Source organism: Balaenoptera ricei, chromosome 8 (genome assembly GCF_028023285.1).
Source record: "Balaenoptera ricei isolate mBalRic1 chromosome 8, mBalRic1.hap2, whole genome shotgun sequence".
Lineage (NCBI taxonomy): Eukaryota > Metazoa > Chordata > Mammalia > Artiodactyla > Balaenopteridae > Balaenoptera > Balaenoptera ricei.
Window position 1 is genome coordinate 9,256,366 of NC_082646.1, and position 72,089 is coordinate 9,328,454.

A 72,089-nucleotide genomic window follows, 5' to 3' on the forward strand; every position below is an offset into this window, starting at 1 on the left:
ATAAGCTATATAAAACAGACAAAACATTCATAACACTTGTATAGTGCTTTTAATTTCCCAAGTGACATAGCTCTAGTTAATTGCACAACAACTTTGTGAGGGAAACAAGGTCCTAAGTGCATATTTCTATAAGACAGAAATCTAATGTAATTCTAGGATATGTAAACATTAGGAACAAATGAGCTCTTTGCATTTTTTGTGCTGAATCATCACTTGTTGTGGTTTTGAATGTCTTGTGCTCTAAGTCAGGCACAGGTGACCAAATTCAGGGTAAATGGTAGGAATCAGCATCCATAAGCCTATAATGGTTGAGGATACCACTGTTTTCTACTGTAGAAAGACACCCAGGAATTGCCTTGCATGAAGTCAGGCAATGAAATGTTCTGATCAGAAGTTTAGCAGTAGCAAGGTAGTCACCTGTCCAAAATCATCTACCTCTGTTATCTACCTGAAAATCTACCATTGCAGAGTAATTATTTTTGACCTTAGATTATTCTGTCTCCTATAATTCTCCTTTAAATTCAAACATCCAAATTAGTAGGGTAACACTTAAAGTTATTCCTGCAGATACATCAACGAGCATGTTATCAGTTAGCTAAGGAAACTAGACAGGTGGAGTTGATGACAGTAGAGGGTGAGCCAGGAGCAGTGAGAGGGATTCAAAAGCGATAGAAACACTGATGCTATATTGCTATTACATAAGTAAGTAAATTGGGCTTCAGCCCTAACTTCCTAGAAAACCAAGGTCCAAGCAGGTAAACTTCTTTCCTTTTATTAGCCTCAAAACCAATGTTTAACCATTATAATATTGTGAACTAAAATCCTGCCTGCCATATCAGTAAACAAAGGATGTTGCAGCCATCAAACCACCACATTACAGCCGCCCCAGATGGTGAGCCCTGAGGAAACTCAGGATAGAAACAGAATGTCCAGGGACTTTCCTGGTGGCACAGTGTTTAGGAGTCCGCCTGCGAATGCAGGGGACACGGGAAAATGTTCCTCCTGCCCTTCTAGGTTCTTTGACTGGTCTAATAATCAAATTGACATAAGAGAGATTAACAGGAAAAAAACAACCAGAAGTTTAATAACATATATACCTTTAGATTTCCTCTAACATGGTTAACTGAAATGTATTTTTAATTTATTTACGTTTTAAAGAAGTCACTTTTAGCTTCGCAACATATTATTTGTAATGCATAAATGTATATGATTCTGTCAAATTTAAGATAAACTGCTACAGTGCCTTTGTGATAGTATATGCTGCATTGCAGAGAATACGCCTGATGGTAGAGAATTTCTGCCTTGAGTAGACATCAATGATACTGTCTGCTTACAGTCTCATGTGACCAATGTTGGGAAGAATTTTTCACAGACTCACTCTTGCTCTTGCTTCTGGCTCTGAACATTTTAAATGTTGCTTCTCCTCCATTATCCATTGTTGGGGAAATATAATTAAAAACAAAATCTCCCAGCCCAGAAAACCTCTCCACAAAGGCAGTAGAGAAAGAAAATACTTTTATTATTAAATAAGCATTAAACCAGAATATGATGCGTATCATAGGCAACCCGCTAAGAGTTTGCAAAAACAGAAAGAAACCTCAACCTTTCATATAACCAAGCAAACACAATCCATTACATACATATTTTCAAGATAAACAGTAACTAGTCTCCAAGTAAGAAGATTTGACAGCACAATTTGTAAGACATAGTTCATCCTAGATTCATCTGGTAATTCGAGTGACCATCTGTGTTCGCTAATTGGATTTATCCAGAGGAAAAACAAACTTCTCATATCTTTATGACAGGAGAGAGTTTTGCAACTTGGAGGAAAACACCCAAGTCAGTTAGGCTTCTACCCTCCCACAGAAACTGTGAGAGAGAGCTCTATCTCCCTTGCAGTTTACATTTCAAAGAGATGGCTCCCAGGTCCTTGAGAAAGACAGTTCTGGGTCAGAAAGGTGGCAAGAGGCTTACTTAGCTTCTAAAAAATTTATATACATTTCAACGAGACAAAGAAAGACCTTACAGTTAGAAGTTTTCTAAAGTATGTGCTCCAAGAAAAGGGAGAAGAAAGAAGTCTCTTCCCTTATTTTCAACAGGGAGAATTAGCCTCTTATATTTGTATTTGTCCTCACATCACATATTCCAGTGCTTGCTAGAAAAACCTCTAGTCCTGTTCTCTCAGATCATGGCACCCAGGTGAGTCAGCCTGGAGAGTATTCTGTAGGGGAGCAGAATTTATCGCCCCAAAATATAGTTAGTCCCTGACATACAAACGAATTCTGTTCCAAGAGCATCTTCATAAGTCCAATTTGTTCGTAAGTCCAACAAAGTTAGCCTAGGTACCCAACTAACACAATCGGCTACATAGTACTGTACTGTAATAGGTTTAAAACACTTTTCACACAAATAATACATAACAAACAAACACAAAAAATAAACATTTTTAATCTTACAGTACAGTACCTTGAAAAGTACAGTAGTACAGTACAACAGCTGGCACACAGGGGCTGGCATCGAGTGAACAGGCAAGAAGAGTTACTGACTGGAGGAGGGAGAGGAGGTGGGAGATGGTAGAGCTGAAGGATCGTCAGCAATAGGAAACGGAGGACAAACTGCAATTTCACTCACACCTGACGTTGATGGCACAGGTTCTGGTTCCTTGCTGGATTCAATTCTATCTACCCTCTTGAAAAAACGATCCAGTGATGTCTGGGTAGTAGCTCTTTCTTTCTCATCATAGATGACACGGTAGCACTGGATTGCATTCTGAACGGCTGCTGCAACCTTCGTGTACCGTTCTATGTTCAAGTCCTGTGCCTCAAAAACTAACAGTGCCTCCTCAAATAAAGAAAATCCCCTTGCCATTTCCTGCATCATGAATCTCTTCGGTTTGAGACAGGAGATAGGTGGGCTCCAGGTCAGGCATTTACAACTGGCCTCCCATTCACATTTCATGGGGCAGGAAAAAGGTGGGCTTCAGGCCGGACACTTAGAACTAGCCTCCTGTTTGCATTTCCTGAGACAGGAGATAGGTGGGCTCCAGGTTAGGCATTTACAATCAGCCTCCTGTTTGCTCTCTGAAATAGAAATAACAGAAACAGGGTAAATAGCCAGGCTTTGTCTCCTGTGGACACCTTAAGATAACAGTCATGGCAGGAACAGAGAGGGGCTAAACCCTGTAGGAGTAAAGGATCAAGAGATCACATATTCCCCCTCCTTGGGGCAAGGGAGACACTGCACATGCGCAGAAGGGCTACTTGGGGGTCAAAAGGCAGGGGACGCCAGGCCACAATAAGTCTTGCTACTTTCCTCCCAGACGCCCTTGCACTAAAATCCATCTTGGCTGAGGGGTGTGTGCACACTTAGGGGAGGGTCCTGAGACAAATTAGCAAGGGAGGCAAAACCAGATGATTGGCCAGAGGGAAGACATAGACCCAGAAAACTGTCCCCTTATAAATGATTTAAGCTTTCCAAAGGCACGACTCTCACAACTCCCTCGCAGAGTTTGCCCATGCGTCTTTCTGCACGTACTCTGCTTTTCCAATAAATACTTTACTTTCCTCTTTACCTTCCACCTCCTTGTCAGAATTTTCTTGTCAAGGCAGGCAAGGACTGTGATGTAGGCTCTAGCCTCTGGCCTTCGTGGTCTAGCGGTTAGGACTCCTGGTTTACACCCAGGTGACCAGGGTTCAATTCCCTGTCAGGGAACTAAGGTCTTGCTTCCAGCTACTGCTCACTGCTGTTGTTTACTGCAAGCTACTGCTCACTGCTGTGTGTGTCCAAAATCAGATTCTTCAGTTACTTCTTCTTCCTCTTGTCTCTCTTCATCCTTTCTCTGGGCCTCCAATTCCACCTTTTCGCCTTGCTCCACTTTCTCAATTATTTTCACTTTTGTTTCCATCGTTATCCCTTGGCACTTCTTAGCAGTACCAGCTACATCACCGCTGCTTTTACGCTTGCTTCCGGACATCCTGGGCTTGAAATAAAGATACTGTACTACTGTACTCTACACAGTACTGTACAGTAAAGTACACAAAAGCACAACCACTTGTGTAGAGGGTGCACGCACGCATGTGACAGTGTACGCCAGACACGTGAACTAACTTACGTGATTGGACATGCGAGTGCATGTTTGCATCTTTTTTCTTTTTTTTTAAATTAATTATTTATTTATTTATTTATTGGCCGTGTTGGGTCTTCGTCTCTGTGCGAGGGCTTTCTCCAGTTGCGGCAAGTGGGGGCCACTCTTCATCGCGGTGCGCGGGCCTCTCACTGTCACGGCCTCTCTTGTTGCGGAGCACAGGCTCCAGACGCGCAGGCTCAGTAATTGTGGCTCACGGGCCTAGCTGCTCCGCGGCATGTGGGACCCTCCCAGACCAGGGCTCGAACCCGTGTGCCCTGCATTGGCAGGCAGATTTTCAACCACTGCGCCACCAGGGAAGCCCCATGTTTGCATCTTTGAAAGTTCGAAACTTGAAGGTTCATATGTAGGGACTTACTGTATGTCTCTTTGGCATAAGGATTATTTTAGGCTGATTATTTTAAAGAAAGTGCAGACATGGGAGAAGCTCTGAAAACTAAGTAGAAGTTACCCTTTTGTAAGAGACATTTACATGTGTAGGGGAAATGTTCATTTGGAAGGGTCTCCATCCCTGTACCAGGAAGAGGGAGGATGACCTTGTCCCTAGAAACTCTTATCAATGCAGAAGGCAAGAACTTAAATTTGTATAACAACTTTACCCTCGTTTAATCTGCTTTTCCTGGTAACCTCCCTTAACTGGCTCCACCCAATCCCAACATCTTTTGTCTTTAGCTGAAGATGGTGTTTTAGGTGGTGGTGAAACAGGAGGGAAAGGGGCAGGGCACAACCTTTAAAGGAATGACATAGCTGTAGGACATGACAAAAACTGGTTAAAACCAACTAGGTCTGGGGCTTCCCTGGTGGCGCAGTGGTTGAGAATCTGCCTGCTAATGCAGAGGACTCGGGTTCGAGCCCTGATTTGGGAAGATCCCACATGCCGCGAAGCAACTAGGCCCGTGAGCCACAACTACTGAGCCTGCGCGTCTGGAGCCTGTGCTCCGCAACAAGAGAGGCCGCGGTAGTGAGAGGCCCGCGCACCGCGATGAAGAGTGGCCCCCGCTTGCCGCAACACAGAAACGAAGACCCAACATAGCAATCAATCAATCAATCAATCTTTAAAAAAAAAAAAACCAACTAGGTCCAATACAGTAGACCTTGAACTCATTATACACACATTGTAATACATCAGCATGCTAAATGACATATCCATAGGTGCCATGACAGTTCTGAAGCCAACCATAAAAGGTGGCCGGTGGCCCAATTCCTGGAAATCCCTGCCCCTTCCCTGAAATAGTTGGAATAATCCTCCCACTCATTAGCCTATGAAATTACCCAGCCCATGAAAACTAACCACTCCATATTTCGGGACCTCTCACCTTCTGAGGTGGCCCACACTCTGTCTCTGGAGTGTGTTTCTCTCTAAATAAATCCACTTGTTACCTATCACTGTGTCTCTCACTGAATTCTTTCTGCAGTGAGACATCAAGAACCTGAGCTTCATTAAGTCCTGAGACCAGGTGTGTGATCTCAATTAAAAGACCTTGGGTTCAAGTCCCAATCTGGGTTCAAGTCCCAGTCTGAGTTGCACAGTTTCAGCAGCTTTGGCCGTTTTGGTGAGTTACTCAGCGTCCTGGGTCTCTCCCATGTATACGGAAGGTATACATGTTATTAAACTTCTGGTTGTTTTTTTCCTGTTAATCTCTCTTACGTCAATTTGATTATTAGACCAAAGAACCTAGAAGGGTAGGAGGAACATTTTCCTTCCCCAACAATTCCTAGTAACAGTTCCTATAGCTATTTGGTTCCCTCATAATAAAGTTCTCCATTTAATCCTGGTCCTCTCATTCCCCAAGCACACAAGCATACCAGAAGAGAACATGAGGGGAGAAAGGGAAAGATGGCTGGGTCAGGACAGTGGACAAGCATCACTTCATCCTGTACTTGGAACATCACTGTATCTGTCCTGCTGATAAGCCAACCCTACCTTACCAGATTTCTTACACGTGGTGATTTTTCTCTCAGAGTTTAAGGAGTGATTTCCTGTAATTCACTTCATTCAAGGACCACCTCAGCTTCCAAATATATTTATAAATATTCCCATAAAATATTTATAAATATTTATAATATTTTAATATTTTAAAATATATAATATTTTATATATTACAGATATAATATACATATTTTAATAAAATATATAATATTTTAATATATATAATATTTATAATAAATATTTATAAAATATTTATAAATATTCCCAAAAATTCCCATTATGAATGGGCTTTGTTTCCCATTGCAGCTCTCAAACCTAAATTACATCATGATATATGATCTAGCAGTCTGATTTAAATATCCAAATACTACAAGATAGATAAGAAGTTTGCTGAATACTATATAAAAGCATGGCCTGATCAAAACATATAGATGAGTTCAGTAGGGTTTTATTATTTTATTCCACACATGGATCAAAAGAATTCTTGTTTAAACAGGATATCTAATTGAATATATTCTGGTCAGTATTGGGACTGACTAGCTTTACACAAAAGAAAGAATAAGTTAAGAAAAACTGAGGTTCTCCCCTTAAGAATAAAAGACGAGGTGAAGGAGGAAGAGACAGAGAAGACAAGTGTGTAATGTCATAAAAGGCAGGAGAGAAGAGAGTTCCAAAAAGGAGGTAGTCAGTGGTATTGACAACTACAGATTGAGTTTTTTTAATGAGCACTAAGAAAATCCCTTTGTATTTGAAAGATAATAAGAAAATTAAAGAATTGTCTTAAGTATATAAATTCAGTAAAATTATGAAGTGGAAAACAAATCTCAGGACACTAAAATACATATTACTTAAGATATTTTGCAATAAAATAAATCCAGGACAGTTAGGTGATCAAAGTTTTGTTTTGTTTTTAAGATAGAGAAGTGTGCCTTCTTAAGGAAGAGGAAAATGAGTCAATTTGGCAGAGGGAAGGGAGGTGCAGTTGCCAAAGAAAGCAGAGTATTTGATCAAGGATGCTCTGTGAAATGACAAGAAAAGAATATCAATAATACTAACAATAAAATTAACACTAATAACTGAATACATAAATAGGATATGTGATTCTTTTTTTAACTTCTGCTACATAACATCCTTCTCTAAGATCACCATCTTCTCCCTCCTCATGCTGCCTTCCTTGCTTTTGATTTTTTTTTTTTTTTTTTTTGCCATACTGTACAGCTTGTGGGATCCTAGCTCCCCAACCAGGGATCGAACCTGTTCCCTCAGCAGGGAAAGCACAGAGTCTTAATCAATGGACTGCCAGGGAATTCCCTCTCCTTGCTTTTGAACTCTCTCAAGTCTCTCTAATTCTGAATAAATCATCTCTTGGGACGACTGCACTTTCAAATTGGCATTCAATAAATTTTGTAAGAATTCAATAAATAGCCATAACAAAATAACCCTACTAGACTAACCATCCCACCATAAACATTTAAGGAGGGCTTCCCTGGTGGTGCAGTGGTTGGGAATCCGCCTGCCTATGCAGGGAACATGGGTTCAAGCCCTGGTCCAGGAAGATCCCACATGCCGCAGAGCAACTAGGCCCGTGCGCTGCAGCTGCTGAGCCTGCGCTCTGGAGCCCGCGAGCCACAACTACTGAAGCCTGCATGCCTAGAGCCTGTGCTCCACAACAAGAGAAGCCACCGCAATGGGAGGCCCGCACACCACAACGAAGAGAAGCCCCTGCTCTCTGCAACTAGAGAAAGCCTGCGTGCAGCAACAAAGACCCAACGCAGCCAAACATTTTTAAAAAAAAAACTCTTAAGGAAAATTAGACAAAATACATGAAACAACTATTTTCAGACATTGGACAATAAGAAATCAAGGGTGTTGATCTATGAGAGAAGGGAGAAAAGTTAGTTGAGCCATAAGATAGCCGGGGCTGTCCACCTGGAGGTGTCTGTTAGATACCAGTGTATAGACGGCAAACCCACACAGGACACAGCAGTCTCACTGAGGTAAAGAGACAAAGTTCAGAGTTAAAGAAGGCTGAAGCAGCTGAGGAACAGAGTACATAAAAGGAGGTATCTATGTAAAGAAAAATCTTCAGAAATCTGCAACAGTGTTTCCTAGTTTATAGCTAAAAATAATGAGCTGTATATGCATGAACAGGTTGAGACTCCACAAATCCAGGCAAAGAACAACTATAAGAGAAATAACAAGTACTGGGGAGTCGAAAGCTAAACAACTACAGAACTTACAGAGTATTAGATGTTTGAGATTCAAGCAACAGGGTGGAAGGACCTCATTGAACACCCAGTGCCTTAGAGACCCCATGCCTTATCAGTAGAGAGAAGTTGGCCCTAAAATAAAGGCTACCCTAATGTGCCCTAAGAAAGCTTTAGAAGAAATTCTTGAAATAATCAAGTAAATCCACAAATAAACTGACAGCCTGTCAATACAAACGAAAATACTTTTTTTTATTGGAGTATAGTTGATTTACAATGTTGTGTTAGTTTTAGGTGTACAGCAGAGTGATTCATATATATATGTATGTGTATATATATATATAGATATTCTTTTTCAAATTCTTTTCCCATATAGGTTATTTCAGAGTATCAGGTAGAGTTCCCTGTGCTATACAGTAGGTCCTTGTTGATTATCTATTTTACATATAGTAGTTTGTATATGTTAATCCCAACCTCTTAATTTAGACTTGCCCTGCACTTTTCCCCTTGGGTAACCATAAGCTTGTTTTCCAAGTCTGTGAGTCTGTGTCTGTTTTGTAAATAAGTTCATTTGTATCATTTTTTTAGATTCCACTTATAAATGGTATCATATGATATTTGTCTTTCTCTGTCTGACTTAGTTCACTTAGTATGATAATCTCTAGGTCCATCGATGTTGCTGCAAATGGCATTATTTCACAAACTACAATACTTTTTAAAGAAAGTAATACTTTCTTTAAAGAAAGAAAAGACACAGACATTCAACAACATTTAAATGTTCAACATCCAGTCAAAACTTCCTAGACAAAAATAATAGCAACACAACCAGAAATAATAGAGTTGATAGAATTATAAGACAAGGAATTTGAAATAGCTTTGGTAAATATGTTCTAAGATTTTTTAAAATATGAACATGAGGAAGGAAATGAAAAATATAAAAAGAGCAAATGTAATTGAAGAACACAGAGAGCTGAAGCAAAATTTTACTGGATTAGTTTAATAGCTGATTCAGCACTTCATAATAAAAGAATTTGAAGACTAAGTGTAAAAACTATCCAAGCCGCATGTCAGAGGAGGTATAAAAGCTAAAAACAAAGTGAATATAGCCTCAGTGGCCTGTGGGACAATATCCAGCAACCTAATGCATGTATAATTGGAGGACAAAAAAGATATAGTGACAAAAAAATTTCAAAATTGGATGAGAAATATAAATTCACTTGTTCACGAAGCTCGACAAATACTGAGCAAGACAAACAAAAGAAAATTCTCCTATACATATCATAATTAAATTGCCAAAAATCAATAATAAAAATATTTAAAGCAATCAGAGGTTAAAACACACATATACATGTTACAACACACATACATAATACTGCTGATGTCTCACTCAAAACCATGCAAGCAAAAAGAAAATGGAAAAATATCTTTAAATTACCTGGGAGGTGGAATAAAGTGTGTATCTAGAATGCTCTACACAGCAAAAATATTTTTCAAAATGAGGGGCATGTAAATACATTTCAAACAAACAAAAACCTGAGAAAAAATTTTGCCATCAGACCTTCACCACAAGTAATGTTAAAAATTAACTCAAAATACATAGACCGTAACATCTAAAAGAAAACAGAGAAGGAAATCTTTGCAATCTTGGGGTAGGCAAAATTTTTTTTGGCAAGATGCCAAAAAAAAAAACGAACCATAAGAAGAAAAAAAGTGATAAATTAGATCTCAAAAATTAAAAACTTCTGTATATCAAAATATAAAGCAAATCAACAGTAAGCTACAGACTGGCAAAAAATATTCTCAAGTTTTCATCTGACAAAGGACCCATATCTAGAATTTAAAACTTTTATGACAATAATAAAGGGAAAATCAATCTAATTTTTACATAGACAAAAGATTTAAACTAATTCTCCATAAGAGTTGTATATGAACAGTCATATGAAATGTGCATATGAAAATGTGCTCAAACATCACCAGTCATCACAGAAACACAAATTAAATTAATAAAGAGAAAACTTTACTCCTATGATATGTCTTTTAAAAAATAATAATAATAAATATTGATGAAATATGGAGCCACTAGGACTCTCATACATTTGTTAATGGAACTGTAAAATGGTGCAACCTCACTGGAGAACAGTTGGCTCTTTCTTAAAAAATTAAATATACTCTTACCTCTTACTTAGGAAATTCTGTCTTAATCATTAATCTCAAGTAAATAAAAGCATCTACTCACAAAAAAATGCCTACATGAGTGTTCACCACAGCTTTATATATAATAATCAAAACTGAAACAACTCAAAAACTCATCAACTAGTAAATGAATTTAAAAGGTGTGATATAGGGAATTCTCTGATGGTCCAGTGGTTAGGACTCTGCGCTTTCACTGCTGAGGGCCTGGGTTCGATCCCTGGTCAGGGAACTAACATCCCACGAGCCATGTGGTGCGGGAAAAAAAGGTGATATATTCATGTAATGGAACACACTACTTAGCAGTTAAAGGAATGAACTTTTTATACTCAACAATATGGATGAATCTCAAAGATAGTTTGCTAAGTGAAAGCATCCAGACACAAAAGAGTATATATATTGTATGGTTTAATATAAAACCATATGGCAGTCAAGAAATCTATAGACATAGAAATCAGATCAGATTGTGGTGGTGGTTGCAGTGGGACAGAGGGCTTGAGTTAGGCCAACTGAAAATGGGCACAAAGGAACTTTCTGGAGTGCTGAGGACATTCTGAACCTTAATAGAAGTGGTGGTTACACAGGTGTATACATCTGTCAGAATTCGTTAAATAATGAACTTAAAATGACTGCATTGTATTCTACGTAAGTTATACCTCATTAAAGTTTATTTTTTTAGGTTATAATTCCAGCTGTATCTTCCTCTTTTACAAAGAGTCTCCTCCAACAGTTAGCAACATACATGCTATATCCATCCACTCTCTGTATGACCCTCAACACTTTAGGGTCTTGTCTTTTCACTTATCACCATAAGATAGTTCATAAGAAAATCAAACACAGTTCTGTTACTATTGCATTCCTTAATACCTGGCCATTTTTCATATTATTAATCAAATTTCCTAGCCTTGATTCAGTTCAGTTCATTAGAGGATCCCGTTTAATTATTGCGACCACTGATTTCTCTTCTTGGAGAAATAGAGAAATTCAAGATCTAAAACTCATAACATCATTGCTTCTCAGACTTTGATTAATTATCTCAGGAGTGCAGGGATGATTGGTACCAATTAGAATTTAGAAAACTGCAAATTCCTCAACTTGACTTATGAATAAACATTTAGTGAGTTCTCCCTTTTCTCCTGGGAGTCTCTGAAGCACATCTATAGAGACCAGTGTCCCAGAGGAATCAATGACAATGCCCCACTAACAAATCGTTATTGTGAGAGAGGAAATCTTGACCTAGACCAGTGTGAACTGATCTACTAATCACTTTCAATACAATTCTCCTAAACGCTACAAAAGTCTTGCCATTTCTTGAAAGCTTTATGAATAGAATTCAGTGATGCAGAACGGCATTTGCCTTAAATTCTAGAAAGATTCATTTCCCTTGTGCAAAAGGAGAAGGAAATTTTTCTGTTTCAGTTAGACTGCCTTTATGACCAGTCTCTCCTTTTCTTTCAGTCCACCCGTGGACAGGACACACCTCAGGACCGAAGTGTTTCCCTGGGAATCGTTAGTGCTGTGAGTATCATGATGCCACAGAGAGAGAAAGAGTACCATTTGGAGAAAAGTTCTGCTTTTCTCTGGAATGAATAGATACAGTAGCCTTGATGCCTTGAAGCCTTGATATAATTTCCAATAAATGAATTTCAGTCTCATGCAGAAAGTCATAACAATGACTTGGACTTGGACCTTCCTAAATAAAAATGGTCTTAATTTACTGCATCTTACCCAAAACCATCAATCCCTGGAATGAGTTTCAAACCGGTTGTCTCTGTTCTCATCCCAGCTTAGTACAGTTCGCCAAGTAGTGATCCTTGATGCACTTCTGAGTGCCCCTGCTTTAAGACTGTAACCATTGAACATCTTCAAATTGACTATATGATCAAAGTCTTTAAAAAACTGATGTTGGTCTTTATCAACAATTAAAAAACAAAATGAATAAGCAAACAAAACAAAAAACAAAGCTTGGGACATTTGCTCTTAGCCCAAATCCAGAAAAGAAATATATTAATACTTTTCTACTTTTATTCTTCTTTTGAGACTATGAAAAGATTAAGAAACAGGAAGGATGCTTGATTGCAACAACATAGCTCAGAAAAAAATGATTCAACTTCATCTCAAGCCATGGAGCATTAAGTGGGTTAAGAAAGATATCTGTACTCAGGGCAGTCTGGAGAGCTGGGAGAATAACCAGAACACGGTAGGAAACGCATATCCCTGATTAGGGAAAAACGGAGCAGAAAGGTTTGCATGTGGCGAAACTTACAAAAGAAAAGCTGGGAGTAGCAGCAGACTCGGAGACAAATGATTTAGCAAACAGTCCCTGTTATAACGTCTCCAGCATTTGAAATATATAGATGGTAGCATTTTGTAAGCATAGGCATATATCGGTTTACATAAACTTATAGGTAACTGGGGACAACAAAATTTCCTCTTATATAATCATTCAGAAAACATCTTTTGAGGGCTTATTTTGTGCCAAGTTCTATGCTTAGGTCCTACAGATACTATTGCTGCCCTCAAGGGCCTTAGAGTTTACGGAGGAAGCCAAGGAAACAGTAAGTACAATTTTCTAAGTGTTCGGATATAGATAAGCCCAGGGCATTATGGAAGCACATAAGAGTAGCACCTTTACTAGACTGGAGATGGGAAGTCAGAGAAGGCTTCCCAGGAGGTGGCTCCTCAGCTGACATCTGAAGTCAGACAGGACTTAGTCAAATAATGCAGAGATTGGGGAAGGGTATTCTAGGCAAAAGAACAATGATTCTACAAATTCTAACAATGATTAGGAGACAAAAGCAAGTCTGGCACTTTCAGGGAACTAGAGCAGGGGTCAGCAAACTGTTTCTGTAAAGGGCCTGATAGTGAATATTTTTGCTTTGGGGGCCATCTGGCCTCGTTGCGACTACTCAGCTCTGCCATCCTAGCACAGAAGCAGCCAAAGGTAATATGTAAACGAATTAGTGTGGTTCCTGTAAAACTTTATTTACAAAAACAGGGCCATAGTTTGCCAAACTCTGAACCTGGGTAATTCAATAAGTATGGAGCATAGAATGGGGAAGGGAAAAGAAAAAATATGGTAGAAGATCAGGCTGGAAGATCAGGTAAGTTAAGACCAGATCATCAGTGTCCTTGAATGTCATGCTAAGGAGTTTGGATGCAACCCTCAAGGTCCTGACCGTGTCACTCCAGAATCTTGAAAGAGCTCATTCAGTCACCACCTGCAGCCCCTTCCTCCATAAAGTGTAAACAAGCACATGTGCTGGAGAAGAGGGCTGACACCATATGTTACACACACACACACACACATTTGTCTCATGTTGGCAAACTCCCTGACTCAAGGTTCTCCCCCCGCCAAAAAAAAACCTCGTGAATCCATTCTGGAAACTGACTTCCAGGAGGCTTGTCCCACCTGTTAGCTTATCCGAAGTGCCTGGACAAGCCTGACTCCAGCTTCAGCTCACGTTGGATTCTCTGCTCCAGTTCAGTTTCACAGAAGTTAATTAGATTCTTGTCTGGAATGCATTTCCCCTCCATACCCCACTCTCTTTTCCTGTTGAACTCCTCTAGGACTCAGCTTCGGCACCTCCCTGTCTAGAAAACCTTCGTTAACCTCCACCCAGGCTGGGTAAGGGGTCTCTTCTGGCTGTTCCCAAGTCAATCTGTGCACAGCTCTACATTTTCACTCACTGGCTTATGTTGTAATCATTGTATGTGGGCTCTCTCCCTCTCTAAACGTCAGGTTCCCTAATGCCCTATCAGGACTCGGAACATAGTAAGCTCTCAACAAATGCCTGTGGAATAAATAGGTCTAATTCCCCAAATTGTGAAATGTTTAGCCCTTAGAAATTTTGTATTGGCCCAGAGAGAATGCCACTGTCCTCTGTATGGGGAATGAAGATACACCTATATCTACTCTGTTTAGAGGGACCAGGTTCATGGCCAGCTATACTGGCCATTAGTACAAATTCAAATACATCTCTGAGTCTTATCATTTCATGGGAAAGAGCTGGAGCTTGTGACATTACAGACAAAAAAATAACTTTTCCTGGTCTAGAAAAGAGATGGGAGGGAAAGGAAGTATTTTTCTACCCTAAGTTCTCAGAGAACTGGTGCTCTCTCATATGGGGATAGAATTAAGCAAACTATCAATCAACTGTGACCTGCCTCTTTATACTAAATTTCCTATATACTTTGAAAATTGGGCAATTCATTTCATAGTAATTTATCTTACCCATTGCAAAAAGAACCATATGAAAGAATATCCTCAATACGACAGGAAATAATTTTACTATTTTCTAGTGAATTTTAGTGAAACAGAAAGTGCTCAGCCTATGAATTTGCGTATACAGACAGGAATGCTTTACGTGGTATAGAAATGTACTTAGTTACAAAGGAAGATTTTGATAAGATATACTTTTCAGGATTTCCAGTTTGTTACCCTTAGCATTTGCTAGCCTTTTCACTTTGTTAGGTTTGTGTCTACAGATCTTTATCCAATATACATTTATTAGGTTTTTCTCTATATTAGGCCCTGATTCAGTTGGTCTTGGAATTTTGAATTAAAGTTTAGTACATTTCCCTACTTGCTAAGCAATTCTATTCATTGAATTTTGAAGATTTTTTAGTTGACTTTTAAAAAATGAGTCTGAATTAGAATTTGGAAGGGGGTTCTTTAGAAAAACATCTGTTCTATTATCTAAGTTGTAGCTCACTGCTAATATATAATAGTAATGATTTTTAGTTATATAAAAATAATATATATATATATGTATCTGTATAAAATCAGCTTTCTTAAATTTATTTGTGATATAAGTTAAGAATTTTCTTTCAGAACATAATATGAGAGTGTGATTTACTTCTTATGGGCCTACAGCTGGGGATATGTAGACATACCATTATATACACTGCTCATTTAAAATAATTGTGTAGATTACAGACAGATAAGTCGTCACATTACAATGATTATTCTCATAGCTGTATAAGGGTGAAAAAGTACTTTTCCACTCATTGAGTGTACTTTTCAAAGTCCATTAACAGCTGGTTTAGCTGGCAAGTAAGGAAGGAGAGCTTAGTGTGTATGTGCATGGGGGTGGTGTCATGAAGGACCTTAAATAGAATCAGAATCCTCCTTTTTTTGGTCTGAACTGTATTTGAGTGTAAGATTCTAAGGAGCTACTTTCCTGCCTGTCTTTCTAGAGTATCAGGGGACATGAGAAATGGCACTGCAATCACAGAGTTCATCCTCCTAGGCTTTCCTGGTATCCAAGGACTACAAATCCCTTTCTTTACAGTGATATTTTTCATCTACATGTTAACCCTTGCAGGCAACGGGCTCATTATCGCCATTGTCTGGGCTGAGCCCAGGCTGCAAATTCCAGTGTACTTCTTCCTTTGCAACCTGTCCTTCCGGGAGATCTGGTACACCACCACAGTCATCCCCAAACTGCTAGAAACCTTTGTGTTGGCAAGAACAGCTATCTGCACCCCCTGCTGCCTGTTGCAGGCCTTCTTCAACTTCTTCCTCGGCACCACTGAGTTCTTCATCCTCACCGTCATGTCTTTTGACCGTTACCTGGCCATCTGCAAGCCCCTTTGCTACCCCACCATCATGACCAGCAAACTCTGCCTGCAACTGGCCCTCAGATCCTGGGTGGCGGGCTTCACCCTTGTCTTTTGTCACGTGGTGCTGCTCATCCAGTTGCCATTCTGTGGCAACAATGTCATCAATCACTTCTGCTGTGATGCTGGTCCCATCCTGAGAGCAACCTATGCAGACACAAACATTTTGGAGCTCCTGGGTCTCTTGGCAACCATCCTGGTGATCCCAGGGTCACTCGTCTTCACTATGATTTCTTACATCTATATCCTGTCCACCATCCTACAGATTCCTTCAGCCGCTGGCTGCCAGAAGGCTTTCTCTACCTGTGCTTCTCACCTGACCGTTGTCTCTCTGCTCTACGGAGCTGTTTTGTTCATGTATCTGAGACCCACAGCACACTCCTTTAAGACGAATAAGGTGGTGTCAGTGCTGAATACTATCCTCACACCCCTTCTGAATCCGTTTATTTATACAATTAGAAACAAGGAGGTGGGGCTTCCCTGGTGGCGCAGTGGCAGAGAATCTGCCTGCCAATGCAGGGGACACGGGTTCGAGCCCTGGTCCGGGAAGATCCCACATGCCGCGGAGCAACTGGGCCCGTGAGCCACAACTACTGAGCCTGCGCGTCTGGAGCCTGTGCTCCGCAACAAGAGAGGCCGCGACAGTGAGAGGCCTGCGCACTGCGATGAAGAGTGGCTCCCGCTCGCCGCAACTAGAGAAAGCCCTCGCACGGAAACGAAGACCCACCACAGCCAAAAATAAATAAATAAAAAAAAAATAAAAAAATAAAAGAATGAAATGGGCTACAAGAAGACTACTAGGTTGCCCTGCCTTAGACCTGAGTTTCCTTTACCAACATGGGAGCCCCCAAAGCCACCAAGGAGAGTGTTGTCTGCCTCCAGTGCCTGCAGGAGCTGGAGCACTGTCTTGAGGAAAAAAAAGGAGCCCTGGCCACAGAGACAACACGCCAGAGCTTGAGACTTCACATTTCACCCTACTGTTTCTTAGGGCTCCAGAGCCTAAATGTCATCTGCAAATGTATATACCGCAGCTTTCTCCAAGAGAGTAAGAAATTACTTAAGGACCCATCCACACAATATCATAAACAACCTCCTACTCAGATCCCTGGATATTAATTATTTTTCTGTCTGTAGCTCTAATGATGAGGTTCAGCTCGTGGAACTATCTGAGCCAAATCCTTGTCAATGAGCTTTTGAGTTGATTTGTTCCTGAAAATGTACACTTAAATATGAACAAGTGTTTCCATGATGTGTTCCACAATATATTAGTTATTCAACGCAGGGCTCAGTATTCAAATTGGGGGAGATGCAGAGTTAGAGGTTAAGCAGGTTCCTTCACTACTCAAAAATCTCAGAATCTTTAATTATCAATACTATGTTGAAAAAATTCTTTTCTAACTCCCAGGCTTATGCATATGAAAGGGCCTGCTATATCATCGTGGCTTTATTAAGAACTGTATCCAGGGCTTCCCAGGTGGTGCAGTGGTTAAGAATCTGCCTGCCAATGCAAGGAACACAGGTGCGAGCCCTGGCCTGGGAAGATCCCACATGCCGCGGAGCAACTAGGCCTGTGTGCCACAACTACTGAGCCTGCGTTCTAGACCCCGCGAGCCACAACTACTGAAGCCCGTGTGCCACAACAAGAGAAGCTACCGCAATGAGAGGCCCACGCACCGCAACGAAGAGTAGCCCCTGCTCACGATAACTAGAGAAAGCCGGTGTGCAGCAACGAAGACCCAACACAGCCAAAAAAATAGATAAAAATAAAATAAAATAAATTTAAAAAGTAAAGAGAATTGTAACATATGGAGAGAAATGCCAGTCTTCTCACTAAATTAAAAAAAAAAAGGAACTGTATCCATAATTACTGATGTAAATCAGAGCTACAAACATTCCAAAAGGAGACTTTGCAATCCTCTTCTTAACCAATTAAATGATGGCTTCATTACCATGCATTATTTGTGCAAAACTTCTTCTCCTTATCCTAGATCTAGCCTGTCCCTTTTTTTTTTTTTTTTTATAAATTTATTTATTTATTTTTAGCTGTGTTGGGTCTTCGTTTCTGTGTGCAAGGGCTTTCTCTAGTTGCAGAGAGCGGGGGCCACTCTTCATCGCGGTGCGCGGGCCTCTCACCATCGCGGCCTCTCCTGTTGCGGAGCACAGGCTCCAGACGCGCAGGCTCAGCAGTTGTGGCTCACGGGCCCAGTTGCTCCGCGGCATGTGGGATCTTCCCAGACCAGGGCTCGAACCCGTGTCCCCTGCATTGGCAGGCAGACTCTCAACCACTGCGCCACCAGGGAAGCCCCTAGCCTGTCCCTTTTTAACTCTGTGTTGGGTTGTACCCCGCAGGCCTACAAGGCCTGCACTTGCCTAGCTTTAAGAACAACCAAAGAGCCCAGAGTCAGCAACAGAGACATCAGTGGTTTAATGGATGGGGGAATCTTACACATGTGAAGCGAGGTCCTAGAGGGACACCCCACAGTGTGCAGAGAGGCGGGCAGGACATGGTGGCAGTCTTCGTTCCCGGAGGAGAAGGGGAGATTACCGGTTACAGAGAAAGTGATGTCAGGTGGACTCATTAGTTACCAGGGAAACCAGCAGAGGGGCACACCCCTCACCGCCACTTTGATAAGAAGAAGAACTAGCGGGGGGGGGGGGGGGGGGGGGGGTTGCCTGGGGCAAGTACATGGGAAGGTCAGTCTTGTGCGTAAGATATAGGTGAAGCAGGCACTGGTCGGGCAGGGAATGCACAGAGAGCAAGAGAACAGCCATCTTGAGTGGCCTGACCGTACACTCAGAAAGACAGAAGTCACATTTGAGTGATACAGCTCTCCCTTACTTGTCAAGTAATAAATTCAACTTGACTTTTTCAGTTCGAATGATCCTCATATGCACTACAAAACCCCAAGAGGAGGACAGAGTATATGCCTTTCCCAAGCTTATCTGGCCACAGACCACTTTTCTCAATGTGCCTTAGACTAAAGATTCCCTGCTCTCTTCCTTAAGGTGTTTCTCTAAATTCATCTGTTTTTATCAGGTATTCACAATACCCAACTAAGTTAGAAATAAAATTTTAAAAATCTAAGACAAGAAAATCTGAAGTACACTACAGAAAAATTTGGAGATGATTATATATTTACCAAAGTATCTAGTGCCTGAAAAATTGGTTCACCATGCTGTGAATTAAAATTTCTCCTTGCAAGTTTAAATGACTCCAATTATATACATAGCTCTTTCAGAGCCATCTACTTTGTGTACTTGGTATTCAGCTAGTATTGGACTGAACAACTAAGTAAGTAGAACTCCTACACACACTTTCAGCTGAACTCATTCCACTAATTACCCCAGCTATTTCTTTGATTTTTTGGAAGATAATCTCTCTCTATCCTAAGTGCAGAAGCAACTGTTTTCCTAAAAATTAGTTTTTTGCTCTCCATCAAATATGGTTAAAGAAATAACCTCCTCGTCTCCACACTGAGGCTTTAGTCCAAGCACTTGACCTTGTTGGGGAGGAAGAGATTTTCTTCTGCCCTTCTAGGTTCTTCTGGCTTGTCTAAGAAACAAATTGACATGAGACAGATTAAAAGGAGAAAATCAAACAAAAGTTTAATAACATGTACACATGGGAGAGACCCAGGAAAACCCAGTAACTTGCCAAAAAGGCCAAAGCCCTTACCTTAAAAATCATCTTCAGCTAAAGACAAAAGAGGTTGGGGGTAGTGGTTTGGGACTTCAAAGGGGAAGAAGGCAATTCACAAGGAGATGGAAAAGCAAATGTTTAGTAAACAAATGTTTGTGGGCCAAGCAGAGACAATGGGACCCAGAGTGGGCTCCGATCTCTAGGCCCTGCCAGCTTTCCCCACCATACCTATACCATAATCTTTGCAGACATTTCTGGTGATAACTCTATTCTGGAAATGATGCCAAAAGCTTGGCTTCTCTGCACTGGTGCTGGATCGAATCTCGGAGACAGAGTTTTGGGTGAAGTAGAAAAGGATAGCTTCATTGCTTTGCCAGGCAAAGGGGGCCACAGCGGGCTCCTGCCCTGAAAAACTATGTGTCCCAACCCAGGAGGATCTGATGAGGGTTTTATAACAACAGTTCAAGGGTGGGGTTGCCGATAAGATCAGGTGTGCACAGGGCCTGCCCTCCCTTAATCTCATCTCAGGTGGTCAGGTCTCCTAACCTTGATGTTTCTCTGGTCCCTTTAATCTGGCCTCGGTGGTTTCTTGGCGGCTCCTCCCTTCATTAGCAGCTGTTCAAATCTGACCTTTGGAACTCAGGGAAGGTCATGGAGGCTGGAGTCTGGCCTACAAGAAACAGGGGACAAAAAAAGTCCTCTGTGCCCGGGAACCCCACAGGCCCTTTATCTAAATTCTTTAGGCAGCTAAGGGGGAGATAAAGAGAAAGACTTCTTGAGTTCTCTGTTTCTTAAAAATCATCAGCCTGAAGTACTCCTCATGCCAGAAAGTCACATTTTGGGGGTGGCAAATTTTGCTCCTCAATACAACCTGCAATAATACAGCTTCCTAAATTACCTCTCCACATCCGCTCTTGGACCCCTTCGTTCTCCTCAGTGGCCAGAAGAATCTTAAGAAAATATGTCAGTTAATTAATTATAACCCTTCTATGACTGCCCATCACCTTTAGCAGTTAATTTTGGTCTGTAAGACCATTGGTCTATCAGATCTGACCCCTGTCCACAATACGAGGCCCACCTCACACATTTCTCTATTACTCTTTGGCCCCAGACACGCTATTCTTCTTTCAGTTTCTCCAATACCCCGAACTTCTTCCTTCCTGCCTCAGGACCCTTGCACACGCGCTATTCCCCATCACTTCAAGTATTCTCTCTTACTCACCCTACCTCCCACCCCACCCCCAATCTCAGCCTGCCTGGTCATTCTTCAGAGCTCTGCTCGAAGGTCACTACTCAAGGAAGCTTCCCCAACCCTCTCTACCAGCACTACCGTCAGGACTAGGACTGTTGCCCGAAAACTGGGTTTGCCTCTTGGTGGGTGTCGCGTCAAAAGACAGAGCGAAACCAAAGATTAGGAGCAGGAAGGATTGATTGCTCGCAGCAAACAAGAAGAACACTGGGGATCTTTCCCAAAGCAGTATCTCCCTGAACAGCAAAATTGGGGGAGTTTTAAGCTAAGGATTCATGCATATTCATGAAGAGGCTTGGAAGGTGAATGCATATTTATGAAGGGGCTTGGACAGTGTATGCATATTCATGAAGGGGCTTGAGCAGAGGAGAATTCAGCATAGAGTTGGGTCAAGGTTGACAAGAGTCCAGGCTCTAGGTGATGGAAGTCAGAAAAGGTCAGCAAAGGTCAGTGCCATTCCTTAGGTTCCAGTTAATCTGGTGGTTGAGTGCTCCAGGGGGTTTGAATTATGCAAAACAGCTCAAGAATGTGCTTCAGGCTAATCTTTACCTTTGAAACAGAACTGGGAGTCTTTACAACTGATACATTGTCTCTGATATGCTTAAGTTATCTCCCTGGCCTGGTAATAGCTGTTTGTTTTTACCTTCTTTTGTTCCCTTAAAATCATTATTACTGAGATCTGTTCTTTTGCAAAGGCAGGCATTGTGGTCAGGTTTAGATCACAAAGTGGCTTAGGCCTAAAATGACTTCTCGGGAATTCCCTGGCGGTCCAGTGGTTAGGATTCCACTCTCACTGCCGAGGACCCAAGTTCAGTCCCTGCTCAGGGAACTAAGATCCGGCAAGCTGCGCGGCACAGCCAAAATAATAATAATAAAATAAAATGACTTCTCTTACGTTATGTCTGGTTCTCTTCCTCCAGGGACCCCCTACCCTATCTGCTTTACAGGACCTCTAGTTATAAGCTCTCATAGCACACTGTACTCCTTTGCAGAAACTCAATCATGATTTATAATGTAAATTATTTAAAATTCTATTTCTTTCCTTCCAAACTCCTTCATATCATACACACACCACATGAAAGTTAGCTCCAGGGGAAAGTTAGTTAACTGGGGTTAGCATTATTAATCATCTTATTCCAGTAGGTCTGGGGGCTATGTGCTCATGGTCATCAAGTAGCTAACTTCTTCCATTTAATGGGGGTTTTAGCATCTGTAAAACAACTCAGTAAATGTAACAATATCAATGCATCAGATATTGTTATCTAGGTACTTCAGAGTGGAGCTAAAGCAGAGGACCTGGGGGAAGGGTTCTGTCCCGGCCAAGGCTCCATAAGGTCCTGCGCCGTTACAATATGAGGGGCCAGATAACTGGACTGACAGAACACATTACATCATGCGTGGATAATATCCTCTGTAGTTCTATTCTGTAAATATCCCATACTCCACGTCTTGAAAGAGGAATTTAATTACCATAGATAATATTAGATTAGAATCCCCAATTTATACCATACACAAAAATACTGTAAAAAAAAAAAAAAAAAAAAAAAAAAAAAAAAAAAAGGAGGACGCCCTGATGACTTTCGTGTAGAAAAGATGTTCTTAAATAAGACACAAAATTCAAAGCCGCTAAGAGAAAGTGTGTATTGAGAAATGGAATACTTCTTGCCATATCAGTAAACAAAGGATGTCACAGTCTTCAGTGATTGAAGCCACCTCCTATGGTGAGCTGGTGAGCCCTGAGGGAACTCAGGAAGGAAACAATGAATACCTGCCATCCAGCAGCGGTCAGACCGCAGCCACTCCCCACAGTGAGCCCTGAGGAAACTCAGGATATGAAAACACGGGATACTGGCCCCAGATAGCTGAGGTACCTATCAAAGGAATGATTTCAGTGAGCCCAGATTCTTGCCTCTTCCCATACAGAGAAAAGCGCTAAATTTCTTAACTTGAGCTATGTGGTTTTCTTTAATTAACAATAATCTTTTGAAGTTCAGACTACCTGCCCTTTGCTGCAAAATTCCTATATACCCTGGCTTCCCACCTCGCCTCCTCGGAGCAGTTCTCTCAGGGTTTCTTGAGATGCTGCCTCCTGGGCCTGAAGTCCTAAATATTTCCGCCAAATAAAACATAACTTTCAACTTTTAGGTTGTGAATATTTTTTTTGGTCGACAGTATCAAATTTAAAATTTTAATACTGGGAATTCCCTGACAGTCCAGTGGTTGTGTTGCAGGAAGGGGGACCCCTGCCAGGGCCCAAGAGTGGGCTCTTGTCCAATACTCGGAAATGAATTGTCCGAGGAGACACAAGTGCTGACAAAGCAAGAGACTTCATGGGGAAGGGGCGCCTGGGTGGAGAGCAGCAGGGTAAGGGAACCCAGGAGAACTGCTCTGCCATGTGGCTCGCAGTCTCAGGTTTTATGGGAATGGGCTACTTTCCGGGTTGTCTCTAGCCAATCATTCAGACTCAGGGTCCTTCTTGGTGGCGAGCGCATTGCTCAGCCAAGATGGATTCCAGTGAGAAGAATTCTGGGAGGCTGGTAGGACATATGGACTGGCATCTCCTCTCTCCTTTTAACCTTTCCCAAATTCTTCCGGTTGGTGGTAGCTTGTCAGTTCTGTTTGTTACCAGGACCTCCTGTGGTAAGATAACTCATGCAAGTTGCTACTATCTTGCCTGGCCAGGTCCGGCGGTTTTGGTCAGTGTTTCCCCTAACAGTTGGGATTCCACGCTTTCACTGCCAACGGCCTGGGGTTCGGTCTGTGGTTGGGGAATTAGGATCCCGTAAGCCACCTGGCGCTGCCAAAAAAAAATTTTTTTTTAATACTATAAACAAAGATAGAAAATAAGCTATAGAGTTGAAGAAAATATTTTCAACATATATACCAAATGATTAGTATCTAGAATACATAAAGAACATCTAACAATAAGAAAAAGAGCAGGACTTCCCTGGCGGTGCAGTGGTTAAGAATCCACCTGCCAATGCAGGGGACACAGGTTTGAGCCCTGGTCCGGGAGGATCCCACATGCTGCAGAGCAACTAAGCCCGTGCGCCACAACTACTGAGCCTGCACTCTAGAGCTCGCAAGCCATAACTACTGAGCCCGTGAGCCACAACTACTGAAGCCCGGGCGCCTAGAGCCCATGCTCCGCAACAAGAGAAGCCACCGCAATGAGAAGCCCACGCACCACGACGAAGAGTAGCCCCACTCGCTACAACTAGAGAAAGCCCGCGCACAGCAGTGAAGACCCAATGCAGCCAAAAATAAATAAGTAAATTTTTTAAAAAAGAAAAAGAGCACAAAACCCAATAGAAAAATGGGCAAACTCATAGGAAAACTACAAGTTACCAATAAACATACAAAGGATGTTCAGTGTCACTATTGTTAAAAAACAAAATTCAACCAAGTAAATTTGAAGATCTAATTTACTTTATTCAATGATTCATGAATCAGGCAGCATCTCATCCAGTAAATAGAAGGGCAGTCCGAGGGGCTGTACAAAACGGAAGGGTTTTTTTTGTTTTTTTAAAAATAAATGTATTTATTTTATTTTTGGCCGCATTGGGTCTTCATTGCTGCACGCTGGCTTTTCTCTGGTTGCGGAGAGTGGGGCCACTCCTCGTTGCGCTGTGCAGGCTTCTCATTGCGGTGGCTTCTCTTGTTGCAGAGCACGGGCTCTAGGCACACGGGCTTCAGTCGTTGTGGCACACAGGCTCAGTAGTTGTGGCTCGCAGGCTCTAGAGCGCAGGCTCAGTAGTTGTGGCACACGGGCTTAGTTGCTCCACGGCATGTGGGATCTTCCCGGAGCTGGGATCGAACCCATGTCTCCTGCATTGCCAGGCAGATTCTTAACCACTGTGCCACCAGGGAAGCCCAAAACGGAAGGTTTTTATAGGCAGAAGGAGGGTGCAGTTGGTCCTCCATATCTGTGGTTTTTGTATCCATGGATTCAACCAACGCAGATCGAAAATATTCAGAAAAAAAATTCCATAAAGTTCCAAAAAGCAAAACGTGAATTTGCTGTGCCCTAGCATCTATTTACATAGCATTTACATTGTATTTACAACTATTTACATAGCATTTACATTCTATTATATGTTATAAATAATCTAGAGATGATTTGAAGTATACAGGAAGATATGCATAGATTTTATGTAAATACTACACCATTTTATATAAGGGAATTGAGCTTCCATGGATTTTGGTATTTACTGAGGTCCTGGAACCAATCCCCTCCCCAGATACACGGACAGCTGTATTAGCAAAAGAAAAAAAAAAGGGTTCTTTCGGGCCAAGCTATCTTCTTTGGGGGTAGGGGAACTGCAGGGGTTTTTTTTTTTTTTTTAAACATCTTTATTGAAGTATAATTGCCTTACAATGGTGTGTTAGCTTCTGCTTTATAACAAAGTGAATCAGTTATACACATACAATATGTTCCCATATCTCTTCCCTCTTGCATCTCCCTCCCTCCCACCCTCCCCATCCCACCCCTCTAGGTGGTCACAAAGCACCGAGCTGATCTCCCTGTGCTATGTGGCTGCTTCCCACTAGCTATCTATTTTACATTTGGTAGTGTATATATGTCCATGACACTCTCTTACCCCTGCAGGGGTCTTTATCATACAGATCACCTCACTAGTGTTGATGAAGTAATTTCAGATTGACTATTATAAAGATCACATTTCCGGGAAGAGTTGAAACTTCGATTAAGTCTTAGTTTGCTGTACTGGGGGCAAATGACTCTACATTGGGCTTATTTCTTTTTAACAATATTAATTATGGAAAAGTAAAGTAAAACAATAAGACATCACTTTTACCCAGCAGCTTGACCAAGATATACAAATTTGGCAACATGAAATAATGGCACGGATATGGGGGGAAATAGTCTCATACACAGCTATTATGTGTATACATTTCTCAGCATTTGTCTCCTAGTGACATTTGCATGTATGCATGCAGAGTATGTTTATTATAGCATTGTCCATAATAACAATTGTAAACAACATATATTATCACTAAGCAAATGGCTATTCAGACTGTGGAATGTTACGCAGAAAAGTAGAAGGAATAAGGGAGAACTGTACGTACTGTGGACAGATCTCCAAGGCCCTTTGCTAGGAGAAAACAGCAAATTGAGGACTCCAACAGGAACACATACATACACGTATGCACACACAAAATACTATATATTTTCTATTAATACATATATGTATTGTATGTAAAAGTACAGAAAAATGTCTGGAAGATAAATACAGGTTCATAAGAAGAAACTTTTGGTGAGAGAGATGAGGAAGCCAGAATTAGTAAAAAGTCATTAGCTTTATCTGTAATGTTTTAAACGTTTAGAAGAACAAATTTATGTATTACTTATGAACTTAATACTTAAAAATATTAAATGAGGTACAAAGAGAAAACATCTAGCGCACAGCAGGCTCTCATGAACTGTAAATTCGTCTCCCTCCACCAAAAGTGATTAATACCTTGTGTTCAAACACAATAACCAGATCCCACCTATGTGTACCATGAAAATAAAATGTGTAAGGCATAGTTCAGGAAGAGAAGGCCCTGACATGGCACGTGGAGAGTGGTGACTTAGGGAGTGGAACAGAAGGAAAATTGCAGGTACAGGCAGAAACGTCACTGCCCACACAAAAATGAACAAATGAGATCAGGGAAGATAGTCTCAAAGTAAAGAAACACAAAGAAATGCCCAAGGAAAATACAGGAGAACCATGATGCCATAACTATTCTCTTACTAAGCTTCTACTAAGCTCCAATCAGTTCACATGCAAAGTACCATTTAGCCTGCAGAGTAACGGTATTACTACGCCCATTTCAGAAGATGGACACTGAGGTTCAGGTGTGAATTTGTTGGAACCCCTACAACTGACGGCGACTACAAGAGCCGGTATTCAAACACACAACTGCTCTTTTCTACCATGCTTCGCCGACAATGAAAAGGAAAAAAAAAAAAAAGAATCAAGAAAAACAAGTCAAGATATAGGCATCAAAATTAAAACAAAGACCCAAAACAGAAAGGAGCCCCCCTGCAGCAGGTACGTGTGTTAATCGAGGGCCCCCCCACCCCCCATGCAGAGAGGGGCGGGCGAGCGGGCGGAAGCGGTCTGAGGCACCCGACCCGCTTCCCCTGGGAATACGACGCCTCCATGAGCTAGGGGCACAGAGAGACAAGCAAACCTCCCAAGAGCCTAGAAAGGCCCCAGCGCGGCGAAGAGGCGGGGCGAAGGGCAGCTTCCGGTTCCGGTCGCAGAGGCCCCACGTGTTCCGACCCGCCAGGCCCCGCGCGGCTCGGATCCGGCGGCGCTACTAGGGCCGGGAGTGGGTTGGGGAGAAGCCGGGGCAGGGGAGGAGCCGCCGGAGCTGTTGGAGCTGTGAGTGCTGGGGGCTGGGCCGGGACGGGCCGGGCCGGAGCGGGCTGAGCGGGGCTGAACGGGGAGGAGGGGGAGGGGTCGGAGACCCCGCCCCCTTAGAACCTGGGGAAATCATACTGTCCTGGGGAAGGGGGTGGCGGCAGTATGTTGAGGGGGCTGAGGCGTAGTGGTCCCCGTGTTTCCTGGCGGCCGAAGCTAGAACCTTCGGGTACGTGGAACTCGCTCCAGGCTCCTTTCTTTGCAGCCACCGCCCTCCGCCCCCTCTTGAGGCCTGCAGAAACGCAGTTAGTTCGTACCTCCCTCCCATTGCTTCCGCGCCAACTGGCCCCCCCGGCACCGTGGGAGGAGTGGTCGAGGCCCCTTCATTTCCCGCAGCTTTTTCTTACCCCGCCTCTCAGCTGGCTCGAGAATGCCCCCGAAGGCTCCCTGCCCAGGCGAGCCCCATCGCTTGCCACCACTAACTACGCCGCAACACACGCAGATACCCTCACCCGTGATTTTATCGCCCGTGATTGTGCTAGGCCTTGGAGACCACCTGGCCTGTGGCTTTTCAGCTGCACCGTGACGGACCCGAGCTTCCTCTCAAGCCAATGACTGCAGTCTCCACTTACAACTTCTCTCCCCCACCCCTAACAGCCAGTTTTGGCACTTTTCTCGACACCACAGCTACCCTCAGCGGGAGTATATGGGGCCTGCTTCTTACCTGGTTTCGCGAAAAGTTTGTTAGTTTGTATGCCAGGGATTTGCTACCTTTTCTCAGAAAGGTGCCAGCCCGATTTTTATTTTTCTGGGCCTTGATGTTCTTATCTTCTAGGCGCCTTGGTAACCCTGTCTGCCTTGGTCCTGGGGAGCAGGGCCACATCCAGGCTCTACTTAGAGGCTAGGCTTAGAACTGTTGCTTTTTCTCTCTGTCCGCATTCTGCAGGTGACACCCAGGGCAGCCTCACTCAGAAGCCACAAGGAAAGCTAGTGGAGTCCCTCATCCCTCCAACTTCTCTTCCAAGCTGCCCCATGGCCCTTGATCCAGAAAGCCACTTCACAAAGGTTGTGGGACAGCCATGGGAGGCTTGTTGCTGGGAAATGTATGACAGCGGAACAGTTAGGGTTTGTAGCCATTTGTCTCGGGTAGCTTTCTGCTATTACTATCTAGCGTAAGAGGGTGGGCAGGCTTGGAGGGAGGAAGGAAGTTTTTTTCTCCTAGGACTAAGCACCTGGGATTCATAATCTTGTCCCCTTTCTCCTCCAGCTGTACCCGTTTTGCACTCTTTCTGTATACCATATTGCAGTAGACAGTCATTTCAAGGGCACAGCAAGGTTTACTACGAAGTGAGGGACTCTTGGGCATTATAAACTATGCAGATGAGGTAAGTTACAGGTTTACAACATTTTTTTCCCAGCTAATTTGGCACAGACGTAAAACACACATATAGCAGTCCTAGACTCCTTTCCTCCTTTAAATTTGGCCAGCACTGGAAAAGTTGGATCCCTTCTGCTCGAACCTCAGATTTATCTCCTCTGCCTTAGGTACTGGTCCTCAGACTTACCAAGCATCTTAAACCCCTGAAGGGCTTGTTAAATACAGATTACTGGGGCCACCCCCAGAGTTACTGATTATAGGTCAGGGCTGGGGCTTGATCATTTGCATTTCGAACACGTTCTCCGGTGCTGGTGCTGCTGGTCTGGGTTTCTCACGTTGAGAACCACTGCCTTTGGCCAAACTTCTTCACACAAACATTGCAGTGGTTTGGACATCAGAAGACCTGTGTGTGAGTACTTCTGTGCTTGAAACTAGTACGATGATCTTGTGTGGGTAATTTAACCACTTAGGTCTGAGTTCTTTGATTTGTAAAATTAAGAAAGTGTACTTCAAAAAAACTCCAAGTGCTACATTATCTTAAGCTGAATTGAAGGTGAAATACTGGTGAGTTTTTTCCCTTGATTTTCTTAATTCTCTTGATAGGAGCTTCTATTTTTATCATATAGCTTATACGCATATTCTAGGTTTTTGCTGTGAGTTCCTAGTATGCCAAAGTCCCTGCTGTTTTTTAACTACATGTTAAGTTCTTTAAGGTCAGGACCTGTGCTTTTTCGTCTTTCTTTGCCCAGCACCTTGACTTGTGTGGGACACACAATTGATGCTCAGTAGATACTTCTGGGATGAATGAACTCCATCCCCTACCTTCTTCTCCTCTTGAAGAAGTTTTTCTTCACTAATCCTGTGTAACATAGTAAAGTAGTATATGGCTGTGCCACCTGATTCCCACAGGGGATTGGAATACATGCTAATGCCACATTCCTGTAACTGTCCCCAGAAGCCCTGGCACCCACTGATTCTGAATTTCAGTGTCTGTATTCAAGTTGGGGGAAGAGACGTCAACAGCTTAATTAAATGCAACACACATTTATTGAGCATCTTTTTAACCAGGTGTTTGAGGAAGTGTTTGACGAAGTGTTAGGAGCAGGGAATATAAAAATATATAAGGAGGTCCTTGCTTTCAGGGACAGGGCTTACAGTGGGAGACAAAAGACACTAAACAGTGGCCCAGAGCAAGAATGGCATCTACTTTGGACCATGATTTAGTCTGCAGTGGAAACCTGATACTCCTCAGATTCCTGTGGTCCAGCAGGCATGGATCCCATCCTTCATCTCACCGTACGCAAGGGAGCCTTGGGCAAAGCCAGAAGGAAGTCATCTAGATCCAGAGCAGGGAGTATCTTGACAGAGAATATTAATTAAAAACTAAAAACAGTGAATGACTTTTGAATTAACTGTTCTGAATTATCCATATTTATACCTCAGGTCAAGCTATATTTATAAAATACCCTTTTTTTTTTCTTTCATTAAATAATGTTTCCTCTGTGTGATTGGCATTGACCGTGTTCATTGTAGTGAATTAAGTGTATTTGGCTAGTTTAACTCTGGCTTCCAGATTAAAGCTGCTGCCCTCATTAGGGTGGGTGTCAGGTTTGGTGATCACCCTTTTCCTACTTGAGATTAGTTTGTGACGTTCTGTTTTAAACTGAGGCATGTAGATTGGCCTGCTTTATTCAGGCCATTAACCACCCCTGGGTAAAAACCTGTGAGGTTAAAAAGCCTAGTTTCATGTTGGAGGTTAACCAGTATGGTCATGATGGCAGGATATTTAATTCTGGTCTCAGAACCTGTATTTGGCCTCTAGCCCTTCTCAGCTGTTGAGTAAATTCCTCTCACCATCTTTAGGCTAATACATTATGGCCCAAGTACTCAATAAAGAGGCCACATATCCTTGTACCCCTCAAAGCCCCTCTATTACCATCAAAAAGCTGGATAGTTTCTCAAAAAATGATCCAGCTCTCTGCCTTTAGGTAGAAAATCATCCCCATTTTCAAGGTGATTTGATGTGACTTGTCCCAGATGACACATTCTAGGAGGTAGGACACAGCTCCTCCACCTCTGAAGGCAGCACTGTCAACAGCAATCCAACACTGCCTCCTGGGCCTGTGTACATACCTGTAGGAAACATTTTAATTGAAAATAAAGTGAATTGTTATGATTTTTATAGCTTTATTTAAACTTTTCATGTTTCTATTTACTCTCAATTACATTTTTATACCTTGATCCTAACTGCAAAGTCTACAAAATTTAGTGGCAGAAGATATTTATGTCTTAGCCTCCTCTGACTTCCCTGTACCACCCACTACTTATTTGGCCTCTCTTTTTATTTCTTCCTGTCTTCCTCTTTTTTACACCTTACAGTAATCTTTGAGCTACTTCTCCCGTTGCTACTCAAATCTAGTGAAGAATCACTGAATAGAATCTTAACTAAATCCATGTTGACTCTAACAAAGGAAAAAAAATTTAAATGGCAAGAATATCTTACATGGTTTGAAGCACACTGATCATGATGTGTTAGAAGGCAAAAAGTCAGTGAAGGTATTCCCTTTCATTTCTTTTGCCTTTTGGGTTAGGTTTTCAGAGGACCTCTTGGGTATACAGGCAGAGCTCGGAGATATTGTGGATTCAGCTCCAGACCGCTGCAATAAAGGGAATATCGCAATAAAAACAGGAATTTTTTGGTTTTCCAAAAACCTGTTTACACTGTACTGTAAAGTTCTCTTTACACTGTACTGGAGTTGATTGATTAAGTGTGCAATAGCATTGTGTCTAAAAAAAAATGTATATAATTTAAAAATACTTGTTGCTAAAAAATGCTAGCCCTCATCTGAGTCTTTAGTGAATCATAATCTTTTAGCCGGTGGAGGGTCTAGCCTAGATGTTGATGGCTGCTGACTGAAGGGTGGTGGTTGCTAAAGGTTGGGGTGACTGTGGAAATTTCTTAAAATAAGACAACAATGAAGTTTGCGGTATTAATTGACTCTTCCTTTCATGAAGAGTTTCTCTGTGGCATGCAGTGCTGTTTAATAGCGTTTTACCCACAGTAGAACTTCTTTCAAAACTGAGTCAGTTCTGTCCAACCCTGCTGCTGATTGATCAACTAAGTTTATGTCATATTCTAAATCCTTAGTTGTCATTTCAGCAATCTTCACAGCATCTTCACCAGTAGATTCCGTCTCAAGAAACCACTTTCTTTGCTCATCCATAAGAAGCAGCTCCTTATCCATGCAGTTTTTATCATGAGATTGTAGCAACTCAGTCACATCTTCAGGCTCTACTTCTTATTCTAGTTCTCTTGCTGTTTCTACCACATCTGCAGTTTCTTCCTTCACTGAAGTCTGGAACCCCTCAAAGTCATCCGTGAAGGTTGGAATCAGCTTCTTCCATACTCCTGTTAAAATGTTGATGTTTTGACTTATTCCCATGAATCACTAATATTCTTCATGGCATCTAGAATGGTGAATCCTTTCCAGAAGGTTTTCAATTTACCTTGCCCAGATCCATCAGAGGAATCACTGTCTATGGCAGCTGTAGCCTTACAAAATGTATTTCTTAAATAATAAGACTTGAAAGTTGAAATTGCTCTTTGATCCATGGGCTACAGAATGGTTGTTGTGTGAACAGGCATGAAAACATTAATCTCATTGTACATCTCCATCAGAGCTCTTGGGTGACAAGGTGCATTGTCAACGAGCAGTAATATTTTGAAAGAAATTTTTTTTTCTGAGCAGTAGGTCTCATCAGTGGGCTTAAAGTATTCAGCAAACCATGTTGTAACAGATGTGCTGTCATCCAGGTTTTGTTGTTCCATTTATAGAGCATAGGCAGAGTAGATTTAGCATAATTCTTAAGGGCCCTAGGATTTTCAGAATAGTAAATAGCATTGGCTTCAACTTAAAGTCACCAGCTGCATTAGCTTCTAACAAGAGAATCAACCTGTCCTTTGAAGCTTTGAAGCCAATCATTGACTTCTCTCTAGCTATGAAAGTTCTAGATGGCATCTTCTTCTAGTAGAAGACTGTTTTGTCTGCACTGAACATCTGTTGTTTATTTTAGCCACCTTCATTAATTAGCTAGATCTGGATAACTTGCTGCAGTTTCCGCATCAGCACTTGCTGCTTCATCTTGCACTTTATGTTACAGAGATGGCTTCTTTCTTTAAACCTCATGAACCAACCTCTGTTAGCTTCAGACTTTTCTTCTACAGCTTCTTCACCTCTCTCAGCCTTCATAGAATTAAAGAGAGTTAGGGCCTTGCTGTGGATTAGGCTTTGGCTCAAAGGATTGTTGTGGTTGGTTTGAGCTTCTATCTAAACCACTAAAACTTTCTCCACTTTCTTATCATTTGTGTATTCACTGGAGTAGCACTTTCAGTTTCCTTCAAGAAACTTACCTTTGCATTCCAACTTGGCTAACTGGGGCAAGAGGCCTAGCTTTCAGCCTGTCTCATCTTTTGACATGCCCTCCTCACCAAGCTTAATCATTTCTAGTTTTTTATTTACAGCAAGATACATGCGATTCTTCCTTTCACTTGAATACTTACGGCCCTTGTAGGGTTTTTAATTGGCTTAATTTCAACATTGTTATGTCTCAGGGACTAGGGAGGCCCAAGAAGAGGCAGAGAGACGGAGGAACAGCTGGTCAGTGGAGCAGTCAGAAAGCACACATTTATTGATTAAGTTTGCCATCTGATATGGGCACAGTTTGTGGCACCCCAAAACAATTAGAATAGTAACATCAAAGATCACTAATCACAGATCACCATAACAAATATAATAATAATTAAGCTGGAAATACTGTGAGAATTATCAAAATGTGATTACAACAAGTGAGCAAATGCTGTTGAAAAAATGGCACTGATAGACTTGCTTGTTGCAGGGTTGCCACAAACCTTTAAGCTGTAAAAGAAAACAAAACAGAAAACACATCTGTGAAGCGTGATGAAGGTGAAACGCAGTAAAATGGGGTATGCCTGTACTAACTGGGTTTGCCTCAGGTTGCCTCTTCCCAGTTAGAGGAAGGGGACAGGACTGTGATATTGGTAAGCAGAAGTATCGCTACTCTGGTCTTAGGCAGGAAAACCTATCTAAGTTTTCATCCCATCTGGTTCCAAGGATCTTGTTTAATCTGAGTTTATAAGTGCTTTCAAAGCAAGAATTCTCTCTTGGTTTAACACTTTACTTTTTTTAGGGGGTCGGCACCATGCAGCTTGCAGGATCCCAGTTCCCCGACCAGGGATTGAACCCGGGCCACAGTAGTGAAAGCGCCGAATCCTAACCACTGGACCACCAGGGAACTCCCTTAACACTTTACTTTTGATGTAACAGTAAACAGACCAAGATTTTACCTGTGCATTAAAAAAAATTTTTTTTGAATTATGATGAAATAAAGGACTGTTTGATTATCATTTAAATCTTCTTCCCAAAAGGATTTAAAGCAATTTGAAGGAAAGAACAGAATATATAGAGCACCTACCATATATCAAACTCTGTGCTGAGCGATTCTATGCGTTACTTCGTTGATCCTTAAGACCACCATATGAGGTAGGAAGTATTTGCCACATGTTGAAGATTGGACTGAGGCTTAGGGACTGTCACCTGGCTAATAGGTGAGGAGAGGGATCCAGACTAAGGCTCCAGAACCCCTAACCATTACGTGGAAAGTATGGGTAAACGTTTGTATAAGGATAAGTAACAGTAAAATGAAAGAATCTTTCCAGTAGGAGGATCATAGTGGATAGTCTTTAGTTTTAAAGAACAGTACAGGAGTAGAAAAGGGCAGTTAACAATTTTTATTAGCTGATATTTTTTTCTAGAGCAGTGAGAGGAGCAGTTGCAAGCATCTGGTTAGTCCCAGCGATCATTGATTCAAATCTCCAGGCTCTGGGCCTGCGTTAGAGTCAAAGAGGAGAAGGGAGACTGGAGAGAATTTAAATGTCTGCTGAATATCATCATTCGAACCTCTCTGGTCACTGTTTTCTTCTGAAGATTAATTATTTGCCAGTAAATAGATCCCACCTCTCCTTTAGGAAGATGCTATAAGACTACAGACCTTGTCGTTTAGGGTCCAGAAAGATCACTCCAAGTAGGAATAACATTTTAAGATAGAGACCCAGGTATCTTTTCACTGCCTGCAGTTTTCTTTTCTGGTCTTCAGGGTTGAGTTAGGGCCTTAACTGGCATGGGACCCACTCAGATATGGACAGACACAGCTGGACCACAGACTGGAGAAAGGCCTTGCCTTTCCCACATCTCCTCCGCAGTCCTGCCCCAGACGTCCTAGAAACACTGAAGAGGCTAGGTGGTGGGGCCAGCCCAGGCCAAGGCTTGTGAAGCATCTCTGCAAACATTATTTTAGAGCCTTCTGGAAGCAGGTCCTTCACTCTTCCTGGCCTGGCCTCACGGTCTCTCTGTAGTATCCTGTTGTTGGGTTTTCGTCTGTCACTGTGGAACTCCTTCCAAGGACAGACACTGAGGGAAGGTGTTAGAAGGCAACAAATTGCAAGGCAGACTTGCAGGGTAACCCATCCCATAAATGGAATAAAATGCAAAGCCTGTTTTCTGTCTCTAGTACTGACACCTGACATTTGCACAGCACACTCCAGTTTATAAGCTCTCATAGATCTCAGCTAGTCCTGAGAGTTGTTGTCTGAAGAGGGCTTCACCCTTTACAAGGGCTCTCATGTACCTTGTCTCAGGAAACCCTTAGAGCGGTTCCGGGTTTGTGGGGATGTGGGCTGGAACGTACATCTTTGGATACCTAATCTGGTGCTCTTTTCACAGCACTGCCTGCCTTCTCTTCCTTCCCATCTCTTGCCCCAGCAAGGACAACTCTGCCTCCCCTCATTCCGCTGTTGCTGATTTTTTGTCGCCATCTCATCTTCCTAGGCTGCCAAAGTAAATACAAAACAAGCAAAGGAAATCTCAATCCATGATTTCTGAAGAGCATTTTAAATCAGCAGGTTTTATGTGATGCTGTTATATTCTTTTTTCTTTGGAGAGCAAAGCCCTGTAAGAGCAGGAACCCTCTGTCAGTGCATACTTTATAGAATCTGTAGTAGGGCATCTCGTGGACTGTGCTACGTGAAAACAGAGTTCCTAGCCTGCTTCGCTGGGCAAGTTCTCAGATTTTTTTTTTTAAAGGATATTTATTTTACTTTTTTTTTTTTAAAGGAATTCCTTTATTTTTATTATTTATTTATTTATTTATTTACTTTTGGCTGTGTTGGGTCTTCGTTTCTGTGCGAGGGCTTTCTCTAGTTGCGGCAAGTGGGGGCCACTCTTCATCGCACTGCGCGGGCCTCTCATTATCGCGGCCTCTCTTGTTGCAGAGCACAGGCTCCAGACGCGCAGGCTCAGTAGTTGTGGCTCACGGGCCTGGTTGCTCCGCGGCATGTGGGATCTTCCCAGACCAGGGCTTGAACCCGTGTCCCCTGCATTGGCAGGCAGATTCTCTGCCACTGCGCCACCAGAGAAACCCAAGTTCTTGGATTTTTAAGTTAATAGAAATCCCCTCATTAAGCCAGAGACCCTGAGTATCAATTCCATCTTCTTTTCCTGCCTTGCAGATGTTGGGGGGAATGTCTGGATAAATAATCAGTGTTGTAGTGTTAAATTACTTGATGTCCGGTTTTGTGCTTACTAAGGTTGATTCATATCTTCAAAGGAAAATGATTTTTTTTTTTCAAATGCACAGCTTTGTGTGACTTGTATGTGGATTCTCCAAGGCAGCCTGAAGATTCCTTGTGATGAGTCGTGGTTTCCTCACTTCAGGAACCACTAAGAGTATTCTGTTTTACTCACAATCTAAATAATAAGTGTTTTTTCCCTTATTTATTCATTTGTCTGGCACACAGTTTGCTGGACAAATGAGTGAATAAGAATTAATAAGATATTGGATCTGTCCTTCCAGAGAAAGACTTAAAAAGACTTACCGTGGTCTCTGCCTGAGTACCTGTTGTGTGACAGGCCTTGAGCTGGGTGCTGTGTGGCCCTGCCCTCGGAGCTTTACGGTCTAGTGAACTAAACAGGATGATGAACGATTCTTACCACACAAAAAGTAGATATATGTGTGTGCTGCGATACAGGGTCCAAGTTCCTGTGGACGCAATCTGGGAGGACCAGGGAAGGCGTCTGGGGAAAGCAGGTCTGAAGGATGAGTAGAGTTAACCAAGTAAAAGGGGTAGAAAGGGTATTTCAGGCAGAGTCGACAGCGTCAGGAACACCTAGTGAGGGCGTAGAAAAGAGATACAGCAGTGTATTCGAGCAGCAACTTTCAATGCAGTAGCAGTCGTGGGAGAAGAGAGGTGGGCAGGGGCCAGGTCTTGCAGGGCCTTGGGAATCAAATTGTAAGGGGTTTAGATTTTACCCTGTGGACAATGTGAAGCCATTGGCCGATGTGGTATGTTAGAAGGGTCACCACTCAGACCTTACCACAGCACTGCAGGAGGTATTGATGTGGATATGGCTCTTGCCCATTTTTAAATGCTTGCACTCACCTGCCTCCCTGCCCCCAAACTAAAGGTAAATGTCTAGGTTCCAGAAATAAAAGCTGGAGGAGTGAGCACAATCTAACTCCACCACAGCCCGAGGAGATTTCAAACCAAAATAAAGACTTCTAAAGTTTGGGGTTCTAATACCTATACTCCAACAAGGAGATATTAAAATGGGGCACTGGTGGGGATGGGGGAGGGATATAGAGTTGAACATCTGCCAGCCTGGAGCCTTGAAGAGCTACTCCTTCCATGAAAATCTGTCTACTGATCAAGCAAAAGGGCAAGGAAGTGTAGGCCTCCATAGCCTTGGGTGGGACAGAAATCGCTCACAGGCTTAGGCCTAAATGAGACACTGTCAGCATAATTCAGGAAGACTCTGAGAAATTAAGATACTGAAACCACTAGTACTTGGATGGAAGCAAATGAAATTTCATTCAAAGGGCTCACTTTTATAACCTAGGGCTCTCCCAAAGAAAATGGGCATAAAACGTAAAAAAATTACAAACCACCTGCAAAAACAAACCACCATGAGATTGAGCAGATTTAATAAGTAGGTAAATTAGCACAGGAAGATCTGTAAATTACAGAACTACAGACCATGAGATTATGTAGTGAATGTTTGCGGGTAATGGAAAAATGAAATAAGCTTGAATGGAAAGTGATTTGAGATACAGATTTAAATAATGAATAATTTGGTGGTTGATGGGCAGCAGCACATTAGACAGAACGTTACAGCTGTTAAGAGTGGATCGTTGACCTTGAAGGTGGACCTGAGGCAGTTGTAGTGAAGCATAAAAAGATTGGAAAATGAAGAACCCTCAGGTTGCATGTGGAGAGTGGTCTGGAGGGGGTGGCACCTGGAAGTCCACTGGTAAAATTTGAACCAAGTGGTTCATTCCACATGTAAGTGCCAGTGCAGTCGTAGGGGCCGAGGATATCGTCATTTTTTAAGAGGTCCTATCAATGCCTTTTAGTGGGTCATAACGGCTTGACTCGGGGAATGGCAGTGGAGATGAGATGCATGAATTTGAAAGATTTAGAAGGTAGGATTAACAAGATACGGTGAATAAAAAAGTAGAAACTTATGGAGGAAAAGATTGATTCTTACTGTTAATGTAGGAAGAAAACTTCAAAGTGGAGGCTTATTCATTTAGATGCATTTATTGTGTGCTTTGTTATAGGTATTGGAAATTGATTGAAGCACAGTCCCCTACTTCAAGGGGTTTCAGGGGAAAGATGAACGATGGCTGTGTGATACGGCAGATTTTGAGATACAGATATGTCCAAATAGCTAGGGAAGCAAAGTGATTTCTAACAGGTCTAAGGGCAGGGAGAATGGGATCAAGGAAAGCATCTCAGGAGACATGAAGCCTTACCTATCTATGTCTTGAAAGATAAATAAGTTTAACCTAATGAAGGGTAAAGAGTTGGAAGGAACGGCATGTTCAAAAGCCAAAGAGCATAGACCTTTTGTGTACTTTACATGCACAACGTGCATGTGTGTGTGTGTTTGAAAGGATTGGAGAGGAAGGCAAAGGAATAACAAGATGAAGGGACTTCCCTGGTGGTCCACTGGTTAAGACTCCACGCTCCCAATGCAGGGGGCCCGGGTTGGATCCCCGGTCAGGGAACTAGATCCCACATGCTGCAACTGAAAGATCCTGTGTGCTGCAACTAAGACCTGGTGCAGCCAGATAAATAAAATAAATATTAAAAAAAAAAAGAAACCCAAGATGAAGGTCAACCTAATACATAGTACTTAAAAGTTTGTATTTCACTTCCAAGACAGGAGTGATTGAGGATCTTAAATAAGGAAGGGACAGGACCAGATTTGCCAAGAGCAGTCACTCTTGTGATATGATGAATGGTAACAAAGGTAACAAACCTGGAGACAGATAGCTCACATTTAGAGGCAGTTACAGTAATCCAGAGGAGAACTGATTAAGACCGAAACTGTAAATCCTGGGAATGAAGAAGAGGGGACCTGTTGAGAAGAAATAGGAACACACGTGAAGCATTGGTGGTGGGAGTTTTCCGTACAAAAGGAACAGACTTTTACAGACTTGGAGGCCTGGAAAGACACCCTATTGTAGGGAGGTCAGCAGTGCATTCATTATAGCAGGTGATACAGAGAAGAGGGGAGGATATGAGGCTTGAAAAATAAATTGAGGGCTGGTTGTGAAGGGCTTCATGTACCATGCCAAGGATTTTGGAACTGATCTTCCTAACAGTATGAAATTATTATTTTTAAATGTTGAGTGATGCAGTTGGAACTATTATTCAGAAAGATAATGGTTAACATTGGGGCACCATCACTCTTTTAGGCACTTCACAGATATTCCTCATAGTAACCCTATTAGGTGGATTCCATCCTTACCTCCATTCTGTAAAGGGGAAACAGGCATAAGGAGAATAAGAACTTGACCATGACCCCACATCTAGTAAACAATAGAGCCAGGATTCAAACCCTGGCAATCTGACTCCAGGAGGACTCTCTCTTAACCTTACATGCCCTAAGTGTTTCTCAGCTAGGACGCACATCAGAACCACATGTAGCATTTCTAAAGATACAGTTCCCTGGATTGACTTGAATCAGAATATCCGGAAGAATGATGTGTGTGATACTATGTTTTGCAAAAGCTCCACAGCTGAATCTGTTGTGTTTTGCTCATAGCTGAGTACTGTGGGGATCCCAGTTAGGAAGTTATGGCCGTAGTCCAGGCAAGAGATGGGGGCCCAAACTAAATCAGGACGAAACAGATTTAGAGGCTTAAGAGGTACAATTGGCTTAATGAGCTGTAAGCAATGGGGAAGATTCAAAGTTGAATCCAAAGATGATAAGGTTGAGTGTTGACTTAACAAGTGATGATATCAGCCAAGAGGATTACACGAAGAGGGGTGGATTTGGGAGCAGGAATCGTGAATTTAGTTTTGAGCACTCAGTTTTGAGGGTCTGTAGGTCTTCCAGTTAAAGATGTCTTAAGAGGAGGATCGCTTTTGGGGGTGCTTATGTGCCAGCCACTGTGTGTAAGTGGCTTTCTTCGCTGTTACCGCATACAATCCTCTCAAATCTCTGAGAGTTCCCACTTTACAGAATAAATTAATATGGAGTGTGATTCAGTTCACAATGAACCTCCACAAAGCCTTCTCTGTCTAATTCAGCCCTGTCAATGTGTCTTTTCTCAGAATATATATCCTAATATATATGTCAGCGTGTGTGTGTGTGCATGTGTGTGTGTAAAACAGATTGTGGTCAGTACCACATTTTTAGCAGGCAGTTATGAGTGTCCTTTCTCCTAGCCATTTTCCTTTTAGGTTCCCATATTTCATGAAGTAGAAATGCAGTGTTTTTCTGTTTTTCTATGGAGTGTGAACCTTGCCTAGGAAAAGGAGTGGGAGAACATACCTTCAGGCATAGCTTATCCTATTCCAACTAGATCTATTTGCAACATATGGAGATTAGGGGAAAGGGGATTTAAGTTTGGGAGTGTTATGTGTACAGGATTATGATTGATCTCAGAACTGTTACTCCTGTGTATACTTTCATGCTTATAGTGTTGTCTGTCTTTACTTCTCTACCCAGGTCCCTTGGGAGAAGCTCCTCGAGGCGCCCAGGCTGAGACGGGGGGAATGACAGTGTGAGCTCTCGATGGTGTGAGACCACCCCAGAGCCAGAGCCAGACAATGGCTACAGCCTTGGAACCGGAGGACCAGGATCTTTGGGAAGAAGAGGGGATCCTCATGGTGAAATTGGAAGATGATTTCACCTGTAGGCCAGAGTCTGTCTTACAGAGGGATGACCCTGTGCTTGAGACGTCGCACCAGAACTTCCGGTGCTTTCGCTACCAGGAAGCAGCAAGCCCTCGGGAAGCTCTCATCCGACTCCGAGAACTGTGTCATCAGTGGCTGAGGCCAGAGAGGAGGACAAAGGAGCAGATCCTAGAGCTGCTTGTGCTGGAACAATTCCTTACTGTCCTGCCCGGAGAACTGCAGAGCTGGGTGCGGGGCCAGCGGCCAGAGAGTGGCGAGGAGGCCGTGACGCTGGTGGAGGGTTTGCAGAAACAACCCAGGAGACCAAGGCGGTGGGTGAGGAGGGGGAGTCCTGATCTGTGTGACGTGGAGGGGGTCTATTTGCTGGAAGGATGGATTTAGGGGTAGGGCTCACATAAATTACCCCATAAATTGAATTGGCTCCACCCTTGGGTTGTACCTAGATCCATGAGCTCCATGGGACACAGGAGTGTGTGTGTGTTTGTGTGTGTATGAGTGTGACTTCCTGGTTCTTGAAACACCTGCCTAGGGACCATCTTTGTGGCCTCAGCACACAAGGGTGATATGGCTTTGGTTTTCTCTTTGGATGTTGAACCTCCATTCCCTGGGGAGGAGAATTCTGTGACTTCCTCAGAGGTTCTCAGCCCCTCAGTGACAGATCCCCCTTTCAGGACAACAGACAGGGGAGCACACAGCAAGGCAAGCCGCAGGTGGGGTAGGCGAAGATGGGAAGGATGGGCCCTCAGAGCCCTGGTGACAGGCAGGGTTGAGGGAAATGAGAAAGCAGGGCAGTATCTGAATGTCCTCCCCTTGTCCTGGCGAGGATAAACTCAGCTCCTCCTCGCACGCCCCGGTGGGACTGGACTTTCCCCTCCTCGTCTGGGTCCCTCTGGGAGTTTTCCTGTTGGCAGCTTCTCCTAACATAAGCCCTGATGACAGCCAAGACTTTCCTCCTGACTCCATGGTGACTGGAAGTTGGAATTATTCCCAGGTGACTGTCCATGTTCACGGCCAGGAAGTCCTGTCCGAGGAGACAGTGCATCCAGCAGCAGAGCCCGGGTCACCTAGTGAGCTTCAGGATCCTGCACACACCTTGACCCCCGAGGAGTCCCGTGAGGAGACCACACAGAGCCCAGATCTGGGGGCACCAGAAGAGCAGAGCCTGTGCCAGGAGTTGGAGTTGCAGCCCCTGCAGGAGAGCGGTGGGAGCCTCAGCAGGAAGGGGGGATCGTGGCAGAGTGAGGGGAGGGGGATATTGCTCCCATACCGAGGAGGCTGGCTAGATCATAAGGGGAGGAAACCACAGAGCACAGGGTGTTGAGAGGAGACAGTACTAGCTAGAGTACCCGTAAGCAGGGCTGCCTTGGATAGCACGTTTGTTGGTTATTCTCCTGGCATTCCCGTAGTGTTATAGGTGGTGGCGTTGGGATGACTCAAGCCGCCCTTAGGCCTGTGTCTTGACTCCCACCTTCCCACCAGAGACCATGGGGGATGCTCAGCTCTTTGCCAGTTATAGGGCCGCCCTGCACACTGCTGATCTCTGCCTTCTTTTCTTCTTAGAGGTTCCAGTGCCCCAGGACCCAGCCCTTCCTGAAGAGAGGAACCCTGGAAACCCAGAGATGGTTGCCCTTCTTACTGCTCTGTCACAGGTGCACCCTAGTTTCTGTCTATACCATGGAGAATTTGAGGAACCGTTGGGCATATACACTGAACAGGTCAGACGGGACACAAGTTTCCACTCTCCTTTGCCAGTTTAAGTTCTCAGTTCTGCATGTGTCTGGAAGGGGAGGAACTGCAGCTAATGAGATCAGTTATAACATCTCAGTCGGATCTACAGGCTCCAGAGCCTTTTGATTTGCCACCAACCAGAGGGACTAACAAAGTGGGATTATTTGGTAACACCCCAGTACAACTTTGAAGTTGTCAAGTGAGGGTTTGTTTTTGGTTTTAAGGAATAAACTTGATCATCATTTGTAAGGATAACTGACTGTCCTGCAAAAACGATTTCTGATTTTGGGTGCTATCCTCTTCCAGGGACTGCATTCAGTCAGGCCATGGCATTCATGAAGACTTCACCATGGTCAAGAGCCCCACAACTAAGCTATGTGGCTGGAGAAAAAAGGAATAGAATTCATCCTTATTTTTATTTTATTTATTTATTTATTTATTTTGGCCGCGCTGCGTGGCATGCGGGACCTTAGTTCCCTGACCAGGGATCGAACCCGTGCCCCCTACATTGGGAGTGTGGAGTCTTAACCACTGGACCGCCAGGGAAGTCCCCATCCTTATTTATTTATTTTTTTAAATAAATTAATTTATTTCTTTTTGGCTGCGTTGGGTCTTCGTTGCTGCATGTGGGCTTTCTCTAGTTGCGGCGAGCGGGGGCTACTCTTCCATTGCTGTGTGGGGGCTTCTCATTGTGGTGGCTTCTCTTGTTGCGGAGCACGGGCTCTAGGACTGCAGGCTTCAGTAGTTGTGGCACGTGGGCTTCAGTAGTTGTGGCTCGCAGGCTCTAGAGCGCAGGCTTAGTAATTGTGGCGCACGGGCTTTGTTGCTCTGTGGCAGGTGGGATCTTCCTGGACCAGGGCTCAAACCCGTGTCCCCTGCATTGGCAGGTGAATTCTTAACCACTGCGCCACCAGGGAAGCCCCCCATCCTTATTTTTAGATTGTAGTCTAGCTGAAGAAGAAAGTCCTATTTATGCTATATAGACTATGTAAGTGATGTGTGATTAGGTAAGGTCAGTTAGGGAAAGCTTCCTGGAAAAGATAAATTTTTGCAGAAATGTAGGTAGCATTAAAGTGTAAAATAGGGAGTTGAATGATGACTTCTAAGACCTTTCTTGTATTTTAAACAATATCCCCAGAAAGAACATAGTCTGGTGCTGAGGGAAAGTAGTGGGATTGGAGGGAGCAGGAAGAGGGCCAGTTGCAAAAGCAGAAACTTGGGAAGCAGCGACAGAGGATGAGACACAGATGTCCTGAAAGGGAACCACGTGTCCCATTTGAGTTTCTTTGTCTCCTGGATGGATTCTGCCTGTTCCAGTGACCTTTATTCCAGGAACAAAATATGAGGCTCCATAAAGCATGACATTTTAATAGAATCTTTGTGTTGTTTCAGGGATTGGTAACTTTCAAGGATGTGGCTGTCTGCTTCTCCCAGGACCAGTGGAGTGATCTGGATCCAACACAGAAAGAGTTCTATGGGGAATATGTCTTGGAAGAAGACTGCGGAATTGTGGTCTCCTTGTGTAAGCAATTTCAAGTGTTTCTAGAGTGTCCTGAGCACAGAGATCGTTTTCTTGTTGGAAATTGAGGGTGTCTTAGACCTTAGATTGTACATACTACACTTCTCTTATGCCGACCCCACCAGTGACACTGAAGGACAGCCGAGGAAGATGGTGTCCTTCGAAGCTAGAGGGAAGAGAAAATGCCTAGGAAGTAGTTGGAAACCTCTAACAAGAAAACAGCTGTAATACTATAGTTTTAGTATGAGTTTAAGTTTAGTGTGAGTAGGTAAGCATATCAGTTTTGAAACAAGCAATGAAAGTTGGAGACAATCTACTTACTTGAATATGGGAAGAGAGGGTAACATTGACAGCTGTGTGATTATTGAGTTGCTGGTGAAAGGCAAGAGATATGCAGTACTCGTCAGAGGGGCTCAAGCTAAAGAGACTGAAGGTTTGATGGACTGACCTGCCTATGTGATTGTTCTGCAGTCTGCCAAACAGAAAAGATCTGCTCTTGACACGGGGAACAGTTGAACCAATCGTGACGTCCTGTTTTCCCTCTCTTGAGCAGCATTTCCAATCCCCAGACTAGACGAGATCTCCCACATGGGAGAAGAAGAGCCTTTGATCCCAGAGATCCCAGAGGCGCAGGAACCTCGAGAGCCAGAAATCCTGAGTTTCACCTACACAGGTGAGGAGTGACAAAGGGGATCTGTCCCCAAGCTGGCAGCTCCTCTGGTCAGTGTTTCTTTCGCCCTCTGGGGAACCCCTCTCACTGGTTCTTCTAACATGTCAGCCGACGGCAGGTGTCTCCCTCTGAAGCCAAATTCTTCTATCCTTTTCCCCTCTTCACGCCTATCATTGGTTTGAGGGATCTGTAATGCAAAATGGTGACAGACGAAAAAGGGGAACTTTTGGAATTGCAGCTATACCATTTTTTAAGCATTCACGTAAACCCTTGATCCCCAACCTCCACATTTGTGAAAGGAGGATAATAATGTTTGTCCACACGAAGGCTGTTGACAATGTGAGATGGCACATAAGAAAGTGCCTGGCACATGACAGGCATTCAGTTGACTGGTTATTTCCTTCTTCCCAGCCTCTACACTTAAGAAACATTGGTGTCTCTCTATACGGTCTTGCCCTCCCAAAACTGTTTAAAAATCTCCATTGTGCACAAGGCATCATTACCTCTATAATTTCCTCTTTTCTCCTCTCTCCCTTTCTACAGGAGATAGGAGTGAAGATGAGGAGGAGTGTCCTGAGCCGGAAGATCTGAGTTTGGAGGATCTACACAGGTCTATCTTGGGAGATGCAGAAGTTCACCAGACTCCAGATTGGGAAATAGTCTTTGAGGATGATCCAGGTAGACTTAACGAAAGAAGATTTGGCACAAATATTTCTCAAGTTAATAGTTTAACGAATCTTCAGGAAACCATGCCTGTCCACCCCCTGTTAGGGAGACATCATGACTGTCCTGTATGTGGTAAAAGTTTCACTTGTAACTCCCACCTTGTTAGACACCTGAGAACTCACACAGGAGAGAAACCCTATAAATGTATGGAGTGTGGGAAAAGTTACACACGGAGCTCACATCTCGCCAGGCACCAAAAGGTCCACAAAATGAGCGCTCCTTATAAATATCCCCTAAACCGGAAGAATCTGCATGAGACCTCCCCTCTGGTCCAGGTTGAGAGAACTCCACCTGTTGAGAAACCCTATAGGTGTGACGATTGTGGAAAACACTTCCGCTGGACTTCAGACCTTGTCAGGCACCAGAGGACACATACGGGAGAGAAACCCTTCTTCTGTACTATTTGTGGCAAAAGCTTCAGCCAGAAATCCGTGCTCACAACACACCAAAGAATCCACCTTGGAGGCAAACCCTACTTGTGCGGAGAGTGTGGAGAGGACTTCAGTGACCACAGGCGGTACCTGGCCCACCGGAAGACACACGCAGCCGAGGAGCTCTATCTGTGCAGTGAATGTGGGCGCTGCTTCAACCACAGCGCTGCCTTTGCCAAGCACCTGAGGGGACACGCCTCAGTGAGGCCCTGCCGCTGCACCGAGTGTGGGAAGAGCTTCAGTCGGAGAGACCACCTTGTCAGGCATCAGAGAACACACACTGGTGAGAAACCATTCACATGCCCTACCTGCGGAAAGAGCTTCAGCAGAGGCTACCACTTAATCAGGCACCAGAGGACCCACTCAGGAAAGACCTCCTAGCCCGGTCCCCACGTGTGGACACCTGCCTTCGACTCTTTCCCAGGGATGGTCCGGGAGAAGCCGTCTTGTCGGCCTGGGAAGACCTTTTCTAGGGAGTCCCCTGACCTGCCCAGATGTGCGTTAGTAACCTCTTCCCACAACTAGATCACCCCACCCCACCCCACCCCACCCCACCCCCCTGGGCAGAACCTCTCAACCTTCTTCTACACTTTGAGGAGATATTCTTCCCAAAGTTCGCCTGAATTGAGGCCTCTCCGTGACGGGAGTGCTCCTGCCTCGACCTCACAGGTGTGAAGTAGGAGAATTAGAAGACTTAAGAGGTTGTGTTTACTATATTTGCCCCCAAATAAGCTGTTAATTATCCTAAAGACGCCTAACACCCTCAAGTTTAAAGTGGCCCAGGACAAGTCCTTAGGTTTGATAAGGGACCATCCTTTAGGATTCTGTCCTTCCTGGGCTCAAATCTTAAAGCACACAGCCCTGAACTCAAGGCAGGAGACCTGCATCCCGGTGGCTCTGCCACACTTTCACAGGTTAACTGTACAACTCTCACTGATACACTTCTTCACCATGCACTTTCCTTTGATTCTCGGGAGAGATGCGAGTAGTGGTTGATGGGCAAAAACATCAAGGCGGCTTCATGTGGACCTTGTCAGGCTGCTCCCTTCCCCATTGTCAAAATGACACCAGGTGCCAGACACAGCTTGAAAGGGGGGCCTGGTCAGAAGCCTCTTTCCTTGTGGGGTTTTTTCCTGTTAGAATGCTCCTGCCTAGCCCTCCTACTGTTCTGCCGGTCTCTTGGTTTTGTCCCTAGTGCTTATTCTGCCACAAGTGAGATGTAGCATTTGGGTGCTGAGGGATCCAGTAACGCCTAATTAAAACCATGTTGAAGTCATTTACGTTTCCACATATATACAAACCCACCCAGCCGACCCTCTTCACATGAGTTTGTGAGGGGATTTTGAAGTGGTGTCAGCTTACAAAGGCACTGTCATGATTGTAGAATCCTGATTGATGGGGTCACTTCACTTACGTGAAGAAAGCTGGAGAAGATCTGAGCTCCAATTATGGAAACTTTAAGCGAAAGCTGTTGCTGCTGGCCAAGGCCATCCAGACTGTTCTCCTGACACCCCACCCCATCCGCCCTGCCTCATTCTCTGATGTCAGGGAAACCTGGGACCCTGAAGAATTTACCAGGAGTAAAGGCTTTCATGTATTTGCGTTGTTTGCTTTTTCTTACGTGATTTCATTTTCATGTAATTAAGAACTAAGGAGTAGAATCTCATGGCCCAAGGATCTCTGTTGCCTGGTAAAGGTTCCATGGAGATGAGGCTGAATAATGATGAACCTCACCTGCTCTGATTGTGGGAGTGGCAAGGACTGGGGAGACCACCCTCCAAAAATGGAGCACAGGGTATGGATTAAAGCATGAAAAGGGAGACGACTGCCTTCTGTGCTGGTTTCTTCTGCTCTGTTTCTCGACATACTGCATGCCAGCATTCACCAGAGGAACGTGGGTGGGATGACAAAGCCTAAGCTTAACAGCTCAACAAGGGGATTCTCATTCTGGTCAGTAATGATGTTCCAGTTGACTGGTTTGGTTTTAACTCCAGTCATCCATTGTCCTTCTGGAAGTATGCACACATGAAATTTTAGAAAGTAACACGGGCAGCCAAGTTCCCTGGTTTCTAGGGCTTTCCATTTCACCCATTCACTCACCAGAGCCTCAGGTTCCTGAGACTTTTAAAGATCATCTATACTCAGAAAAATCTGAGAGGACATGGTAGTTTTCCATGAGGATAGAGAAGGCTTGGCATGGTTAGCAGAGCCATAGGTGGAATTGAGGTTAAGAGCTGAGTCTGGAGTTTGCCAAAGAGATTATCCTAACATGCAGACATTTCTGAGCCATTGATCTAAGGTTTAAGCACAGTTTGTCCTGGGTGAAATGGCACAGCATCAAAAAAAAAAAATTTCCCCTAGATTATAACATTTATGGAAGTTGATAAAATTCTGGAGGTAACAGAAAAAATTACTTTTAATTCACTGATTTGCATTATTGCAGTAGGTGAAAATCTGTCGAGAATTATACATAAAGGAAAGTTTGAGAGACAGTGCAGTGTGTTGAAAAATCAAATAGTTCTTTTATTGCTCATGCTCCTGCAAAGTTTCATATGCTGACACTAAATCTCTGGTCTCTTGTAAATGACCGTATTTTCTGAGGTTCCTGAACGAATATGCTGTCTCCTGAATCTAAACACGAGCAGAACCATGGTTTGTAGCAGTAGGGCCAGTACGAGAGCCTGGCACGAGCAAGAAGCAGTACAGCTGAACACAGGATGCTGGAGCCCTGGATGCCCTACCATTCCTGAGGGGTCCTTCAGAATTCTGTGAACAGTTCAATCCTGGCGTTCTCGAACACCTTACTAAAAAAAAGTTTCAGAGGAAAGAAAAGGCAAGATTTTAAAAGATTATTTGGAGGAAGATATGAAGTAGTCTAATTGACAACTTAAAAAATTACTAGATTGTTGGAAATGATGAAGTGATTTGCTAACAAAGTTAAGAAATTAAAATGATAATATTAAGACCATTTGGCCACTAGTTTAGGAATAACCAAGTAATATTCAGCCTCTTCTCCACTGCAGAGTCCCAAGAGAAATAAATGGAAGGAAATAAAGGCAAAATATATTTTTATTATCTGGAACTTAGGGCTCAAACTCTACAGCAGAATCTAGTGAATTCAGGATACAAATGTACACAACATAATTTAATAACTTGTGGGCAATAAAGGTTCATGCTTCACAGTTATAGAATACATATTCTGAAATGGATGTAAAACAATTAATTGCTAGTGTATACTGTAATAAAGTTTTAAATACCAAGTGAGTATTATACAGATTAAGTTCTCTGACCACAATATTTTTTATTGGAAATTCCACAACAATAAGTTATATGTTTGGAGACTTTAAAAAATGTCCATATAAATAACTTTTTTAAAAATTAATTTATTTTTGGCTACATTGGGTCTTCGTTGATGCACATGGGCTTCTCATTGTGGTGGCTTCTCTTGTTGTGGAGCACAGGCTCTAGGTGCGTCAGGTTCAGTAGTTATGGCTCACGGGCTGTAGAGCACAGGCTCAGTAGTTGTGGCGCACAGGATTAGTTGCTCCGCAGCATGTGGGATCTTCCTGGACCAGGGCTCGAACCCATGTCCCCTGCATTGACAGGCAGATTCTTAACCATTGCACCACCAGGGAAGCCCAGTGTAAAGAACTCTTGCATCAAAGGAGAGATCACGGGCTTCCCTGGAGGCGCAGTGGTTGAGAATCTGCCTGCCAATGCAGGGGACACAGGTTCGAGCCCTGGTCTGGGAAGATCCCACATGCCGCGGAGCAACTGGGCCCGTGAGCCACAACTACTGAGCCTGCGCATCTGGAGCCTGTGCTCCACAACAAGAGAGGCCGCGATGGTGAGAGGCCTGCGCACCGTGATGAAGAGTGGCCCCCGCTTGCCGCAACTAGAGAAAGCCCTTGCACAGAAACGAAGACCCAACACAGCCATAAATAAATTAATTTAAAAAAAAAATAAAAAGGAGAGATCACGTGGAAATTTACTAATGCTCAGAACTAGAACAAAATGTAAATGCTGCATATCGATACTTATAGGATGCACTGAAAATGGTACTGAGCGGATAACAAAAAAGGAGAAGCTAAAAAAAATGAGCTAAATTATCAGCTTAGGAATTTTTTAAATAACAAAATATAGAAAGGAGCTACTGCAGAAAGTAATGACAAAAAATTACATTAACAAAGGAAAAAGGCTGGTTCTTTGAAAAGACTGCTAAAACCTTTGGCAATATTGATTAAGAGATAGAAATATAGAAATACAGTAAATAATAAGCTACAGAAAGGTAACTGTAGAAAAATATAAATCAGTAGGGGTGGTATAAAACAAAGATAATGCCTTTTGAAAATTAAAATACAGAGATGGCCTCATCCACCAGAGGGCAGACAGCAGAAGCAAGAAGAACTACAATTCTGCAGCCTGTGGAAGGAAACCCACATTCACAGAAAGACAAAATGAAAAGGCAGAGGACTTTGTGCCAGATGAAGGAACAAGATAAAACCCCAGAAAAACAGCTAAATAAATTGGAGATAGGAAACCTTCCAGAAAAAGAATTCAGAATAATGATAGTGAAGATGATCCAGGACCTTGGAGAAAGAATGGAGGTAAAGATTGAGAAGATGCAAGAAATGTTTTGTTTTGTTTTTTTTTTAATTAATTAATTTTATTTTATTTATTTTTGGCTGTGTTGGGTCTTCATTTCTGAGCGAGGGCTTTCTCCAGGTACGGCAAGTGGGGGCCACTCTTCATCGCGGTGCGCAGGCCTCTCACTATCGCGGCCTCTCTAGTTGCGGAGCACAGGCTCCAGACGCGCAGGCTCAGTAGTTGTGGCTCACGGGCCTTGTTGCTCCGCAGCATGTGGGATCTTCCCAGACCAGGGCTTGAACCCGTGTCCCCTGCATTGGCAGGCAGATTCTCAACCACTGCGCCACCAGGGAAGCCCTGCAAGAAATGTTTAACAAAGACCTAGAAGAATTAAAGAACAAACAGAAGAATTAAAGAACAACAGGTGAACAATATAATAACTGAAACGAAAAAAACATTAGAAGGAATCAATAGCAGAATAACTGAGGCAGAAGAACGGATAAGTGACCTGGAAGACAGAATAGTGGAATTCACTGCTGTGGAACAGAATAAAAAAAAAAAGAATGAAAAGAAATGAAGACAGCCTAAGAGACCTCTGGGACAACATTAAATGCAACAACATTCGCATTATAGGGGTCCCAGGAGAAGAGAGAGAGAAAGGACCAGAGAAAATATTTGAAGAGATTATAGTTGAAAACTTCCCTAACATGGGAAAGGAAATAGCCACCCAAGTCCAGGAAGCACAGAGAGTCCCATACAGGATAAACCCAAGGAGAAACACGCCGAGACACATAGTAATCAAATTGGCAAAAATTAAAGATGAAAAATTATTTAAAGCAACAAGGGAAAAATGACAAATAACATACAAGGGAACTCCCATAAGGTTAACAGCTGATTTCTCAGCAGAAACTCTACAAGCCAGAAGGCAGTGGCATGATATATTTGATGAAAGGGAAGAACCTACAACCAAGATTGCTCTACCCACAAGGATCTCATTCAGATTAGACAGAGAAATCAAAAGCTTTACAGACAAGCAAAAGCTAAAAGAATTCAGCACCACCAAACCAGCTCTAAAACAAATGCTAAAGGAACGTCTCTAAGTGGGAAACACAAGAGAAGAAAAGGACCTACAAAAACAAACCCATAAGAATTAAGAAAGTGGTAATAGGAACATACATATCGATAATTACCTTAAACGTGAAAGGATTAAATGCTCCAACCAAAAGACACAGGCTCGCTGAATGGATACAAAAACAAGACCCATATATATGCTGTCTACAAGAGACCCACTTCAGACCTAGGGACACATACAGACTGAAAGTGAGGGGATGGAAAAGGATATTCCATGCAAATGGAAATCAAAAGAAAGCTGGAGTAGCAATACTCATGTCAGATAAAATAGACTTTAAAGAATAGGGCTTCCCTGGTGGCACAGTGGTTAATAATCCGCCTCCCAGTGCAGGGGACATGGGTTCGAGCCCTAGTCCAGGAAGACCCCACATGCCACAGAGCAACTAAGCCCAAGTGCCACAACTACTGAGCCTGCACTCTAGAGCCCGTGAGCCACAACTACTGAAGTCCGCATGCCACAACTACTGAAGCCTGCACACCTAGAGCCCATGATCCGCAACAAGAGAAGCCACCACAGTGAAAGCCTGTGCACCACAATGAAAAGTAGCCCCCTCTCACTGCAACTAGAGAAAGCCCATGCACAGCAATGAAGACCCAAAGCAGCCAAAAATAAATAAATAAATATTTTAAATAATAAAATAAAGAACGTTACAAGAGACAAGGAAGGACACTACATAATGATCAAGGGATCAATCCAAGAAGAAGATATAACAATTATATAGGCACCCAACATAGGAGCACCTCAATACACAAGACAACTGTTAACAGCTCTAAAAGAGGAAATCGACAGTGCACAATAATTGTGGGGGACTGTAACACCTCACTTACACGAATGGAAAGATCATCCAGGCAGAAAATTAATAAGGAAACACAAGCTTTAAATGACACAATAGACCAGATAGATTTAATTGATATTTATAGGACATTCCCTCCAAAAACAGCAGATTACACTTTCTTCTCAAGTGCACATGGAACATTCTCTAGGATAGATAACATCTTGGGTCACATTCAAGCCTCGGTAAATTTAAGAAAATTGAAATCATACCAAGCAGCTTTTCCGACCACGACGCTATGAGATTAGAAATCAATTACAGGGGAAAAAAAGGTAAAAAACACAAACACATGGAGGCTAAACAATACGTTGCTAAATAACCAAGAGATCACTGAAGAAATCAAAGAGGAAATCAAAAAATACCTAGAGACAAATGACAACGAAAACATGACAATCCAAAACCTATGGATGCAGCAAAAGCAGTTCTAAGAGGGAAGTTTACAGCAATACAAGACTACCTCAAGAAACAAGAAAAATCTCAAGTAAACAATCTAACCCTACACCTAAAGGAACTAGAGAAAGAAGAACAAACAAAACCCAAAGTTAGCAGAAGGAAAGAAATCATCAAGATCAGAGCAGAAATAAATGAAATAGAAACAAAGAAAACAATAGCAAAGATCAATAAAACTAAAAGCTGTTTCTTTGAGAAGATAAACAAAATTGATAAACCTTTAGCCAGACTGATCAAGAAAAAGGGGGAGAGGACTCAAATCAATAAAATTAGAAATGAAAAAGGAGAAGTTACAACGGACACCGCAGAAATACAAAGCATTTTAAGAGACTACTACAAGCAACTCTATGCCAATAAAATGGATAACCTGGAAGAAGTGGACAAATTCTTAGAAAGGTATAATCTTCCAAGACTGAACCAGGAAGAAACAGAAAATATGAACAGACCAATCACAAGTAATGAAATTGAAACTGTGATTTAAAATCTTCCAAGAAACAAAAGTCCAGGATCAGATGGCTTCATAGGTGAATTCTATCAAACATTTAGAGAAGCGCTAACACCCATCCTTCTCAAACTCTTCCAAAAAATTGCAGAGGAAGGAAGATTCCCAAACTCATTCTATGAGGCCACCATCACCCTGATACCAAAACCAGACAAAGATACTACAAAAAAAGAAAATTACAGACCAATAACTCTCATGAATATAGATGCAAAAATCCTCAACAGAATACTAGCAAACAGAATCCAACAGCACATTAAAAGGATCATACACCATGATCAAGGGATTTATCCCAGGGATGCAAGGCTTTTTCAATATACGCAAATCAATCAATGTGATACACCATATTAACAAACTGAAGAATAAAAACCATGTGATCATCTCAATAGATGCAGAGAAAGCTTTTGACAAAATTCAATACCCATTTATGATAAAAACTCTCCAGAACGTGGGCATAGAGGGAAACTACCTCAACATAATAAAGGCCATATATGACAAACCCACAGCAAACATCATTCTCAATGGTGAAGAACTGAAAGCATTTCCTCTAAGATCAGGAACAAGACAAGGAGGTCCACTCTCGCCACTATTATTCAACATAGTTTTGTAAGTCCTAGCCACGGCAATCAGAGAAGAAAAAGAAATAAAAGGAATACAAATTGGAAAAGAAGAAGTAAAGCTGTCACTGTTTGCAGATGACATGATACTATACATAGAGAATCCTAAAGATGCTACCAGAAAACTACTTGAGCTAATCAATGAATTTGGTAAAGTAGCAGGATACAAAATTAATGCACAGAAATCTCTTGCATTCCTATACACTAACAATGAAAGATCAGAAGGAGAAATTAAGGAAACAATCCCATTCACCATTGCAACAGAAAGAATAAAATACCTAGGAATAAACCTACCTAAGGAGGTAAAAGGCCTGTACTCAGAAAACTATAAGACACTGATGAAAGAAATCAAACATGACACAAACAGATGGAGAGATAAACCATGTGCTTGCATTGGAAGAATCAATATTGTGAAAATGACTATACTACCCAAAGCAATCTACAGATTCAATGCAATCCCTATCAAATTACTAGTGGCATTTTTTACAGAACTAGAACAAAAAATCTTAAAATTTGTATGGAGACACAAAGACCCCGAATAGCCAAAGCAGTCTTTAGGGAAAAAAAACGGAGCTGGAGGAATCAGACTCCCTGACTTCAGACTATACTACAAAGCTACAGTAATCAAGACAGTATGGTACTGGCACAAAAACAGAAATATAGATCAATGGAACCGGATAGAAAGCCCAGAGATAAACACATGCACCTATGGTCAACTAATCTATGACAAAGGAGGCAAGGATATACAATGGAGAAAAGACAGTCTCTTCAATAAGTGGTGCTGGGAAGACTGGACAGCTACATGTAAAAGAATGAAATTAGAACACTCCCTAACACCATTCACAAAAATAAACTCCAAATGGATTAGAGACCTAAATGTAAGACCAGACACTATAAAACTCTTAGAGGAAAACATAGGAAGAACACTCTTTGACATAAATCACAGCAAGATATTTTTTGATCCACCACCTAGAGTAATGGAAATAAAAACAAAAACAAACAAATGGCACCTAATGAAACTTAAAATCTTTTGCAAAGCAAAGGAAACTACAAACAAAACGAAAAGACAACCCTCAGAATGGGAGAAAATATTTGCAAACGAATCAACAGACAAAGGATTAATCTCCAAAATATACAAGTAGCTCATGCAGCTCAGTATTAAAAAAACAAACAACCCAATCAAAAAATGGGCAGAAGACCTAAATAGACATTTCTCCAAAGAAGACATACAGATGGCCATGAAGCACATGAAAAGCTGCTCAACATCACTAATTATTAGAGAAATGCAAATCAAAACTACAATGAGATATCACCTCACACCAGTTAGAATGGGCATCATCAGAAAAGCTACAAACAACAAATGCTGGAGAGGGTGTGGAGAAAAGGGAACCCTCTTGCCCTGTTGGTGGGAATGTAAATTGATACAGCCACTATGGAGAACAGTATGGAGGGTCCTTAAAAAACTAAAAACAGAATTACCATATGACCCAGCAATCCCACTACTGGGCATATACTCAGTGAAAACCATAATTCAAGAAAACACATGCACCCCAATGTTCATTGCAGCACTATGTACAATAGCCATGTAATGGAAGCAACCTAAATGCTCGTCAACAGTTGAATGGATAAAGAAGATGTGGTACATATATACAATGGAATATTACTCAGCCATAAAAAGGAATGAAATTGGGTCATTTGTAGAGACGTGGATGGATCTAGAGACTGTCATACAGAGTGAAGTAAGTCAGAAAGAGAAAAACAAATATAGTATATTAACGTATATATGTGGAACCTAGAAAAATGGTACAGATGAACCGGTTTGCAGGGCAGAAATAGAGACACAGATGTAGAGAACAAACGTATTGACACCAAGGGGGGAAAGTGGTGGGGGGTGGTGGTGGTGGGATGAATTGGGAGATTGGGATTGACATATATACACTAATACGTATAAAATAGATAACTAATAAGAACCTGCTGTATAAATAAATAAATTAAATTAAATTAAAAAAAAAAAGGCATTCAAAGCAAATCCCTCATTTTTTCTCCCCTTCCTCCCCCCAAAACAGAATCTGAACAAACATGAGCTCATTCCAGGAAAGGGGAGCACAGGCCTTTGGAGAGGGACCCATGGGCTGAGCTGCCTCTGGAAGGAGTGGAGGGAGTGGGCCTGCCCAAGACCATATGTGTGGGATGTGGCACCTGCTCTCAGCCTTCCTCCCCAGCCACCACCTCCTGGCTGCACCCCAGGACTGCATTCCAGTTATCCCACTCACTAGCTGTGTGACCTTGTGCCAGTAACTTAACCTCTCTGAGTCTCGGTGTCCTCCTCTGTAACTGAGGATAACACCAGCTGCACCCCATCGAGCTATTGAGAGGATTAAATGAAATGCTGTCCTAGATGGGTGCCCTCGGTATCCAGAGGCCAGCCATGGGAAGGATGGCGTCACATCAGCCCCTTCTCCTCTGAGAAAGGAACAGGTCTTTGGAACCTGGAATCCAAGACTGTCCAAGGTGGTAGGGCCTGTCCATTATTGAGTCTGGTCCTCCCAGTGTGCAGGGGGAATCTGAGGCCCGGAGAGGGGAGTTGCACAGCGGGTCAGCACGAACCCCAGGTCAGGACTCGAGCTGCAGCTACTCAGGACCAGGAAGTCTTGCCCAAGGAGAAGGCCCCCTCGGCATGTGTTACAACCCTCTCTGGATCTCAGTTTCTTCATCTGTAAATAGGGACGCCCAGGCAGCTTGTGCTGGCCCTGCTCTGGCGCCCCAGTACTCCCCCTCTCTGTTCAGAAACTGCTTTAGCCGAAGAGAGAAACAAACAGCCAGTGAAAGCAAAGGGGTTGTTAACTTGGTAGATGAGTTGGTTTTAGAATGTTTATTTTTTTATTTTGAAAAGAATCATGCTCATAAAATAATTCAAATGTTATACAAGTGAATAAAGCAGAAAATGAAAAAAAAATTAAAATACATGTCAATAATAGCAGGTAAGACGGGGAGAGGAGATGGAGGTAAAATATTTTAAGGTTCAAGCATTGTTGGGAAGGTGAAGTACTATGTTTTTTAGATGGTAATAATCAAGGATATATGTTGAACTCTGGGGTAGCCGCTAAAAGAATAATAAAAGAATGTACAGCTGATATCTTAACAGAGGGAAAATAATGAAGTAGTGAAAAATAATGCAAGTGAAGGCAATAAAAGAGAAAAAGGAATATAAAATAGATGGGTCAAGTACATAGCAAATAAATGGTAGCTAAAAACCCAAATATATAAATAATTATGTGTAAGTGGATTAAATATACCAATTAATGATCAAGTTAATAGAGAAATACACACATATGTATATGGGTGTGCACACACACGAGACATACCTTAAAGAACACAGGAAGGCTGAACATAAAGCATAAAGCACTCTTTAAAATGAATCGTCCCTAGAGAATAGATATAGCCAAGGAGGGAATGAGACAGACTATATATATCACTGTGCTGGAGACAGCACGAACACCCCATGGGAAGAACTGAGCCTGAGAAGAGCAAACTTCAGGGAAATGAATAGGATTGAAGGTGGTGACTCTGTTGGCTATTCACTAATTCATTCAACAAAATTGAATGTACCAAGAGCTGGGGGATGAAGCAGAGGATGCAAAGGTGAAGAAGACACAACATGCACAGACAGCTGTGGGGATCTAGGTGAGAGCTGGCAGTACTCAAGCTAGAAACGCGGAAAAAGAGAAAAAGCATGAGAGGAAGATGGTGTGCTCAGTTTTGTCTTATTGAGTTCTAGTTTATCCAGAAGGTAGAAATGGATCCGTTGTGAAAAAAAAGGTCTGAAAGGAGATACGGCTTTGGGGGTATTCTGCAAACTTAATCTGTAAGTTCAGGGCATGGGTGTGTATGAGAAAGAAGGTGTGCACATTAAAAAGAAAAACTTGGGAATTCCCTGGCGGTCCAGAGGTTAGGAGTCCGCGCTTCCATTGCATGGGGCATGGGTTCAACCCCTGGTTGGGGAACTAAGGTCCCACATGCCATGCGGCACAGCCAAAATAATAATAATAATAATAATAATAATAATAATAATAAAAGGAAAAGAAAAACTTGCTAAGGACAGAAATCTGGACTTTTTCAACATTTAAGGAAGAACTGGTGGAGGCAGAAGATTACCCACCAACAAAATGTGAGGAAGAAGAATTAAAGGGGAGACTCAGAAGAGAAAAAAAATCCAAAAAAGAAGAAAATTTTAAAAGGAGAAAGTGGTCAGTGTTGTCAAATGCCATAGAGGAGTCAAGCTGGATGAAGACTAAGAGAGAGTGTTTGATTTCTTTTTTTTAATTAATTAACTTATTTATTACTTTTGGCTGTGTTTGGTCTTCATTGCTGCACGCGGGCTTTCTCTAGTTGCGGGGAGCGGGGGCTACTCCTCTCTTTGTAGTGATGCGCAGGCTTCTCATTGCGGTGACCTCTCTTGTTGCAGAGCACAGGCTCTAGGCGTGTGGGCTTCAGTAGTTGTGGCACATGGGCTCAGTAGGTGTGGCTCGCAGGCTCTAGAGCACAGGCTCAGTAGTTGTGGCGCACGGGCTTAGTTGTTCCACGGCATGTGGGATCTTCCCGGATGAGGGATCGAGCCCGTGTCCCCTGCGCTGGCAGGCGGATTCTTAACCACTGCGCCACCAGGGAAGTCCCCGTTTGATTTCATAATTAGATTGATTATGAAATGTGGTGAAAATTGGATGAGCAGAAAGAGTGGAGAAAGAGACTGGGAGCACAGGATGTTTGTGTAAGAAGTTTGAGAAGGAAAGAAAATAGTGTGGCAGTTTGGGAATGTTCAGTGTCAAGAAAAGATGTCAGCCTTTCTCAGGATAAGGGAAACTTGAAGCATTAGAGGAGTCATATTTATTAACCACCTGCTAATTTCCAGACACTGTGCTAGGAGGTGTATTTATGCATATTGTCAAGTCATAGAAGCTGAGGAGAAGGAGCAAAGGAGACTGAGACATTAAAAATGCAAAAAGGGGGATAGGTGAAGAAGCAAATCTTTAAGAGAATGGGATCGAAAGGACAGTGGATGGATTTGCATTGAAAAATATTCTGAGACAAAAGGAAAAACATGTTCAGGTGAGTACAAAATCTGGTCAGCTTGTAGACTGGGGAAAGGAAAATGAAGGGAATCCATCACCAGTGGTTTCCACCTTCTCCTGTGGAAAGTTCTACTTCCATCAACTAAACAGGAGGGGTGGGAAAGTAGAGAAACAGGCTCAGAAAGGGCAGGAAAGGGTTCAAGCTTGGGAATTGAGAGAGTGGTTGACAACAGCTAGAAGAACTTCTGAGAAGATTTGAGGATCCATCTAACGTGTTATCAGGGCGAGTACAATGAAAGTGTAGCTCAGATTATTGAGCTTAACAGAGCTGCAAGCTTAAAGATGAGACAGAGCTCAATAGCTTTTCTCAAACCTCCTCCAACCACTTGAAGCCCCTACAGCTTCAAACCTAAACTCTAATTTATTTTGTCAGGATGGATTGTGTTAAACTGACACAACCCTCACCTCCCCTTAGATACCTCCCCTTAGATAGATGATTTTTTTTTATTGTTATTTTTTGAAGAGCAGGTTGGGGGTTTCAGCTTTTCAACCAGGCTTTGATCTTCTGAGAGGATGTGGTGGAAGAGTAACCACTGCCTGGGGTCAGGACAAAACTACTGTAAAGAACTCAATCAGGGCTTCCTTGGTGGCGCAGTGGTTGAGAATCCGCCTGCCAATGCAGGGGACATGGGTTCGAGCCCTGGTCCGGGAAGATCCCACATGCCACGGAGCAACTAAGCCCGCGCACCACAACTACTGAGCCTGCGCTCTAGAGCCCACGAGCCACAACTGCTGAGGCCCGCACACCTATAGCCCGTGCTCCGCAACAAGAGAGGCCACCGCAATGAGAAGCCTGCGCACCGCAACGAAGATTGGCCCCCGCTCACCGCAACTGGAGAAAAAGCCTGTGCGCAGCTCGCTGCAACAAGAGAAAAGCCCAAGTGCAACAACAAAGACCCAACACAGCCAAAAATAAAATTAAAAAAAAAAAAAGAACGCAATCAGTTAGTCTCATGATGGAGAAGACTGTTACATGAACAGGGAAAGTAATTGTACATAATTGCTACTTGTAGAAAGTTCTGCTACTAAACTGACCCACAAAAGGTCACTCTAGATAAGTGATTATTGCTCTCTAGAAATAACTCTTGTGATGAATTTTCTCAGTGAAAATCTGCCTATAGTTTAGCAGGGGGAACATCTATCATAAGACCACTGAGTCCAAAACCATAGACTGTGAAGCTGGAAATGTGTAGAGTGAATCTAACCCAAAACTTCCAACACAACATTGTAAATCAACTATACTCCAATGAAAAATGAAAATTAAAAACAAACAAATAAATAGAAAAATAAAACTTTTTTAAAACCAAAGAAGAAAAAAAATAAATATAAATTCTTTTTTGTTATTGGAAACATAAAATAACCCAAAACAAAAAGTTCTGAACATGCAGTTCCCAAACTCCATGATGAGTTTCCTTACCTTTTCTTTCATACACTCAGAAAGTATTTAATAAATACTTATAATCAATCATGTAGCAGATTCCGTTCTAGATGTTAGGGAAATAGCAGTAAACAAAAGAGATAAAGATCCTTACCTTCAAGGAGCTTCTATTATGGTGAAGAAAGACAAACAGTAAACAAAATAAATTATTGTTTAATTTATGGAGCATACTAAAAGGTGACAAATGCCAAGAAGAAATATTAATCAGGGAAAGTATAGAGAGAGTTCCAGGGATAGGGGAGGAAGTAATCCAGGAAGGATCCACTGAGAAAGTGACATTTGAACAAAGACTTAAAAGAGCTGGGGGAGCAAGTCATGCGTATATACAGGGAAGAACATTCTAGAGTGAATAGCAAGTGCAAAGTCCCTGAGACAAGCTTCTGTTTGGCATATTTGAGAAGAGCAAGGAGACCTGTGAGCCTGGGGCAGAGAGAGTGAGGGAGAAAGTAACAGGAGATGCGATTAGAGGGATAATGAGGAGGAGCAAACCACGTAGGGCTTCATAAGCCGTTGGAACAACTTGGGCTTTTATTCTAAATAAGACAGTGAGGCTATTGTTCAAGGAATTGATATATGATCTCACTACAACTATAAAAACATGCTGATAGGTGAGAATGGATTGTAGGGAAGCAAAGATGGAAGAGGGGAGACCACTTGACAGGGTAATAAAATTATCCAGGTGAAAAATGAGCATAGTTTGGATGAGAATAATTGCAGTGAAAGTGATGAGCAAGGGGTAGGGTTCAAATTATATATTTAAAGTAGAATGAACAGGATTTACTGGTGGATGTGAGAATTGAGTAAAAAAAAAAAAAAAAAAGTTAAAGAACACTCTAAGGTCTTGGCCTGAGTAAATGGGAGAAAGTAGGTACCATTGACTAAGATGGCAAGACTTAGGTAAAGCATAACTTTCCAGGAACATGAGAAGGATGGTTTGGACGTGGTCGAGATACCTACTAAACAAGTTAGTGGACGTGTTGTGTAAGTAGCTAGATAAAACCGTCTGGAGAGAAGAATTATAACATCCACCCATGCATTAAACATTTATTGCATACCTGCTTTGTGCCACGCATTGTGTTAGGTACAGTGATTACTAGGAGCTTTGCTTCCAAGGAATTCATGAACAGGTGGGAAAGACTGGCCTCTAACCTAATATATGAGATGTACTAAGTAGATATATTAGACAGCATAGAAAAGGGGTGGTCAACTTTGCCTGAAGAAATGATTCAGATAAGACAGAGGCAGAACAGAGTAGTGGTTAAAAGCACAGGCTCTGGATAAATAGACCTATATAGGGACCTAGATTTGAATCCTACCTCCATCACTTATTAGCTATATGACCTTGGGCATGTAAGTTACTTAACATCCCTAAAGGTTCCCTAATGTAAACTGGGGAAATTAATAGAACCCTTAGAAGCCAACTTCTTTTTTTTTTGGCAGCACCACACGGCTTGCAGGATCTTAGTTCCCCGACCAGGGACTGCAGTGAAAGCACTGAGTCCTAATCACTGGACAGCCAGGGAATTCCCGAAGCCAACATTTTTATTAGTTTATTATTTACCCAAATAGCTTGATGACTGGACGTGTGATGAGCCGGGCTGCAACTGCAGCCCGTGTATCAGGAAAGCTCTGGCCACATGTTCATGATGGCTCAACTCTGATTCTTTCTACCACTCCTAGGATCAATGAGAAAAGCAGCTTGGCTCCTCAAGACCATTATGAAGGTCTCTGTTCTTACAACTCCAGAAGCCACTGAGGGTGAGAATGTTACTTCAAATCAGTTTTCCCTATGGCACAAAATACACTGAGAAAATAATAAAAATAAAAATTATCAAATTATCTCTTGACTTAGATTCATTATGTCCACCCAAACTTGCCAGAAAATTATCTAGTGGGAACCAGATAATCAGTATCAGCTTTAAAATATCCTGAAATTTGCAGCTATCCTATAAAATTTAATAATATAAACCCCTTCCATTGTCAAGTAAATCTTTTGTTGCCACAGATAAATTAAGTTTCCCAAATAGTCTTATGTCTTTTTACACAAAGGAAATTAAATATCCCAACTATGCGTTGAGTCTTTTCATTCTAGTCCCTGCATGGTGCCCAGTTACCTTCTCCAACCTGGGTCAGAAGCTGCACTCTACTAGTACCCAAAGTGGCTCCAACATACCTCTATCATTTGTCCTACTCTTTCAAGAATCCAGAGAGTTAAAGGACATAAAGGATTATCCCAGTACCAGCTCCACACCCACAAACCTTAGTAAACTCTAGGATGTCCCAGAACCAGCATGATCTTTGCAGCATTACAAATTCCATTATACAATAATATTCCCAAACCAAAGCTATGGTTTGGGAACATATATTGCCTTCTAAATCCACACTGCTATTTTCAGATGTAAATAATAGCAGAGATTTATGTAACTAAAGGTTAGAAATAGTAAGTTTAAAAAATGATAAAGAAAAAGACTATGGTTTTGGCTTCTCTGGATTACAAATCAATCCAAGTCCATAATTTATAATGACAGAAATCTCCCCGTAAGAATCTTCCTTGACACAGTGGTTAAGAATCTGCCTGGGAGGAGGAGAGAAGATGGTGGAAGAGTAAGACGCGGAGATCACCTTCCTTCCCACAGATACAGTAGAAATACATCTACACGTGAAACTACTCCTACAGAACACCCACTGAACGCTGGCAGAAAACGTCAGACCTCCCAAAAGGCAAGAAACTCCCCACGTACTTGGGTAGGGCAAAAGAAAAAAGAAATAACAGAGACAAAAGAATAGGGACGGGACCTGCACCAGCGGGAGGGAGCCGTGAAGGAGGAAAGGTTTCCACACACTAGGAAGCCCCTTTGCGGGCGGAGACTGGGGGTGGCGGAGGGGGGAAGCTTCGGAGCCATGGAGGAGAGCACAGCCACGGGGGTGCGGAGGGCAAAGCGGAGAGATTCCCACACGGAGGATTGGTGCCAACCAGCACTCACCAGCCCGAGAGGCTTGTCTGCTCACCTGCCGGGGCGGGCGGGGCTGGGAGCTGAGGCTCGGGCTTCTGTCGGATCGCAGGGAGAGGACTGGGGTTGGCGGCGTGAACACAGCCTGAAGGGGTTAGCGCACCACAGCTGGCCGGGAGGGAGTCCGGAAAAAAGTCTGCAGCTGCCGAAGAGGCAAGAGACTTTTTCTTCCCTCTTTGTTTCCTGGTGCGCGAGGAGAGGGGATTCAGAGCGCCGCCTAAACGAGCTCCAGAGATGGGCGCGAGCCACGGCGATCAGCGCAGACCCCAGAGACGGGCGTGAGACGCTAAGGCTGCTGCTGCCACCACCGAGAAGCCTGTGTGTGAGCGCAGGTCACTCTCCACACCGCCCCTCCCGGCAGCCGGTGCAGCCCGCCACTGCCAGGGTCCCGTGATCCGGTGACAAATTCCCCGGGAGAACGCACGGCGCGCCTCACGCTGCTGCAACGTCACGACGCCTCTGACGCCGCAGGCTCGCCCCGCCTCCTCTGTACCGCTCCCTCCCCCCGGCCTGAGTGAGCCAGAGCCCCCCGAAGCAGCTGCGCCTTTAACCCCATCCTGTGTGAGGGAAGAACAGACGCCCTCAGGCGACCTACACGCAGAGGCGGGGCCAATCCAAACCTGAAACTCCGGAGCTGTGCAAACAAAGAAGAGAAAGGGAAATCTCTCCCAGCAGCCTCAGAAGCAGTGGATTAAAACTCCACAAACAACTTGATGTGCCTGCATCTGTTGAATACCTGAATAGACAACGAATCACCCCAAATTCAGGAGGTGGACTTTGAGAGCAGGATATATTAATTTTTCCCCTTTTCCTTTCTTTGTGAGTGTATATGTATATGCTTCTGGGTGAGATTTTGTCTGTATAGCTTTGCTTTATAATAGCTTTATTTTACTTCACTATATTATATCCTCTTTCTTTCTTTCTTTCTTTCTATTTTTTCTCCCTTTTACTCTGAGCCGTGTGGATGAAAGGCTCTTGGTGCTCCAGCCAGGCATCAGGGCTGTGCCTCTGAGGTGGGAGAGCCAACTTCAGGACACTGGTCCACAAGAGACCTCCCAGCTCCACGTAATACCAAATGGCAAAAATCTCTCAGAGATCTCCATCTCAACATCAAGACCCAGCTTCACTCAACGACCAGCAAGCTACAGTGCTGGACACCCTATGCCAAACAACTAGCAAGACAGGAACACAGCCCCATCCATTAGCAGAGAGGCTGCCTAAAATCATAATAAGGACACAGACACCCCAAAATACACCACCAGACGTGGACGTACCCACCAGAAAGACAAGATCCAGCCTCATCCACCAGAACTCAGGCACTAGTTCCCTCCACCAGGAAGCCTACACAACCCACTGAACCAAGCTTAGCCACTGGGGACAGATACCAAAAACAACGGGAACTACGAACCGGCAGCCTGTGAAAAGGAGACCCCAAACACAGTAAGATAAGCAAAATGAGATGACAGAAAAACACACAGCAGATGAAGGAGCAGGGTCAAAACACACCAGACCTAACAAATGAAGAGGAAATAGGTAGTCTACCTGAAAAAGAATTCAGAATAATGATAGTAAGGATGATCCAAAATCTTGGAAACAGAATAGACAAAATGCAAGAAACATTTAACAAGGACGTAGAAGAACTAAAGAGGAACCAAGCAATGATGAAAAACACAATAAATGAAATTAAAAATACTCTAGATGGGATCAATAGCAGAATAACTGAGGCAGAAGAACGGATAAGTGACCTGGAAGATAAAATGGTGTAAATAATTACTGCAGAGCAGGATAAAGAAAAAAGAATGAAAAGAACTGAGGACAGTCTCAGAGACCTCTGGGACAATATTAAACATACCAACATTCGAATTATAGGGGTCCCAGAAGAAGAAGAGAAAAAGAAAGGGACTGAGAAAATATTTGAAGAGATTATAGTTGAAAACTTCCCTAATATGGGAGAGGAAATAGTTAATCAAGTCCTGGAAGCACAGAGAGTCCCATACAGGATAAATCCAAGGAGAAACATGCCAAGACACATATTAATCAAACTGTCAAAAATTAAATATAAGGAAAACATATTAAAAGCAACAAGGGAAAAACAACAAATAACACACAAGGGAATCCCCATAAGGTTAACAGCTGATCTTTCAGCAGAAACTCTGCAAGCCAGAAGGGAGTGGCAGGATATACTTAAAGTGATGAAGGAGAAAAACCTACAACCAAGATTACTCTACCTAGCAAGGATCTCATTCAGATGTGATGGAGAAATTAAAACCTTTACAGACAAGCAAAAGCTGAGAGAGTTCAGCACCACCAAACCAGCTTTACAACAAATGCTAAAGGAACTTCTCTAGGCAAGAAACACAAGAGAAGGAAAACACCTACAATAACAAACCCAAAACATTTAAGAAAATGGGAATAGGAACATACATATCGATAATTACCTTGAATGTAAATGGATTAAATGCTCCCACCAAAAGACAGAGCCTTGCTGAATAGATACAAAAACAAGACCCATATATATGCTGTCTACAAGAGACCCACTTCAGACCTAGAGACACATACAGACTGAAAGTGAGGGGATGGAAAAAGATATTCCATGCAAATGGAAATCAAAAGAAAGCTGGAGTAGCAATTCTCATATCAGACAAAATAGACTTTAAAATAAAGACTATTACAAGAGACAAAGAAGGACACTATATAATGATCAAGGGATTGATCCAAGAGGAAAGTATAACAATTGTAAATATTTATGCACCCAACATAGGAGCACCTCAATACATAAGGCAAATACTAACAGCCATAAAAGGGGAAATCAACAGCAACACAATCATAGTAGGGGACTTTAACACCCCACTTTCACCAATGGACAGATCATCCAAAATGAAAATAAATAAGGAAACACAAGCTTTAAATGATACATTAAACAAGATGGACTTAATTGATATTTATAGGACATTCCACCCAAAAACAACAGAATACACATTTTTCTCAAGTGCTCATGGAACATTCTCCAGGATAGATCATATCTTGGGTCACAAATCAAGCCTTGGAAAATTTAAGAAAATTGAAATTGTATCAAGTATCTTTTCCGACCACAATGCTATGAGACTAGATATCAATTACAGGAAAAGATCTGTTAAAAAATACAAATACATGGAGGCTACACAATACACTACTTAATAACGAAGTGATCACTGAAGAAATCAAAGGGGAAATCAAAAAATACCTAGAAACAAATGACAATGGAGACATGACGACCCAAAACCTATGGGACGCAGCAAAAGCAGTGCTAAGAGGGAAGTTTATAACAATACAAGCCTACCTCAAGAAACAGGAAACATCTCGAATAAACAACCTAACCTTGCAGCTGAAGCAATTAGAGAAAGAAGAACAAAAAAACCCCAAAGCTAGCAGAAGGAAAGAAATCGTAAAGATCAGATCAGAAATAAATGAAAAAGAAATGAAGGAAACAATAGCAAAAATCAATGAAACTAAAAGCTGGTTCTTTGAGAAGATAAACAAAATTGATAAACCATTAGCCAGACTCATCAAGAGAAAAAGGGAGGAGACTCAAATCAATAGAATTAGAAATGAAAAAGGAGAAGTAACCACTGACACTGCAGAAATACAAAAGATCATGAGAGATTACTACAAGCAACTCTATGCCAATAAAATGGACAATCTGGAAGAAATGGACAGATTCTTAGAAATGCACAACCTGCCGATACTGAACCAGGAAGAAATAGAAAATATGAACAGACCAATCACAAGCACTGAAATTGAAACTGTGATTAAAAACCTTCCAACAAACAAAATCCCAGGACCAGATGGCTTCACAGGTGAATTCTATCAAACATTTAGAGAAGAGCTAACACCTATCCTTCTCAAACTCTTCCAAAATATAGCAGAGGGAGGAACATTCCCAAACTCATTCTACGAGGTCACCATCACCCTGATACCAAAACCAGACAAAGATGTCACAAAGAAAGAAAACTACAGGCCAATATCACTGATGAACATAGATGCAAAAATCCTCAACAAAATACTAGCAAACAGAATCCAGCAGCACATTAAAAGGATCATACACCATGATCAAGTGGGGTTTATCCCAGGAATGCAAGGATTCTTCAATATACGCAAATCAATCAACGTGATACACCATATTAACAAATTGAAGGAGAAAAATCATATGATCATCTCAATAGATGCAGAGAAAGCTTTCGACAAAATTCAACACCCATTTATGATAAAAGCCCTGCAGAAAGTAGGCATAGAGGGAACTTTCCTCAACATAATAAAGGCCATATATGACAAACCCACAGCCAATATTGTCCTCAATGGTGAAAAACTGAAACCATTTCCACTAAGATCAGGAACAAGACAAGGTTGCCCACCCTCACCACTATTATTCAACATAGTTTTGGAAGTGTTAGGCACAGCAATCAGAGAAGACAAAGAAATAAAAGGAATCCAAATCGGAAAAGAAGAAGTAAAGCTGTCACTGTTTGCAGATGACATGATACTATACATAGAGAATCCTAAAACTGCCACCAGAAAACTCCTAGAGCTAATCAATGAATTTGGTAAAGTAGCAGGATACAAAATTAATGCACAGAAATCTCTTGCATTTCTATACACTAATGACGAAAAATCTGAAAGTGAAATTAAGAAAACACTCCCGTTTACCATTGCAACAAAAAGAATAAAATATCTAGGAATAAACCTACCTAAGGAGACAAAAGACCTGTATGCAGAAAATTATAAGGCACTGATGAAAGAAATTAAAGATGATACAAATAGACGGAGAGATATAGCATGTTCTTGGATTGGAAGAATCAACATTGTGAAAATGACTCTACTACCCAAAGCAATCTACAAATTCAAAGCAATCCCTATCAAACTACCACTGGCATTTTTCACAGAACTAGAACAAAAAATTTCACAATTTGTATGGAAACACAAAAGACCCCAAATAGCCAAAGCAATCTTGAGAACGAAAAATGGAGCTGGGGGAATCAGGCTCCCTGACTTCAGACTATACTACAAAGCTACGGTAATCAAGACAGTTTGGTACTGGCACAAAAACAGAAATATAGATCAATGGAACAGGATAGAAAGCCCAGAGATAAACCCACACACATATGGTCACCTTATCTTTGATAAAGGAGGCAAGCATATACAGTGGAGAAAAGACAGCCTCTTCAATAAGTGGTGCTGGGACAATTGGACAGATACATGTAAAAGTATGATATTAGAACACTCCCTGACACCATGCACAAAAAATAAACTCAAAATGGATTAAAGACCTAAGTGTAAGGCCAGACACTATCAAACTCTTAGAGGAAAACATAGGCAGACACTCTATGACATACATCACAGCAAGATTCTTTTTGACCCAGCTCCTAGATAAACGGAAATAAGAACACAAATAAACAAATGGGACCTAATGAAACTTAAAAGCTTTTGCACAGCAAAGGAAACCGTAAACAAGACCAAAAGACAACCATCAGAATGGGAGAAAATATTTGCAAATGAAGCAACTGACAAAGGATTAATCTCCAAGATTTACAAGCAGCTCATGCAGCTCAATAACAAAAAAACGAACAACCCAATCCAAAAATGGGCAGAAGACCTAAACAGACATTTCTCCAAAGAAGATATACAGATTGCCAACAGACACATGAAAGAATGCTCAACATCATTAATCATTAGAGAAATGCAAATCAAAACTACAATGAGATATCATCTCACACTGGTCAGAATGGCCATCATCAAAAAATCTAGAAACAATAAATGCTGGAGAGGGTGTGGAGGAAAGGGAACACTCTTGCACTGTTGGTGGGAATGTAAATTGATACAGCCACTATGGAGAACAGTATGGAGGTTCCTTAAAAAACTACAAATAGAACTACCATACGACCCAGCAATCCCACTACTGGGCATATACCCTGAGAAAACCATAGTTCAAAAAGAATCATGTACCAAAATGTTCATTGCAGCTCTATTTACAATAGCCAGGACATGGAAGCAACCTAAGTGTCCATCATCGGATGAATGGATAAAGAAGATGTGGCACATATATACAATGGAATATTACTCAGCCATAAAAAGAAATGAAATGGAGGTATTTGTAATGAGGTGGATGGAGTTAGAGTCTGTCATACACAGTGAAGTAAGTCAGAAAGAGAAAAACAAATACAGTATGCTAACACATATATATGGAATCTAAGGGAAAAAAAAAAAAGGCCATGAAGAACCTAGTGGCAAGACGGGAATAAAGACACAGACCTACTAGAGAATGGACTTGAGGATATGGGGAGGGGGAGGGGTGAGATGTGACAGGGTGAGAGAGTGTCATGGACATATATACACTACCAAATGTAAAATAGATAGCTAGTGGGAAGCAGCTGCATAGCACAGGGAGATCAGCTCGGTGCTTTGTGACCACCTAGAGGGGTGGGATGGGGAGGGTGGGAGGGAGGGAGATGCAAGAGGGAAGAGATATGGGAACATATGTATATGTATAACTGATTCACTTTGTTATAAAGCAGAAACTAACACACCATTGTAAAGCAATTATACTTCAATAAAGATGTTTTTTAAAAAAAAAAAAAAGAATCTGCCTGCCAAAGCAGGGGACACAGGTTCGAGTCTTGGTCTGGGAGGATCCCACATGCCGCGGAGCAACTAGGTCCGTGCGCCATAGCTACTGAGCCTGAGCGCCTGGAGCCTGTGCTCCGCAACAAGAGAAGCCACCGCAATGAGAAGCCCACGCACCACACGAGGAGTGGCCCCTGCTCGCTGCAACTAGAGAAAGCCCGCGCGCAGCAACGAAGACCCAATGCAGCCAAAAATAAGTAAATTTATTTTTTTAAAAAAAGAATCTTCCTATGCCCTAGTGGAAAATTCATCTCCCATGCAAACTGTCTCTTCTCTTGAAGAATGGCTTTTGAAATCCTTTTCTTGCATGATTTTGAAGTTTCTGGCCAGTTTGTGGGTTTTCTCTTGAGTAATCCCTTCTTTTAGAACTCACACGATGTATTTCAAATCTCTTAATTTCCCTTCTCAGCTACAGTAAGTCCCCTACATACAAACGAGTTCCGTTCCGAGAGCACATTCCTAAATCCAATTTGTTCATAAGTCCAACAAGGTTAGCCTAGGTACCCAACTAACACAATCGGCTATATAGTACTGTACTGTAATAGGTTTACAATACTGTTCACACAAATAATACATAAAAAACAAACACACACAAAAAATTTTAATCTTACAGTACAGTACTTTGAAAAGTACAGTAGTACAGTACAACAGCTGGCACACAGGGGCTGGCATCGAGTGAACAGGCAAGAAGAGTTGCTGACTGGAGGAGGGAGAGGAGGTGGAAGATGGTAGAGCTGAAGGATCGTCAGCAATAGGAGACGGAGGACAAGCTGCAATTTCACTCACGCCTGACGTTGATGGCACAGGTTCTGGTTCCTTGCTGGATTCAATTCTATCTACTCTCCTGAAAAAAATGATCCAGCGATGTCTGGGTGGTAGCTCTTTTTTTCTCATCATAGATGACACGGTAGCACTGGATTGCATTCTGAACGGCTGCTGCAACCTTTGTGTACCGTTCTACATTCAGGTCCTGTGCCCCCAAAACTAACAGTGCCTCCTCAAATAAAGAAAATCCCCTTGCCATTTCCTGCGTCGTGAATCTCCTCAGTTCTTCAGTTACTTCTTCCTCTCTTTGTCCTTTCTCTGGGCCTCCAATTCCATCAGGTCTTCATTAGTAAGCTCCTTGTGTTGCACAGCAAGGAGCTCAATGAAGTCGTCCTCTTGCAGATCTAGCTTGAAATAAAGATACTGTACTTCTGTACTCTATACAGTAGTGTACAGTAAAGTACACCAAAGCACAACCACTTGTAGAGGCTGCACACATGTGACAATGTATGCCAGACTCCTGAACTAACTTACATGATTGGACATGGGAATGCATGTTAGCACCTTTGAAAGTTCCCAACTAGAAGGTTCATATGTAGGGGAGTTACTGTACCATTTAATTCCTGCACATCTGGCTTCCCATTGCTGAATTCTTTGTAGTGAGGGGTAGTGAGGGCCTCTACCTTGATTTACAGCCTCTGCTTCCCTGTGTGTCAAAGTCAACCAAGTGGAGTTCATAACTTATATCCCTGCCCCACCCCAAGTGCCCCACTCCTGCTTTTATGGGTGGGCAAAAAAGTGCCTTCAGTTTTTAAGTAAAAATAAAAGACACATTTTTCATTTTCACCAAGAACTTTATTGAACAACGTACTCACCCTTTTGTT

At 42.5% G+C, this 72,089-nt stretch overlaps 2 protein-coding genes across 10 annotated transcripts; both read left to right on the top strand.

The window, feature by feature from the left end:
* Positions 1 to 15,641: 15,641 nt before the first annotated feature.
* On the top strand, positions 15,642 to 28,303 carry LOC132369550 (olfactory receptor 6X1). The gene is made up of 3 exons (XM_059929228.1): positions 15,642 to 16,562; positions 27,896 to 28,092; positions 28,300 to 28,303. Exons 1-3 carry the CDS (start codon positions 15,684 to 15,686, stop codon positions 28,301 to 28,303), a joined length of 1,080 nt encoding a protein of 359 aa, XP_059785211.1. The 5' UTR covers positions 15,642 to 15,683.
* On the top strand, positions 27,268 to 47,685 carry ZNF202 (zinc finger protein 202). Of its 9 annotated transcripts, none has more exons than XM_059930148.1 (9): positions 27,268 to 27,374; positions 28,300 to 28,478; positions 28,621 to 28,738; positions 40,827 to 41,329; positions 42,006 to 42,216; positions 42,575 to 42,729; positions 44,135 to 44,264; positions 44,815 to 44,934; positions 45,475 to 47,685. In XM_059930148.1, exons 4-9 carry the CDS (start codon positions 40,928 to 40,930, stop codon positions 46,467 to 46,469), a joined length of 2,013 nt encoding a protein of 670 aa, XP_059786131.1. In that variant the 5' UTR covers positions 27,268 to 27,374; positions 28,300 to 28,478; positions 28,621 to 28,738; positions 40,827 to 40,927; the 3' UTR covers positions 46,470 to 47,685. The 9 variants fall into 9 exon arrangements, with proteins under 9 accessions (XP_059786131.1, XP_059786133.1, XP_059786134.1 ...); XM_059930150.1 differs by having other exon boundaries at positions 28,300 to 28,418; XM_059930157.1 differs by having other exon boundaries at positions 27,269 to 27,374; positions 42,575 to 42,663.
* Positions 47,686 to 72,089: the final 24,404 nt, after the last annotated feature.

Excerpts from the sequence above, each read along its gene's own strand:
- LOC132369550 (XM_059929228.1), top strand. The coding sequence starts at position 15,684 with ATGAGAAATGGCACTGCAATCACAGAGTTCATCCTCCTAGGCTTTCCT. Across the intron at positions 16,563-27,895 it reads ATACAATTAGAAACAAGGAG|GCCTTGGAGACCACCTGGCC; the intron begins GTGGGGCTTCCC and ends TGATTGTGCTAG.
- ZNF202 (XM_059930148.1), top strand. The coding sequence starts at position 40,928 with ATGGCTACAGCCTTGGAACCGGAGGACCAGGATCTTTGGGAAGAAGAG. Across the intron at positions 42,730-44,134 it reads TGGGCATATACACTGAACAG|GGATTGGTAACTTTCAAGGA; the intron begins GTCAGACGGGAC and ends GTGTTGTTTCAG. Across the intron at positions 44,935-45,474 it reads CCTGAGTTTCACCTACACAG|GAGATAGGAGTGAAGATGAG; the intron begins GTGAGGAGTGAC and ends CCCTTTCTACAG.